The sequence below is a fragment of the Triticum aestivum genome, chromosome 6A, assembly GCF_018294505.1.
Source record: "Triticum aestivum cultivar Chinese Spring chromosome 6A, IWGSC CS RefSeq v2.1, whole genome shotgun sequence".
Classification (NCBI taxonomy): Eukaryota; Viridiplantae; Streptophyta; class Magnoliopsida; order Poales; family Poaceae; genus Triticum; species Triticum aestivum.
The window spans coordinates 156,343,601-156,415,689 of record NC_057809.1 but is presented as its reverse complement, the minus strand read 5'-3'; the positions used below and the strand labels follow the sequence as shown (position 1 = coordinate 156,415,689).

The 72,089-nt window shown below is 44.7% G+C and overlaps 2 protein-coding genes across 3 annotated transcripts; one reads left to right on the top strand and one right to left on the bottom strand.

Moving 5' to 3' along the window:
- Positions 1-21,888: 21,888 nt before the first annotated feature.
- Positions 21,889-31,777, top strand: LOC123130498 (uncharacterized). The gene is made up of 5 exons (XM_044550389.1): positions 21,889-22,071; positions 30,301-30,554; positions 30,644-30,855; positions 30,943-31,204; positions 31,326-31,777. The coding sequence occupies exons 1-5, from the start codon at positions 21,981-21,983 to the stop codon at positions 31,620-31,622; spliced, it is 1,116 nt and encodes a 371-aa protein (XP_044406324.1). The 5' UTR covers positions 21,889-21,980; the 3' UTR covers positions 31,623-31,777.
- A 2,705-nt stretch (positions 31,778-34,482) lies between these two features.
- On the bottom strand, positions 34,483-41,621 carry LOC123132597 (uncharacterized protein YqkD). 2 transcript variants are annotated; one of them, XM_044552427.1, is made up of 14 exons: positions 41,165-41,621; positions 40,021-40,102; positions 39,802-39,905; positions 39,426-39,552; positions 39,248-39,342; positions 38,904-39,027; positions 37,969-38,049; positions 36,516-36,614; positions 36,084-36,248; positions 35,897-35,984; positions 35,737-35,807; positions 35,595-35,663; positions 35,148-35,279; positions 34,483-34,970 (listed from the first exon to the last, which is right to left on the bottom strand). In XM_044552427.1, the coding sequence occupies exons 1-14, from the start codon at positions 41,203-41,205 to the stop codon at positions 34,746-34,748; spliced, it is 1,503 nt and encodes a 500-aa protein (XP_044408362.1). In that variant the 5' UTR covers positions 41,206-41,621; the 3' UTR covers positions 34,483-34,745. The 2 variants fall into 2 exon arrangements, with proteins under 2 accessions (XP_044408362.1, XP_044408363.1); XM_044552428.1 differs by having other exon boundaries at positions 35,148-35,265.
- Positions 41,622-72,089: the final 30,468 nt, after the last annotated feature.

Sequence of the window (72,089 nt, the reverse complement as noted above, 5' to 3'; positions counted from 1 at the left end):
AATTCCCTTTGTCTAGCGGTATGGTACTTGCCCGAGATTCGATCGTCGGTATACCGATACCTTGTTCAATCTCGTTACCGGCAAGTCTCTTTACTCGTTCCGTAACACATCATCCCGTGATCAACCCCTTGGTCACATTGTGCACATTATGATGATGTCCTACCGAGTGGGCCCAGAGATACCTCTCCGTTTACACGGAGTGACAAAATCCCAATCTCGATTCGTGCCAACCCAACAGACACTTTCAGAGATACCCGTAGTGTACCTTTATAGCCACCCAGTTACGTTGTGACGTTTGGTACACCCAAAGCACTCCTACGGTATCTGGGAGTTGCACAATCTCATGGTCTAAGGAAATGATACTTGACATCAGAAAAGCTTTAGCATACGAACTACATGATCTTGTGCTAGGCTTAGGATTGGGTCTTTGTCGATCACATCATTCTCCTAATGATGTGATCCCGTTATCAACGACATCCAATGTCCATGGCCAGGAAACCGTAACCATCTATTGATCAACGAGCTAGTCAACTAGAGGCTTACTAGGGACATGGTGTTGTCTATGTATCCACACATGTATCTGAGTTTCCTATCAATACAATTATAGCATGGATAATAAACGATTATCATGAACAAGGAAATATAATAATAACTAATTTATTATTGCCTCTAGGGCATATTTCCAACAGTCTCCCACTTGCACTAGAGTCAATAATCTAGTTCACATCGATATGTGATTAACACTCAAGGTCACATCCCCATGTGACTAACACCCAAAGAGTTTACTAGAGTCAATAATCTAGTTCACATTTACCATGTGATTAACACTCGATGAGTTCTGGGTTTGATCATGTTATGCTTGTGAGAGAGGTTATAGTCAACGGGTCTGAACCTTTCAGATCCGTGTGTGCTTTACAAATCTCTATGTCATCTCCTAGATGCAGCTACCACGTTCTATTTGGAGCTATTCCAAATAACTGTTCTACTTGGAGCTATTCTAAATTGTTGCTCCATTATACGTATCCGGTATCTCTACTCAGAGCTATCCGGATAGGTGTTAAGCTTGCATCGACGTAACCCTTTACGACGAACTCTTTTACCACCTCCATAATTGAGAAAATTCCTTAGTCCACTAGTTACTAAGGATAACTTTGACCGCTGTCCTGTGATCCATTCTTGGATCACTCTTGTACCCCTTGACTGACTCATGGTAAAGCACACTTCAGGTGCGGTACACAGCATAGCATACTGTAGAGCCTATGTCTTAAGCATAGGGGACGACCTTCGTTCCTTTCTCTCTATTCTGCCATGGTCGAGCTTTAAGTCTTAACTTCATACCTTACAACTCAGGCAAGAACTCCTTCTTTGACTGATCCATCTTGAACACCTTCAAGATCACGTCAAGGTATGTGCTCATTTGAAAGTACCATTAAGCATTTTGATCTATCCTTATAGATCTTGATGCTCAATGTTCAAGTAGCTTGATCCAGGCTTTCCATTGAAAAACACTTTCCGAATAACCCTATATGCTTTCCAGAAATTCTACGTCATTTCTGATCCATAATATGTCAACAACATATACTCATCAGAAATTCTATAGTGCTCCCACTCACTTCTTTGGAAATACAAGTTTCTCATAAACTTTGTATAAACCCAAAATCTTTGATCATCTCATCAAAGCATACATTCCAACTCCGAGATGCTTACTCCAGTCCTCAGAAGGATTGCTGGAGCTTTGCATACTTATTAGCATCTTTCAGGATTGACAAAACCTTCTGGTTGTATCACATACAACCTTTCCTCAAGAAAATCACGAGGAAATAATATTTTGACATCCTATCTGCAAGATTTCATAAATAATGCAGTACCTGCTAATATAATTCCAACAGACTCTTAGCATCGCTACGAGTGAGAAAGTCTCATCATAGTCAACTCCTTGAACTTGTCGGAAAACATCTTAACGACAAGTCGAGCTTTCTTAATGGTGATACTTACCATCATTGTCCGTCTTCCTTTTAAAATCCATCTGTACTCAACAGCCTTACGACCAACGAGCCGTTTTGCCAAAGTCTACACTTTGTTTTCATACATGGATCCTATCTCGGATTTTATGGCTTCTAACCATTTGTCGGAATTTGGGCCCACCATCGCTTCTCCATAGCTCGTAGGTTCATTGTTGTCTAGCAACATGACCTTCAAGACAGGATTACTGTACCACTCTGAAGTAGTACGTATCCTTGTCACCCTACGAGGTTCGGTAGTGACTTGATCTGAAACTTCATGATCACTATCATAAGCTTCCACTTCAATTGGTGTAGGTGCCACAGGAACAACTTCCTATGCCCTGCTACACACTTGTTGAAGTTACGGTTCAATAACCTCATCAAGTCTCCACCATCCTCCCACTCAACTTTTCGAGAGAAACCTTTCCTCGAAAAAGGACCCGATTCAAGAAACAATCCCTATTGCTTTCGGATCTGAATTAGGAGGTATACCCAACTGTTTTTGGGTGTCCTATGAAGATGCATTTTATCCGCTTTGGGTTCGAGCTTATCAGCCTGAAACTTTCCACATAAGCATCGCAGCCCCAAACTTCTAAGAAATGACAGCTTAGGTTTCTCTAAACCATAATTCATATGGTGTCGTCTCAACGAAATTATGTGGTGCCCTATTTCAAGTGAATGTGGTTGTCTCTAATGCCTAACCCATGAACGATAGTGGTAACTCGATAAGAGACATCATGGTATGCACCATATCCAATAGGGTGCAACTATGACGTTTGGACACACCATCACACTATGGTGTTCCAGGCTGTATCAGTTGTGAAACAATTTCCACAATGTCTTAATTCTGTGCCAAACTCGTGATTCAGATATTCATCTCTATGATCATATCATAGATCTTTTATCCTCTTGTCACGACGATCTTTCAACTTCACACTGAAATTACTTGAACCTTTCAATAATTCAGACTCATGATTCATCAAGTAAATGTACTCAACATCCACTCAAATTATCTGTGAAGTAAGAACATAACAATATCCACTACATGCCTCAGCACTCGTTGGACTGTACACATCAAAATGTATTACTTCCAACAAGTTGCTATCTTGTTCCATCTTACTGAAAACGAGGCTTTTCAGTCATCTTGCCCATGTGGTATGATTTGCATGTCCCAAGTGATTCAAAATCAAGTGAGTCAAAACGGTCCATTTGCATGGAGTTTCTTCATGCATATACACCAATAGACATGGTTCGCATGTCTCAAACTTTTCAAAAACGAGTGAGCCCAAAGATCCATCAATATGGAGCTTCTTCATGCGTTTTATACCGATATGACTTACGTGGCAGTGCCACAAGTAGGTGGTACTATCATTACTATCTTTTGGCATGAACATGTGTATCACTACGATCGAGATTTAATAAACCATTCATTTTAGGTGTAAGACCATTGAAGGTATTATTCAAATAAACAGAGTAACCATTATTCTCCTTAAATGAATAACCGTATTGCGATAGACGTAATCCAATCATGTCTATGCTCAACGCAAACACCAAATAACAATTATTTAGGTTTAACACCAATCTCTTTGGTAGAGGGATCGTGCGATGCTTGATCATATCAAGCTTGGAAAAACTTCCAACACATATCGTCAGCTCACCTTTAGCTAGTCTCCGTTTATTCCGTAGCCTTTTGTTTCGAGTTACTAACACTTAGCAACCGAACCGGTATCTAATACCCTGGTGCTACTAGGAGTACTAGCAAAGTACACATTAACACAATGTATATCCAATATATTTCTATCGACCTTGCCAGCCTTCTTATCTACCAAGTATCTAGGGTAATTCTGCTCTAGTGGTTGTTCCCCTTATTACAGAAGCACTTAGTCTCGGGTTTGGGTTTTACCTTGGGTTTCTTCACTAGAGCAGCAGCTGATTTGCTGTTTCATGAAGTATCCCTTCTTGCCCTTGCCCTTCTTGAAACTAGTGGTTTCACCAACCATCAACAATTGACGCTCCTTCTTGATTTCTACTTTCGCGGTGTCAAACATCGCGAATACCTCAAGGATCATCATATCTATCCCTGATATGTTATAGTTCATCACGAAGCTCTAACAGCTTGGTGGCAATGACTTTGGAGAACCATCACTATCTTATCTGGAAGATCAACTCCCACTCGATTCAAATGATTGTTGTACTCAGACAATCTGAGCACAAGCTCAACAATTGAGCTTTTCTCCTTAGTTTGCAGGTTAAGAAAGTCATCGGAGGTCTTATACCTCTTGACATGGGCACGAGCCTGAAATCCCAATTTCAGCCCTCAAAACATCTCATATGTTTCGCGATGTTTCAAAAACGTCTTTGGTGCCTCAACTCTAAACCGTTTAACTGAACTATCACGTAGTTATCAAAACGTGTATGTCCGATGTTCGCAACATCCACAGACGATGTTTGGGGTTCAGCACACTGAGTGGTGCATTAAGGACATAAGCTTTCTACTGTCCGCATAATCGCTACTATCAACTTTCAACTATATTTTCTCTAGGAACATATCTAAACAGTAGAACTATAGTGTGAGCTACGACATAATTTGCAAAAACCTTTTGACTATGTTCAGGATAATTAAGTTCATCTTATGAACTCCCACTCAGATAGACATCCCTCTAGTCATCTAAGTGATTACATGATCCGAGTCAAACTAGGCCGTGTCCGATCATCACGTGAGACGGACTAGTCATCATCGGTGAACATCTTCATGTTGATCGTATCTTCTATACGACTCATGCTCGACCTTTCGGTCTCCGTGTTCCGAGGCCATGTCTGTACATGCTAGGCTCGTCAAGTTAACCCTAAGTGTTTCGCGTGTGTAAATCTGTCTTACACCCGTTGTATGTGAACGTTAGAATCTAACACCCGATCATCACGTGGTGCTTCGAAACACGAACTGTCGCAACGGTGCACAGTTAGGGGAGAACACTTCTTGAAATTGTTGTAAGGGATCATCTTATTTACTACCGTCGTTCTAAGCAAATAAGATGTATAAACATGATAAACATCACATGCAATCAAATAGTGACATGATATGGCCATCATCACTTTGCTCCTTTTGATCTCCATCTTCGGGGCTCCATGATCATCGTCGTCACCGGCATGACACCATGATCTTCATCATCATGATCTCCATCATCGTGTCTTCATGAAGTTGCCTCGCCAACTATTACTTCTACTACTATGGCTAACGGTTAGCAATAAAGTAAAGTAATTACATGACGTTTAAGTTGACACGCATGTCACAAATAAATTAAAGACAACTCCTATGGCTCCTGCCGGTTGTCATACTCATCGACATGCAAGTCGTGATTCGTATTACAAGAACATGATCAATCTCATACATCGCATATCATTCATCACATTCTTGTTGGCCATATCACATCACAAAGCATACCCTGCAAAAACAAGTTAGACGTCCTATAATTGTTGTTTGCATGTTTGACGTGGCTGCTATGGGTTTCTAGCAAGAACGTTTCTTACCTACGCATGAACCACAACGTGATATGCCAATTGCTATTTACCCTTCATAAGGACCCTTTTCATCGAATCCGATCCGACTAAAGTGGGAGAGACAGACACCCGCCAGCCACCTTATGCAACTAGTGCATGTTTGTCGGTGGAACCGGTCTCACGTAAGCGTACGTGTAAGGTTGGTCCGGGCCGCTTCATCCCACGATGCCGCCGAATCAAGATAAGACTAGTAACGGCAAGCATGTTGAACAATATCGACGCCTACAACTACTTTGTGTTCTACTCGTGCAAAGAATCTACGCAATAGACCTAGCTCATGATGCCACTGTTGGAGAACGTAGCAGAAATTCAAAATTTTCCTACGTGTCACCAAGATCTATCTATGGAGAAACCAGCAACGAGGGGAAGGAGAGTGCATCTACATACCCTTGTAGATCGCTAAGCGGAAGCGTTCAAGTGAACGGGGTTGATGGAGTCGTACTCGTCGTGATTCAGATCACCGATGATCCTAGTGCCGAACGGACGGCACCTCCGCGTTCAACACACGTACAGCTCGACGATGTCTCCCACGCCTTGATCCAGCAAGGAGAGAGGGAGAGGTTGAGGAAGACTCCATCCAGCAGCAACACAACGGCGTGGTGGTGATGGAGGAGCGTGGCAATCCTGCAGGGCTTCGCCAAGCACCTACGGGAGAGGAGGAGGTGTCACGGGAGGGAGGGAGGCGCCAAGGGCTCAGGTGTGGATGCCCTCCCTCCCCTCCACTATATATAGGGGCAGGGGAGAGGGGGAAGGCGCAGCCTTGCCCCTTCCTCCAAGGAAGGGGTGCGGCTAAGAGGGGGGAAGGAGTCCATCCTCCCCAAGGCACCTCGGAGGTGCCTTCCCCCTTTAGGACTCTCCCATTTTTCCTATATCTTGGCACATGGGCCTCTAGGGGCTGGTGCCCTTGGCCCATGTAGGCCAAGGCGCACCCCCTACAGCCCATGTGGCCCCCCGGGGCAGGTGGCCCCACCCGGTGGGCCCCCGGGACCCTTCCGGTGGTCCCGGTACAATACCGATGACCCCGAAACTTGTCCCGATGGCCGAAACAGGACTTCCTATATATAAATCTTTACCTCCAGACCATTCCGGAACTCCTCGTGACGTCCGGGATCTCATCCGCGACTCCGAACAACATTCAGTAACCACATACAAGCTTCCTTTATAACCCTAGCGTCATCGAATCTTAAGTGTGTAGACCCTACGGGTTCGGGAGACACGCAGACATGACTGAGATGTTCTCCGGTCAATAACCAACAGCGGGATCTGGATACCCATGTTGGCTCCCACATGTTCCACGATGATCTCATCGGATGAACCACGATGTCAAGGACTCAATCGATCCCGTATACAATTCCCTTTGTCTAGCGGTATGGTACTTGCCCGAGATTCGATCGTCGGTATACCGATACCTTGTTCAATCTCGTTACCGGCAAGTCTCTTTACTCGTTCCGTAACACATCATCCCGTGATCAACCCCTTGGTCACATTGTGCACATTATGATGATGTCCTACCGAGTGGGCCCAGAGATACCTCTCCGTTTACACGGAGTGACAAAATCCCAATCTCGATTCGTGCCAACCCAACAGACACTTTCAGAGATACCCGTAGTGTACCTTTATAGCCACCCAGTTACGTTGTGACGTTTGGTACACCCAAAGCACTCCTACGGTATCCGGGAGTTGCACAATCTCATGGTCTAAGGAAATGATACTTGACATCAGAAAAGCTTTAGCATACGAACTACATGATCTTGTGCTAGGCTTAGGATTGGGTCTTTGTCGATCACATCATTCTCCTAATGATGTGATCCCGTTATCAGCGACATCCAATGTCCATGGCCAGGAAACCGTAACCATCTATTGATCAACGAGCTAGTCAACTAGAGGCTTACTAGGGACATGGTGTTGTCTATGTATCCACACATGTATCTGAGTTTCCTATCAATACAATTATAGCATGGATAATAAACGATTATCATGAACAAGGAAATATAATAATAACTAATTTATTATTGCCTCTAGGGCATATTTCCAACAGCTAAAGCATACCGAGCGGGATTTTACTGGCCAAGAGCGAATGAAATGGCAAAAGAGATAGTCGACAAGTGTGAAGGGTGCCAGTTCTACTCCAACATGTCGCACAAGCCTGCATCAGCCCTGAAGACCATTCCACTCGTCTGGTCCTTCGCTGTTTGGGGACTGGACATGGTTGGCCCATTGAGAACAGGCAGGAGCGGTTTCACACATGTGCTTGTGGCAGTCAACAAGTTTACCAAATGGATTGAAGCTAAGCCTATCAAGAATCTTGATGCTTGCACTGCTATCAGTTTCGTCAGAGAGTTAACATTCAGATATGGAGTCCCGCATAGCATCATCACCGACAATGGGTCAAACTTTGATTCAGACAAGTTCAGAGCTTTTTGCGCCTCTCAAGGCACATGAGCCGACTACGCATCGGTCGCCCACCCCCAGTCGAATGGACAAGCAGAAAGGGCAAATGGTCTGATTCTCAAAGGACTAAAGCCTCGGCTGATGCGTGATCTCAAGCACGCAGCAGGCGCTTGGGTCGACGAGCTTCCGTCAGTTCTGTGGGGATTGAGGACCACCCCGAATCGGTCGACTGGAAGAACTCCACTCTTTCTGGTTTACGGAGCGGAAGCAGTCCTGCCGAGTGATCTACTTCACAATGCACCCCGAGTCAAGCTTTATACCGAAGATGAAGCAGAACAAGCCCGGCAAGACACAGTCGACCTCCTGGAAGAAGAAAGAGAAATGGCTATGATCCAATCGACCATTTATCAGCAAGACTTGCGTTGATTCCATGCCAGAAATGTGAAGAGTCGAGCCTTCCAAGAAGGAGATTTGGTCCTCCGAGTGGATCAACAGAAACCACACAAGCTCGCTCCTACTTGGGAAGGTCCCTTCATCGTCACCAGAGTCCTCCACAATGGAGCGTATCACCTTTACAATGTCGATCGCCAGATCGATGAGCCACGAGCTTGGAATGCATAACTGCTCCGCCCCTTTAACACTTGAATTCTCACTCGGATGAGATGTAATAAGAAAAACTTCTGTAGTCTATTTATCAAAGACAAGAGTGTTACAAATTTTCCTATAATTGTTGTTGCTTTTGTTTGCATGTGAAATCCCCCAGTTGGTGGCTTAGCTGCGAATCCGTTTCGCCGAAGTTTGTAAAAAAAATCCTACCGAGTGGTGAGCCAGACTCCCACTCGGAGGCTTAGCTGCAGCTCAGTGCTTGCCTAAGTGTTTAAAAATCCTACCGAGTGGCGAGCCAGACTCCCACTCGGAGGCTTAGCTGCAGTCCAGTGCTCGCCTAAGTGTTTAAAATCCTACCGAGCGGTGAGCCAGACTCCCACTCGGAGGCTTAGCTGCAGCCCAGTGCTCGCCTAAGTGTTTAAAAATCCTACTGAGTGGTGAGCCAGACTCCCACTCGAAGGCTTAGCTGCAGCCCAGTGCTCGCCTAAGTGTTTAAAAATCCTACCGAGTGGTGAGCCAGACTCCCACTCGGAGGCTTAGCTGCAGCCCAGTGCTCGCCTAAGTGTTTAAAAATCCTACCGAGTGGTGAGCCAGACTCCCACTCGGAGGCTTAGCTGCAGCCCAGTGCTCGCCTAAGTGTTTAAAAATCCTACCGAGTGGAGAGCAAACCTCCCACTCGGAGGCTTAGCTGCAGCCCAGTGCTCGCCTAAGTATTTAAAAATCCTACCGAGTGGTGAGCAGACCTCCCACTCGGGGGGCTTAGCTGCAGTCCAGTACTCGCCTAAGTTTGAAAAAATCCTACCGAGTGGAGAGCAGACCTCCCACTCGGGGGCTTAGTTGCAGTCCAGTACTCGCCTAAGTTTGAAAAAATCCTACCGAGTGGAGAGCAGACCTCCCGCTCGGGGGCTTAGCTGCAGTCCAGTGCTCGCCTAAGTATTTAAAAATCCTACCGAGTGGTGAGCAGACCTCCCACTCGGGGGGCTTAGCCGCAGTCCAGTACTCGCCTAAGTTTGAAAAAATCCTACCGAGTGGAGAGCAGACCTCCCACTCGGGGGCTTAGCTGCAGTCCAGTACTCGCCTAAGTTTGAAAAAATCCTACCGAGTGGAGAGCAGACCTCCCACTCGGGGGCTTAGCTGCAGTCCAGTACTCGCCTAAGTTTGAAAAAATCCTACCGAGTGGAGAGTAGACCTCCCACTCGGGGGCTTAGCTGCAGTCCAGTACTCGCCTAAGTTTTTAAAATCCTACCGAGTGGAGAGCAGGCCTTCCACTTGGAGGCTTAGCTGCAGCCCAATGCTCGCCTAAGTACGGAACACATCCCAATCCGCAAGGACGACGAGGTGCAAATCGACTGCTACCTTCTCCTTCGGAGTTGCACCACAAATACAAAGTTATTTCGAGTGAAGAACAAGTTCCACTCGACAGATAATTCATGAAGATATTCAACGATAAATCAAGTTCAGATAAGATCCAAAGGTTCTAGACCGCAGATCAAAGTACTCGAGCCTCCAGCTCGACAGAGTTTAACGGTTACAAAATCCACTCGGCATTCCGAGGCAAATTTAAAGTGAAGCATAAAAGTTTTAATTCCTCATGCGGAGGACTGGAAGGGGCGACGAACTCGTCCAAGTCGATCCCGTCTGCAATGCGAGTGGCAGCAGCAATGAAAGTCTCCATTAAGTCTTGAAAGTTGTGCTTCCTGGTATTGGCAACTTGGATGGCGGCCAACTTTTCTTCTCGCGCCTCCTTGCAGTGGACGCGGACCAGAGACAGAGCGACGTCAGTGCCACATCTAGCAGAAGATTTCTTCCATTCCGCCACTCGACCTGGGACTTCATTCAGTCGAGTCATCAGGGACTCGAGGTCATTCTGAAGCGTCGTCCTAGGCCAGAGCAACGTGTCGATCCGTGACATCGCAACCTTCAACCGAGCAAGATAGTCAACAACGCCGGCAACACGAGATTCCAGTCGGAGCACGTTCATAGCAGCCTCGTCCTTCATTGGAGAATTGATGGGGTCCAAGTCTGTCTCCACTCGAATGGTCTCCTCTTCAAAGTTCTGGCAGAATTCTGTAAACACAATTCAAGGATAAGTCAGTGGCTCTATGCAGATTTGGTAACTGCAAGTCAGTCGGGCCAGAGTAATTACCCTCGAGCATGACAAACAGCTTCTTGGCGAGTCCACCGAGATAAGCCTCCAGATCGTTCCTCTTCCCCGCCAGTTCACTTGCATTGTCATTCAGAGCTATATTGCCATTCTTCAGATGGCTGACCTCTCGATTAGCCACGTCGAGAGCAGTTTTCAGCCTAGAGTTTTCCTTTTCAAGAGTACCGACTGAAGCCAATTTTTCTTCAGCAAGCTTCGTTTTGTTCAGGGCCTCCTTCTGCGCTTCGGCAAGGTCTTGATCCTTCTTCTTCAGAGCCTCCTCCATTTTTTCTGCGAAACAGCAAGTGAGATAAACATCGAGGATGGCCAGAAAGAAAGGACAGTCGACAAAAGATCACTAGCCATACCTTTTGCTTCGTCCCTTGCCTTCTGCAAGTTCTCCTGAGCAAGCTTCAAGTCAAGGTTCAGATGGATCTGTTTGTTCTCCAACTCAGTGTAGCGAGCCACAAGTTCGCAGGATTTCTGCAAAAAATCAGTCGACAGACATCCAAGATAAGTTGCTTCTGAGTAACCAAGAGACAATGATGGCGTTTCTAAGACTACAGCCGAATCAAAAACATTCAATAGTAGTCTCGGGGACTACACCCAGTGGGTGCACTCAACGTGCCCCACTGGTTCGACCAAAAAATATCAAGGCCTGACCAGACCGAGTGAAGAAGTTCAGCTAAAGCAACACAATATAAAGACTACAGTCGACTGGCAGCAGTCCACCGTAGTCTCGGGGACTACACCCAGTGGGTGCACTTAGCGTGCCCCCACTCGTCAAAAAGATTAATAGACACACCCAGTGGGCGTACAGATATAAAGATCTTCGAAAAAGAGATTCTTCAGATAGCATATCCTAACAGAACAAGCGGTGAATCGACTGACCTGGACGTTGCTCTGAAGAGCTGAGCTCGCGTCATAAGCTGCTTGGCTGGCTTCCCGAACCACCTTCACTTGCTCCATCATGATCCCCGCCTGGCGTATAGCCTCTTTAGCGGCACCCACTTGGTCCTCAGGGACGTGGTGTGTGGCAAAAAGCAAAGGCGGATTTGCAGTCGACGTCGAAGGCCGGACACTCGTCAGAGGTTCAGCGAAGGTCACAGAAACCCGAGTGGTATCACCACCCTCCCGGACTACGGCCTCAGGCGCCGGAGTAGTTTGTGGGGTCTTGCCAGCCAACGCCCTCCTGTTCCTTCGCGCCCTCAGCGGCACTTCGTCGTCATCATCAGGGAGGTCAATGACATGAGGAGGAGCTACAAGAAAAATCCAATCAACCGAAATTATAAGAAATCGTCAGTCGACTAAAAGCAGAGCATCAGTAATTGTACCGGGGTTGGAGGTAACAACGTCTTCCATCTCTTGATCATCGTCCTTGGCGGAGATCTCCGAGGTGGCAGCACTGCAAATTTCGAAAGTCAGTCAGCTTATTCAATGAGTCGACCAAGAGTCCGTCACGTTCGAGAAAGGAAAACAAATTCTACTATTACCCAGAAATGGTGGGGAGAGTCATCTTCATCTTGGGCAGAGCCTTGGGCGGCTTGGACGGCGTCGCGCATGGGTGCTTGGGAGCTTTTTCTGTCGGCGCTGGAGATGAGGTCCGAGGGCGCTTCGACGACTGCCCAACAGGGACAGTCGCCTTACCACGTTCCCGCGCAGGGTCGTGTGTAAGCTTGGATCGCCGTTCCGAGCGGGGAGGTTCGACTTCTTCCTCCTCCTCTTCACTAGAGTCGTCGTCGTCATCCCCCTCTCCTTCGTCGTCAGATTCCCACTCTTCTCCCTCGTCTCCACTTTCGCCTCCGCTCACCTCTCCTTCCTCGGCCTGCTCCTATGCTCCATTGGGTGTTGAGTACATCTCAGTAGTGGCCTAGAGGACAACAAACGAGACAAAAGTCAATTGACTGATCCAAAAAGAACAAATAAAGAAAGCAAGATCACAGTCGGAAATGCAAGGTCAGACCTTGTCCACTTCGTATGTTTGGTCGAGTGGAGGAATCCTCCTGGCTCCTCGAGGGTTGTCCTTGTTCCCTGTGATACTCGACAGCCACCCTTCCAACATCTCGTCAGTGACCTCCTCTGGGTGAATCCGAGTGGTGTCTTCGAGACCCGAGTACAGCCACATCGGGTGGTCACGAGCCTGAAGCAGTTGGATGCGCCTCCGAAGGAAGACTTCCAACAAGTCCATGCCAGTCACACCCTCGCGGACAAGCTGAACCACTCGACCGACCAGCACCTTGACTTGCGCCTTTTCCTCCGACGTCACTTTCAGAGAGGCGGGTTTTTGTGCTCGATTCAGAGAAAAAGGGGGAAGCCCAGTCAACTGTCCTGGGGTCACCTAGTCTTTACAGTAAAACCAAGTCGACTGCCACCCACGGACTGACTCGGGAAAAGTGATAGACGGAAAGGAACTTTTTCCCCTCATCTGGATCGCCAGGCCCCCGCACAGCTGGATCACCTGCGTCCGTTCGTCACTCGACTTGGCCTTCTTGACCGACTGAGAGCGGCAAGTGAAGATGTGCTTGAAGAGTCCCCAATGGGGGCGGCAACCCAAGAAGTTTTCACACAAGGAAACGAAAGCAGCAAGATACACAATAGAATTGGGAGTAAAGTGATGGAGCTGCGCTCCGAAGAAGTTCAAGAAGCTCCAGAAAAAAGGATGAGGAGGCAGAGAGAATCCACGATCGATATGGGTGGCGAGGAGGACGCACTCACCATCAAGAGGCTGGGGTTCGACTTCTTTCCCTGAGAGGCACGCAGATTCGTGGGGAATGAATCCCCCCTCGACCAGATCATCGAGATCATCTTGCAAAATCACCGACGGCATCCAGTCGCCCTGGATCCAATCCTTGGGCAGAGCAGTCCTCGAGGAAGATCCGCCCCGAGCGGACTTCTTCCCCTTCCCCTGCACCGCCGCCTTCTTCGCGCGCTCCAGAGCCGACGTCTTCTCCTTCACCATCGTCGCCGGCGAAGCTCGAACAGACCTACGGCACCAAGGTGGGAGCGGAGGTGGCGGAGGATCTTGTGAAGGAAGGGGGAAAAGTGAAGGCGCACTGTTCAGGGGTCCCGAGCCGGCAGCTTATAAGAGGTCGCTTCCGAGTGGCTGACTGGTAGGCCCAGGCAATCCCGTCAAATCCCGCAACAGGCACGCACGCAGTACGTGGCGAAAAAGGTGGCACGGGGATCGAGGAGCTTCCGTCCTATCCCATCCGATTACTGCGGCCACCCCCGTCCCGCGCGCTTCCCGAAATTCAAATCCCGCAAAATCCGCGGGCCGCAGAACAACTCGTCAAACAGAAGATCCCTTTCACACCGTCACTCGGAACTTCACAAGTAAAGAAATTCACTCGACAAGAGGCCAAGAATGGATCAAGGCGACTGAAAGAAGTTGACGACGTCATTCATGACAATTGATCCAAAACAAGACGTTCATATAACATGAAGAACCAGTCGGAAAGATCCCCAACTCCTTCCCCACTCGAACCTCGATCCATTCGGGGGCTAATGATGAAGCTATGTACCTAGGATAGGGATATGGACCTGTCCTAAGTACCCTACCCAAGGACATCCCTAGAAGAAGTCACCTTTCAATCGACTTGGAGGTATCCCACTCGACAGATTCAAGACACTCGACCACGAAGCAATCACTCGACCAAATTCCAACCACTCGACTGCCAGGAGATCTAAAGTCACCCTGCACGCAAACGGTCGGTCATTAAGTAGCTTTTATGGTCATCATAGCACTTTATTAGGGGCGTTACCAGTAACCCCCAATCTTAATGTACTTTAAACCTTGCATTACTGAGGGCTGGAGGGGCCTGGCGAACTCTATATAAGCCACCCCCCTCCTCAGTATCAGGGGTTGGCACCCTTGTTATTCATACACACATAATTCAGTCGACTGCCTCCGGGCACCGAGACATAGGGCTGTTACTTCCTCCGAGAAGGGCCTGAACTCGTAATCCTCGTGTGCTTACAACTCCTCCATAGCTAAGATCTAGCCTCTCCATACATACCCCCCAACATCACTGTCAGAGTTAGAACCACGACATCCCGCGCTCGCTCATGTCAACCTCGCCTCTGGAGTCCACCAGCGCCCTCGAGCATCCTCCTCTCTTTAGCCATCCCTTGGCATCTGTCGTGTGCCCACCACGACAGAGATGTTATAAGATCAGGGGTTGCTCCATCTAAGCCCAAAGAAGCTCCCAAGGCAGCTGCTCCAAAACCCAAAGCTGCACCCAAGAGGAGTACAAGAAATATTCCAGCTGCAGAGAAGAACAAGGCCCCAGTGCTTGAAGCTGCTATAGAAGAAGAAGATGATGAGTCACATGTCTTTAGGAAGTTGAAGCCCAAAATTCCAGATCACAATGATGCTCATCCAGTAGTTGAGGACATGAAGCTCAGGAAGGATGCAGGACTCGGACAGTGGAGATTGACTGATCCCTATGCAGTCAGGAGAAGAACTGATGTGGACTACATGTTACATGCAAAGGAACAACAGGACTTCTATGAGACAGTGTTGCTTGACAAGAAGCCTATAGTCTGTGATATGAGATGGGTGGACAGGGAGTACATCAGGGAAAATGAAGAACGCTATCCTGGAGTCTATGATAGTTTCAAGTCTGGTGGAGTAGAGGACTTTTTTGGGCAGAAGCTCACAGAGTGGAATGATGAGCTTATTATGCAGTTCTACTCCACAGCTCATTTCTACCCAGATGGAAGGATTGTCTGGATGTCTGAAGGTACTAGGTACCAGTCAACGGTTGAAGAATGGGCAAAATTGATCAATGCTCCTAAGGAGAATGAATATGACTTGGATGTCTATGCCAAGAAGAAGAAGGATCACAACATCATGGCACATATGTACAGAGAGATCCTAGATGCTGCTCTTGAGACACACAAATTTGGATCAGTACATTACCTTCTGTCAGGTTTTCCAACAATCAATTGGATCCTCAGGCACACTCTATTGCCAAAGTCAGGTGATCACAAGATGATCAGAGGCCATGCAATTAACCTACTTCACATATTTGATGTGCCTCAAAAGTTCAAAGTCATGAGCCTAATTGTGGAAACTATAAAGAGAACAACTGCAGATCAGAAGAGAATTTGTGGGTATGCCCCACAGATCCAGGAGATAATCAACTCCAAGATGGGCACTGGCACATATCTCTTGGACAAGGATCATATGCCCATCTACCCAGACTTTGAGGACAACATTGTGGTAATGGATGAGAATGAACCATCTTCTGTGCAAGCACAAGCAAAGAGGGAGAAGGCAAGGACTGAAAAGGCTGCAAAGATGCCAACCATTGATGAGGCATCTCAGTATCTTCTGAAGAGCAAGCAAGATCAGCTTGGCTACTTGATTGCCTCCACTCTGAGGATTGAGAAGGGATTGGCCACCCTGACTTAAAACTAGGAGAGCTTGGAGAGGATCATGGAGCGGAAGTTCTATGATTTAGATGTGAAGGTCACAGAGATACAGTCAGTTGTTGAGCAACTTCAGGATGAAGTGCAGGAGAAGAAGGGCAAGTCTACCACTGATGCTTTTGCTAGAGTGCCCAGAGGACAGAGATCTGCTGCAGTGCCAATTACAGACACCAGAGCAACTTCATCTGCACCAGCTACACCTTCAGTGCCACCAGCTCCAGCACCCACTCCACCAGCTCCATCTACATCAACTGATGCCTTCATCCTTGGAGTTTTATCTACACCACCACCTGAAGACCGAGCCTGAGAGTCGATCTAGCACTATGCATTTTTATGAACTTTTTGGTAACTTGTTGCCAAAGGGGGAGAAAATGTATAGATCATAGGCTTCGAGAGAGAGTGTTGCTCTTTGTTCTTTCTTGTTGTTTGGTGGTTGAAATTTGTTATTTGTTTGTTTGAGATACTTTATGCTTTTGTGTGATACTTGGATGATCATGTGTTTGATCATATGCTACCTTAATGCTTGTTGGATGACATTATCCTTTTATATCCCCATATGATCATTCACTTTGCTTGGTGATGAGTGCATGTATTTAATTATTATCATTTTGAGCGCTCCACCAAGATGTATGTGACATGGAAGAGTAACCCATGATCCTAACTCATTGTGCATTTGCAGTCCAAAGCAAATCTTAAACTATGCACAAATTTAGGGGGAGCTCTTGCTTTTCACATACTTCTCAAAGCGACAATGTTTTTCACTCTTATTATCATTTGTCGAAGCTTTGATCTATATGTTGTAATCAATTACCAAAAAGGGGGAGATTGAAAGTACAACTATCCCTAGGTGGTTTTGGTAATTCCTAACAACATATAGCTCATTGAGCTAATACTATTTCAAGATTAATATTTCAGGAAAGCTCAATGATTGGCATGGCATGGATGAGAAAAGTGGACCCCTCAAAATGCTAAGGACAAAAGGATTGGCTCAATCTCAAAGCTCAAGACTCTACATTTTCTATTTTAGTGATCCAAGATCACATTGAGTCTATAGGAAAAGTCAATACTATCAAGGAGGGATGAGGTGTTGCATAATGAGGCTCTTGCTCAAAATGCTTAGTGATATGCTCCAAAGCCCTCAACTACTTTCTCACATCCACATATTGAAGGAAATATGCCCTAGAGGCAATAATAAAGTTATTATTTATTTCCTTATATCATGATAAATGTTTATTATTCATGCTAGAATTGTATTAACCGGAAACATAATACATGTGTGAATACATAGACAAACAGAGTGTCACTAGTATGCCTCTACTTGACTAGCTCGTTGATTAAAGATGGTTATGTTTCCTAACCATAGACATGAGTTGTCATTTGATTAACGGGATCACATCATTAGGAGAATGATGTGATTGACTTGACCCATTCCGTTAGCATAGCACTTGATCATTTAGTTTGTTGCTATTGCTTTCTTCATGACTTATACATGTTTCTATGACTATGAGATTATGCAACTCCCGTTTACCAGAGGAACACTTTGTGTGCTACCAAACGTCACAACGTAACTGGGTGATTATAAAGGTGCTCTACAGGTGTCTCCGAAGGTACTTGTTGGGTTGGCGTATTTCGAGATTAGGATTTGTCACTCCGATTGTCGGAGAGGTATCTCTGGGCCCTCTCGGTAATGCACATCACTTAAGCCTTGCAAGCATTGCAACTAATGAGTTAGTTATGGGATGATGTATTACGGAACGAGTAAAGAGACTTGCCGGTAACGAGATTGAACTAGGTATTGAGATACCGACGATCAAATCTTGGGCAAGTAACATACCGATGACAAAGGGAACAACGTATGTTGTTATGTGGTCTGACCGATAAAGATCTTCGTAGAATATGTGGGAGCCAATATGAGCATCCAGGTTCCGCTATTGGTTATTGACCGGAGACATGTCTCTGTCATGTCTACATAGTTCTCGAACCCGTAGGGTCCGCACGCTTAAAGTTTCGGTGACGATTGTATTATGAGTTTATGTGATTTGATGTACCGAAGGTAGTTTGGAGTCCCTGATGAGATCGGGGACATGACGAGGAGTCTCGAAATGGTAGAGACGTAAAGATCGATATATTGGATGACTATATTCGGACATCGGAAAGGTTCCGAGTGATTCGGGTATTTTCGGGGGTACCGGGGAGTTACGGGAATACGAATTGGTGGAAGAGAGGAGGCAGGGCGCGCGGCCCCCCTAGCCCAAACCGAATTGGACTAGAGGGCCGGCCCCCCTTTCCTCCTTTTCCTCCTTCTCCTTCCTTCTCCTTCTCCTCCTTCCTTTCCTCCTCCTAGTAGGAGTAGGAAAGGGGAGTCCTACTCCTACTAGGAGGAGGACTCCTCCTCCTGGCGCGCCCATAGAGGGCCGGCCGGCCTCCCCCCTTGCTCCTCTATATACAGGGGCAGGGGGCACCTCTAGACACACAAGTTGATTAGTTGATCTCTCCCAGCCGTGTGCGGTGCCCCCTCCACCATATTCCACCTCGGTCATATTGTAGCGGTGCTTAGGCGAAGCCCTGCGTCGGTAGCAACATCATCACCGTCACCACGCCGTCGTGCTGGCGGAACTCTCCCGTGAAGCTCTGCTGGATCGGAGTTCGCGGGACGTCATCAAGCTGAACGTGTGCTGAACTCGGAGGTGTCGTGCGTTCGGTACTTGGATCGGTCAGATCATGAAGATGTACGACTACATCAACCGCGTTGTGCTAACGCTTCCGCTTTCGGTCTACGAGGGTACATGGACAACACTCTTCCCTCTCGTTGCTATGCATCACCATGATCTTGCGTGTGCGTAGGAAAATTTTGAAATTACTACGTTCCCCTACACATATGACCTAAACCAAAAGTCAAACTCGGCCCCATCGATTCTTTCTATTTGGCACCACCGAGTTCAGATGTCATAGCCACTGCCACAAACCCTAGGCAAATCGGTCTCACCGAGATGGGATTGTAATCTCTCCGTTTCCATTCGTAATGTTTCGGTCCCACCGAGATTGCAATGTAAACTCTCTGTTTCCCTTTCGTAACATTTCGGTCTCACCGAAATGAGCGAATCGGTCCCACCGAGTTTACCTGACCAACTCTCTGGTTAGCTTATTACCAAAATCGGTCTCACCGAGTTTGTGTAATCGGTCTCACCGAGATTACGTTATGCCCTAACCCTGACCATATAGGTCCTACCGAGTTGCATGTCGGTCCCATCGAAAATCCTAACGGTCACTAGATTTGCTGAATCGGTCCGACCGAGTTTATCAATTCGGTCCCACTGAGATTGGCAAGTTGTGTGTAATGGTTAGATTTTGTGTGGAGGCTATATATACCCCTCCACCTCCTCTTTATTCGTGGAGAGAGCCATCAGAACGAACCTACACTTCCAACTTACCTTATCTGAGAGAGAACCACCTACACTTGTGTTGAGGCCAAGATATTCCATTCTTACCATATGAATCTTGATCTCTAGCCTTCCCAAGTTGCTTTCCACTCAAATCTTCTTTCCACAAAATCCATATCCTGTGAGAGAGAGTTGAGTGTTGGGGAGACTATCATTTGAAGCACAAGAGCAAGGAGTTCATCATCAACACACCATTTGTTACTTCTTGGAGAGTGTTGTCTCCTAGATTGGCTAGGTGTCACTTGGGAGCCTCTGACAAGATTGTGGAGTTGAACCAAGGAGTTTGTAAGGGCAAGGAGATCGCCTACTTCGTGAAGATCTACCCTAGTGAGGCAAGTCCTTCGTGGGCGACGGCCATGGTGGGATAGACAAGGTTGCTTCTTCGTGGACCCTTCGTGGGTGGAGCCATCCGTGGACTCGCGCATCCATTACCCTTTGTGGGTTGAAGTCTCCATCAACGTGGATGTACGATAGCACCACCTATCGGAACCACGACAAAAACATCCGTGTCTCCTATTGCGTTTGAATCCTCCAAACCCTTCTCTTTACATTCTTGCAAGTTGCATGCTTTACTTTCCGCTGCTCATATACTCTTTGCATGTTCGCTTGAATTGTGTTAAGATTGCTTGACTTGTCCAAAGTTGCTAAAATCTGCCAAGAACTAAAATTGGAAAAAGGATAAGTTTTATTTGGTCAAGTAGTCTAATCACCCCCCTTCTAGACATACTTTCGATCCTACACAGACCCTTCTAAGCCGGGCCTAGGAACCAACCAGACGTCCCGAGAAATTCGACGACATGTAGAGAGCGAGGGTTAGGGCAGTCGGCACTATTCAGGCAGATCCATCAGACCACATTGTAATAAGCTTCTCCTTTACACTACAAGCATCATTGAGCATTCTTCAAACCGTTCAAGCCATTTTTCCTAAGTCCCTGTGTCAGACAAACCCATTGTCATCCATTTCCATGACTGACTACGACGAATAATTGCTTCGTGGTGGGAAGGGGCTGATGCCTTCCCACCCACCCAGGTTCAAGGCATGGTACTTGCAAGTTGGGTTTGTTGCACCAATTATACTATAGGGGGTTCCCCTTCAGTCTTTCTGTCAAAAAAATTTGCTTCGTATGTCACATAGTATATAAGATGGTCTCAAGAACTTAACTAACACATAGATTCATACATTAATTTTTCCACCTCCGCGTCCATCGCAACAATACCTCTCTGGCCGTCAAGGCATTGTCAGACGTCTGCTGTCCCCGTCCACGGTCCTGCCCGCCTTGGACTACGCCGCCATTCATCTAGGATTTGTCTGCAGCCAGGTACTCTCCGCCCCCTGTTGACGCCATCCATGGTAGACACCACTCCCGGCCAACAGGTATTCGGTCAGATGTCATTGAGATTTTTTTAATACATTTTTGTTGTTTTCTAGAGTAAAACATGATGGTAGGGTACTTGGTGATGGAGGATGAGCTGATGTGTGACGTGTGGAAGGTTTACGGATTTTGTGGGCATGAGGCAAGGGGGCTCTACGTTTTGGCATAACGTGCATGCTTTGTTTCATGAGCCAAATCACTTCGCGCCCTACGACTTGCAAATGATTCATGATTGCAATGTGAAGTCGCTAACCCATCGATGGTACACGATCTTCAACTCGGTCATGAAGTTTTACGATGCAATTGCACAAATGAAGAGAAGGTGGCCACCTGGCTTGCACACCATTGACATCATGAGTTTTGCTTCCTGTTGCTCTACATGTTGATCAATTCTTTTATTGAGTCAATGTTGCAACTTGATAATCATCACATTGTATAGTCTGGATGTGCTTGAATTGTGTTATTTTCTATAATTATTTTGAGAGTTGTGGGCTTAATAAAAATTAAGGACCGGTGCTTAAGCGGTGATGCCCTAAGTTGTGTGTTCATATGTGTGAATTATATACTCTGAAAAAGAAAACTGCGGAGCTATTGTCAATAGCAGCGGCAGCTAGTCCGGACGTGTCCGCCGGGCATGGCTGGCCGTTGAACACGCGGGCGCGGCTGATGCTAATCCCGTGAACCGGTCCTGTCCAAGTAGTACTTCAACATGCACGTCGCACTTTTCACCGTTCCACGGCGTCGACCCGTAGGAGCCTGGCTGCGAATTGGTCCATCGAGGGCGAATCACCACCGTCAGAAGGGGAAAAAAGAACACCGGTCGAAGACAGCGGCTCGTGTGACTTGCGCGCCAACGGGACATCAGCCACGCGCCCATGCCGGCGGCTAAGGGCGACTTCGACACAGCTCTATATAATAGCACGCACGCGATCTCGTGCATCAGCTGCACACATCCGATCCAGCGCCCAGCCGTCATCGTGCTAGCTGATTCGCTCTGCTCCACCTGCGCGCACTTGGCGCGCCTGATCCGGCCATGGCAGGGCCAGGCGAGAAGCCGTCGTCCACCTCCGCCAACGGCAATGGCACGCAAGCCCCGCCGCCTCCGGCCGCTCCCGGCGGCTCCGGTATGTGCCGCCTCCTCTCTTCTCTCGCTCGCGTCTGGATCGTGAGTTCGTGACGGTCCTGCGTGTGGTGATCGGTTTTCCTTCTCATAAATTTGACGCCTGAGTACCACGGTCGCGACGCCATTCCCGATTCTTTCGCTTGTTTCCTTGTTTGCTTCTTGTCGATGTTGCACTTGGCTGTAGAAGAGGCCCTTGCCAGTTGCCACACCGCGTGGTTCTTTGCTGTGTTCCTACTTCCTGCCGTTCGCGCCTCGAGATCGACCCTCCAAGAGACAGGAGACATGGGGGTATTATTACTAAGGGCATGTACAATGGTTGATAAGATAGTTTTATCTTAAGTTTGGACCGGTCTAGCGAGCGGCCGGCTGCTCACTATACTTTGCGAGCGGCCGGCCCAAAATTACAAGTTTTGGTCCTCTAATAATTTATAAATAGCAATTATCTATTGTGTGTCTTTTTCTGTTAGTTAATGAATGTTTTTATTAGCATTAAATGCGTATAGCAAATGCGTATAGACTGGTCCGTGAAACACATTTATTTTCGTCTCTTAAATCTTTAAAAAGTCATATCTTTTAAACCACACGTTGGAATTCAGATCCGTTTTCACCTTTGGGTTCATCGCGACGAGATCTTCGAAACTAGATCCCATATGGGTATGTTTCGACGAATTTTTTTGATGCCAACTTTGGTGCTATATGGTGCAACTATAGTACTGCATTATGCAACTAGACTACATTGCCGTGCCAACTGAATATATGTGTGTGTAACTAGTCCTGCCAACTAAATATTAATGCGTGTGCAACTAGTGTCCTGCCAACTAAACATCAATGTGTGTGCAACTAGACTATATTACAAGCCAACTAAGCATATGTGTGTGCAACTAGTCTTCCTGCCAACTAAACATCAATGTGTGCGCAACTAGACTACGTTACAAGCCCACTAAATATCAATGTGTGTGCAACTAGACTACATTACAAGCTATGATAATTCATATGCGACTATGCGGACCAGATTATGCAACTATGTGGCCATGTATGTGCCAACTAGGACTACTATGTGTGCAACGACAACTACTAAGGATGCAGCTTCAAAAAACTGGGTTTGAAAAAAATTGCACCATGCAGTACTAAAGTTGCACAAAGCAGTACTGAAGTTGCACAATACAGCGCCAAAGTTGGCATCAAAAAAATTTCGTCGAAACATATCCATGCGGGATCTAGTTTCGAAGATCTCGTCGCGATGAATCCAACGGTGAAGACGGATCTGAATGCCGACGTGTGGTTTAAAAGATACGACTTTTTAAAAATTGAAGTGGCCAAAATAAATGTGCGTGAATCTGTTTCCAGGACTAGTCCGTACGCATTTAATGCTAACAAAAAACATTCACTAGCTGACAAAAAAAGACACACATGTAAGTAACCAGCCCGGCCGCCCGTTCCTACGAAAAAGTGGGCGTGCACTTTTAAGATTTCAGGCTTAAGTTTTACATGTAATTTAGAGATGACAAAGAAAAATGTCTACAATGAGTCATCTCTTAATCTTATCTTCAATAATTAGCAATTCCTAAAAATATGGTGAGATATATTATGTTAAGAGATCATCTCTTGTCTTGTCTTAAATAAGAGAAGACAAGCCTTCTCTTATGAGTTCTCTCTCCTCCACCTCATCATTTATCCTACGTGGCACTCTTAAGATAGCACCATTGTACATGCCCTAACGGGACTCTGCCGATGAAAGCGATTTGTCTGCCTGCGCGCGGTGTAATGCCGGATTACCGGCGCCCATGCTTTCTTTAGACTGTAGCCAAGTTGTCCTTTTGTTGACTCATGGCGGCGATCTCGATGCTTTGCGTACTCCCAAATCTTGCGTGATTTGCGTCAGGCACGAAATATACTTGTCGGAGTAACTTCACAAGACACGGATGCCACGCGGGTGCATTCGGATCATGAATGTTTTCTTTGTGTGGATTAGAGCAACTCCAACGGGCCGACCCAAACGGACGGCGATTTTATCCGTTTTTTGTTCGTTTGGATCGGTCAGACGGACACGGATGCCCGCTTCGGCATTTGGGTCGGCGCCTGCGCTCAACGCTGGCCGATACCTATTTTAACGGCGTCAAAAAAAATGAATGCATGCATATTTAAAAAAAAAGAGAAACAATATTAATTAAACATTAAAGCCAGCCACGAAGGCCGGCGAGAGTCCACGCGTCCACACATTTGCATTTAAAAAACAGCCTAAACTACGAGGCGGCGCGTTGCCCTAGGCGTCGTCGTCGTCCTCCTCGGGGTCCGTGAGGTCGATGAGCGTCGGCGCCGGCCCGGCCCAGGCGAACGCCGTGTTCCAGAGCGCCGCCATGTTGGGTTGTGCCGGCGCAAGCAGTGCCGGGGCGGGGGGGAGGGGGGTGTGCGGCCGCCTGTGCAGCCCGGCCTAGCGCTCCTCCTCCTCGGCCTCGCGCTGCTCCTCCTCGAGGTCGCGCTCGAGCATCTCCTCGTATTCACCGCGACGCCCCGTCGCCTCGCCTCCTCGCGCATGCCCCGTCGCCTCGCCTCCTCGTGCTCGAAGGCGAACCACCTCGCCCAGTTGGGCGAGTCGGCTGCGTAGGCCTTGTCGAGGCGTTGCTCCGGTGTCAGGCGTCAGCAGCGCCCACCGGCGCCGCACCTCCTCCGCGTGAGCACGAGCCGTCCGCGGCGCCGCCGGCACTGGGATCCTATCTGGATCCAGATGCCAGTCGTGCGGCAGCGTCACGTCCGGATATGGCAGAGGCTGGCGGTTCTGCCAGTGCCACTCTGCCTGGTGCACTAGCACGCTGACGCTCTGCCTCTGCCGGCGAGGCGCCGGCGGAGGTGGGAGGAACTCGGAGGGGAAAGGGGTGGCAGGGGACTTGCCCTTGATCTTGCTGCCGCTGGCGTCGGAGAAGAGGCCCATCTTGCTGTGGTTGTGGTGGCTAGGGTTTGCCGGCGACGAGGGAGCAAAGGTGGGCAGATATGGACGGCGAGTATGGATGAGGACGGCCCCGCCGCACGGTCGACTTAAAAAAGGACGAGCGCCGTCACTGACGCGTGGGCCCGTCGTTATAAATTAAGCTGACTGCGTGGGCAGCGGGTAGTTGGACGGCTACCATATGGGGACGCGGTGGATAGCGAGAAGGCGCGTGAAGCGTCCGTTCGGCGTCCGTGCCGACGCATTTGGGGCGCAAATTTGGGTCGTAAATGCGTCGGTGCGGACGCAACGCGGACGTGATTTGGGTTTGGCTCGGCGCGTTGGGCCGCCACTTTTGTCCGCGTCGACCAAAACGGACGCAGACGGACGAAATGGATGGGCCCTTTGGAGTTGCTCTTAAAGCATGGTTAATAATATAGCCAACTGCTGACTGTAAAATGATGTCATACAGGAAACACATATATTCATTCATACAACAAGGTTAGATATAAGATTATTTTTTCTCATTTTCTTCCAATCTCTTTCTTCACATTTATTGCATCTGTCTAGAAGCACGCATATAGCTAGGCTCTTGCCACTTCTCTTACTTTTTTATGTCTCTTTTCTTTACATAAACAAAATTGCCATGTAAGAGGGCTATAAACCTGCTAGAGCAAGTACAATAGAATGACGTAGGTGGGTTCTAAACCTTTTTAAATAGTACTATATTTTGATAAGTTGGAGAAGAGAGAAGGGAAACGAGCTACTGATTACATTGCAGCACGCGCTCCTAGGCATGTTGCGAGAGAATGAGATGGGCCATGTATCAAAAAAATACTACATATTTATATGTAACTATTGAACTTGCCGGCTATAAGCTTGTCTATAGATAATGTTGCAAGACCATATAGCTAGCAGCTCGCTATATTATTAAGAGCAAGTATAATAGTGGGCTATAAGCCCGCTTACATGGCATTTTTGCCTATGTGGAGAAGAGAGATAAGGAAAAAAATAAAAAAATGGGCTCTCATGCAAGAGTCAGGCTTTATGCGTGCTTCTAGGCAAAAGTATTTAATGAGAGAAAAGAGATATTAGAGAGAAAGTGAAAAAAGATGTGAGCTTATAGCCAATATTATAGCCTGCTTTATTGTATGACCAATTAATAATGCTAACTCTTGATGACATGACATGTTCATACAACTAGTTATATTATTAATCATGCTCTAATCATGCTTTTATTGTATGCACAACAAGACTTTTTGCAAAACTGAAGCTCCATTAATTAACCTTGGTCATTACAATCCTGTTTGCACAAGGAATCAACAGGACTATGGACGAATCAATGGTTAGAGCATGATTAAATTATGTGGAGGGGGTATGTTGTCATTGTATCAGTGTCAAAACTGCAACATGATAATTTTAATAACAACCCAGTGGCAACTTTGACACGAATACAATGACAACTTCATTTACCGTGTAGTGGCAATTTTAGAGTAAAAAAAGAAGTTTGTCAATACATATCCAAGTGGTTTCTAAGTAAATGGTGAAAATGGATTGTGAATCAGGCAGGCAGTTTAGTGTGTAGAACATTCTTTTATCTTGTTGTTCTCGTTATCCTAAACTTCGTACAGTTAGCTGCCCATGCAGTTGATTCTCTGATCATATGGTCGGGAGGACGTCGGAAGACGACGTGCATAGTGAGAAATGAGGAAAAGTTCTCTCTGTATATTTTCCGTAGTTATATATCCAAGTATTATTTAGTTGTCATATTCAAGTATTAATTATATAAAAATTCTCTAATAAAACGGACACTATAAATATTCCACCCGTCCTAAACATATTGTATATATCCAGGTGTTAATATCAGCTAGCTATTTCCCGGCGTTTCTGAAAAAAAAACATTTTCTAAGCTTTCTATATCTATAAAAAATAATGTAAGGAGCTTTTTCAAAGTGTTCCCAAATCAACAAAAGGGCTATGTTCTTTTCTTGAGAATCTCCACAAAACCTAGGAATGTGTCAAATAGGTGCCTTTTGCACAGGGCAGCACTCTGGACGGGTCAGCCCATTTTAGCAACTTAGTGGAACTGGCTATTTGATTTACTAATGGCTTTAGGAACATTCTAGAATCTTTCATTTTGAAAGAAAAACTGTTTTTTCAGGTTTTACTTTTATTATTATTAGTCTTTCATTTTTCAGGTTTATTATTTTTTCAAAAAAAGTTCCAAAAAATCAAATTTGTTCAGAAATGTTTTGGGATTTTCAAATTATGTTAAAAATTGGTAATTTTTCTTGTTTTCGAAAATTATGCAGGATTTTGAAAAGTTGTTCAAGAAATTTCAAAAAATGTTTTAGAGTTTGAAAATTTATTTGGAAATTCAAAATTTGTTCAGAATTTCCAAAAACGTTTTTGCAAATATATTTTTTGAAAATTTCGTAATATTTTACCAATTTTCAAAATATATTAATATTTTAATAAAATAATAGAAAAAATCAAATCGCTACGGTGTAGTCACTACAAGGCCTTGCTGCTGGGCTGGCCCACTTGGCGACGCCCTACGCGAGTGGCCAACAACTTAACGCACAGGGATTCATATAGGGAGTTCCTAAAACCTATGTTTTTTTTGAGACAATCCTAAAACCTATGTTGTTGTGACGGAAATGAACCGTCTGTCTATCTGATTTCCGGCAGGCATGTGGCCCGTTTTTATTCTAGGCCCGACTTATGTGAAAAAACTATTGGATCGATACTCACCCATAAAAGGCTATTTGGTCGAGGCCTTCCAAGATTATAGTGATTCTAAGAACTCCTGGTCATAAGTTCTTTTTTCGAAAAGGCCAAAGGTCATATATTAAGTGCACAAATGCTTAAAAAACATGCATATAGAAAATTTAAAGATACATCAAAAAAATTGAAAGTGCCGAAGTCTTCTTCCTCCTGCATCCATCAACAACGTGTTGTGAGCAAAGCTTGTTGCCGCCACCGAACCTCCATCTCAGCGAATCAATGTTGATTAAACACTGGTGCTTGGAGCAGCAATGGTCCGGAACTCGTTGATATAGACTAGAAGACGTCAACGACCACGATCTATATAGCAAATGTCATGCATATAATGCTACTATATGATGCTAACTTCATACTCCCTTCGTCCGGTAAAGAATGTACATCTAGCTTCAAAATTTGTTCATAAAAGAGTGTACTTCCATCTTTGCAATGCACTTTAAAGTACTCAAGACCAATAGCAATACACACATGGTCTTCTTAATTTTTACATGCACTTAGCTCATTGGGGGTTGGGTGATTAAATAGAAGAGAGACGGTGACTTGCACATTTTCAATGCATTTTTTTACTTAACTTCATAATTTGTCCTAAAATTTCTAGATGTACACTCTTCATCGGACGGAGTGAGTAGTACATAGTATCGTAGATTGATATTTTAGATGACTCAATTTATTACTCCTACTTTGTATGCCTCATAATAACAACTATTTATTAGAAATGGTGTAATAATGTGATATTACTACCTTCTCTTTCTCACCTAGTATTATGACATGTCATCGATATGCCTAATTGCCATTGCATATGGTTGCATGAAACTACTCTATAAGGCTGGTCATAGTGGGAGTAACATAGGTAGTAACATAGATGCCACATAAGCAAAATTGGTGATGTGGCAAGTAGTTAATGAGGAGAGAGGCAAATAGAGTAACATAATATGTTACCATCACATAGCGGTTTTCAATGCATAATGAGTCTACAAAGTAATAAATGAAGGCAACTATGTTACCACACCTATGACACTACCCACTATGAAGGTAGTAACATAGACTAGTAACATATGTATGTTACTAGTCTAAGTTACTCTCCACTATGACCAGCCTAATATCCCACTATGGGAGGTATTATTGTCAAGCTGAGTCTATAGTAGATTCCTATAAGGTTGGCCATAGTGAGAAGTAACTCGACTATCAACATGCATATGTTATCGGTCTATTTTATTACCTTCATAGTGGATCGTGACCTATGTGTGGTATCATGCAACCCTTTATTTGCTTAGATGTACACTTTTTTTTGGATGCATTATGCTACAGTAACATATTATTTTTACCACAAACACCACTCTTTTCATTAACTACTTGCCACAAGCAAACTTATCTTAGGGTGCGTTATGTTACTAGTTAAATTACACCCACGATGGCCAGATTACCACCTGGAGCGCTTGTGCTCTAAGATCGGCCAAATTTTCTCTTTTTTCTTTTTTTTTCTCCTTTTCCTTTTCTGCCTTCTTTGTTTCTTTTATTCCTTTTGTTTTGATGTTCGTTTTTTGTTTTTCACTTTCATTTTTCTCCTCTTTCATAGGGGAAAATATGTAAATAAATTAAAAAAAATCTTATGAACATATATTAGAACACACATGAAAAACTTTTCAAATGTTTCTTACCACCAGTGGTAGTTGCCCTCACGTGAGTTTTCTATGTTGTATGTAGTATCTGTCAAAACCAAGAGTATGTACATACAATATATGTAGTATATAGGAATACTTGGGTAGTATATATCCCATTTTTTAGGTAGTGCGTACTACTTTTTTAGTGTATTGTTTTATACATACAAATATAAAGTTTTTTTATATAAAAAAACTATGGACTCACATGTAATTTTTTCGTATAGCTTGCTTTGAAATATCTCAGATATAGTATATGAACATATTTAGATTGACAAAGTAGTATATATACTACCACATGATAGTATATGAGACATGTGGGGTAACTATCCCTGGGTGATAGGATGTATTTTTTGGAGTATAAACAAAATAATGTTCGTACATTTGAAAAATGTCATCTCATATTTAAAAGCAATTCAGTACATACAAAAAGATTATATATGAGATGACCATTTTTTGAATGTACGAACATTATTTTGACGGACATGAACATTTTTAGTTTTCATATTCATATGTAACCTCTACACTATTGAATATTTTGATGATATTTTAAAATTTTACAATAAGATCTTATATATATTATTTTTTAAAGCACGGTTGTTGTATAGGAGATTCGACTCTACACAGCTCACTTCATGTTCATTTTATTATACTCAACCTTTTTTTCTAAAAAATAGAGAAATTAACTCGCCTTAATATAATCGCTACATATAATTCTTTCTGTGGTTTTTTCTGTATATTGTAGATATGATTATCACAATTCTGTATATTGAACCAGATGCGTGTCTATTTCCTCGCGTGTTTGTGGCATTCTGCATCTGAAATGATTTCTAGAGTCTAACAAAATGATATTTTCCTCTCATAGGTATAGCCAAAAGGCTTCCCCGTCTTGCATTCATGTTCCTGCTTGCGGTTCTGTACCGTCAGCTTCAGGCTCCGCCTCCAAAAATCTGCGGATCCCCGGACGGCCCTCCGGTGACCGGGACAAGGATCAGGCTCAGTGACGGCAGGCACTTGGCTTACCATGAGTCCGGTGTCCCGAAGGAACAAGCCAACCATAAGATCATCTTCGTCCATGGATTCGACTCATGCAGATACGATGCCCTGCGAGTATCACCCGTACGTGACAATCATCAGTTGAACCTGAATGTGTACACAGGGAAAAAAATTAATCATAGTGGACTGTTGCTGGAAACTGTGACATGCAGGAGCTGGCGCAGGAGCTCGGGATCTACATTCTGTCCTTCGATCGACCTGGATACGGCGAGAGTGACCCGCATCCTGCGAGGACCGAGAAGAGCATCGCCCTCGACATCGCGGAGCTAGCTGACAGCCTGCATCTCGGGTCCAGGTTCTACCTCGTCGGGTTCTCCATGGGCGGCGAGATCATGTGGAGCTGCCTCAAGCACATCCCCCACCGGTACCATCCGCCGCACTTCTTCTCTACTTAACACCGCTGCAGAGTACTTAATTTGCAAGCTTAGTGACAACTACATTTTCTTGACAGGCTTGCTGGGGTGTCTATCCTCGGCCCCGTGGGCAACTACTGGTGGTCGGGCTTCCCGTCGAACGTGTCGTGGGACGCGTGGTACCAGCAGACTCCTCAGGACCAATGGGCCGTCCGCGTTGCGCACCACGCGCCCTGGCTCGCCTACTGGTGGAACACCCAGAAGCTCTTCCCGGCCTCCAGCGTCATCTCCTTCAACCCCGCCATCTTCTCCACAGAAGACATGGCCATGATCCCCAAGTTCGCATCTCGACCTTGCTCGGTAATATTTACAGACCAGCGAACCAACCCCACCGTTTGCATCTCTGAGAGTCACAGTGTGTGCACCTCTATTTGTCTCAATGACTCACCCGTTGTTTGCATTTTATTGTGTGTGCGCACAGAGCAAGGCGAGGCAGCAGGGGGAGCACGAGAGCCTGCACCGGGACATGACCGTCGGGTTCGGGAAGTGGGGCTGGAGCCCGCTGGAGATGGAGAACCCGTTCCCGGGCGACGAGGCGGATGTGCACCTGTGGCACGGCGCGGAGGACCTCATCGTGCCCGTTAGCCTGTCGCGGCACATCGCGGAGAGGCTGCCATGGGTGCGCTACCACGAGCTGCCCACGGCCGGGCACCTCTTCCCCGTCGCCGACGGCATGGGGGATGTCATCCTCAGGACGATGCTGCTCGGGGAAAACTGAAGTGAGTGTTAGCTAGAGGGAGTGATCGGCGATGCTGTCTGCGTTTTCTTGTCTTCTTTGTACTACTACTGTTGTTGGTGTTTTTTCTACAAGGGGACTCTTTTTCATTGAACAACGAGGCTGCTCCTATGTACGTAGAAAGCTCATGATAATAACTCCACGCCTAGTTTTCCCCAGCAGCATTTTTTTTCCCGAAGGAAACAGCAGGACTCTGCTGAGCAGCATTACCCAATCTGAATGGCAAGTTAGCAACAAAATCAACAAAATCTTTTGCAATGAACTATAAAAATATTTTACAATATAATTGATGTGTGTATCACTCAATGCAGAGGACAACAATTCTGTTGGAACCGCCACTCCCTAGCCCTAACTCTCCTCTCCCTCTCGCTCTGCTCACTCTCTCCTGCCGTGTCTCGATCAGAAAACAGAGGAAGAAGATCGTAACAGTGGTGGACACGGAGATTTTTTCAGCGCACAAACATTTTTTTCTTTCCTCGAGCATGAACTCGACCGTGTCAACAAGCTAAGGGGGGAACCAGGGTTTTATACCCGCGAGCACCGGCCTGCCAGGCATCGCCTTGTACCCACTCGCTCACCCATTTCCCCACGTCCTCCGTGCTTTGGCCGCGTCCACGCACCACGCCCATACGCGGTCGCCACGGGCTCCTAGCGCGCCCGGCATGGTCTACCCCTCCTGATTGCTCGCTAACAGCACGGTGTGGCCTCGTGCACACACGCGCTGGCTCACGCACTCACACACACACCCCTACGCACACACACCCCGCGGATCCGGCGCGCTCGACGCGTCCGATGCGCGCCCATACATGCACCAGCCGCGTCAGGTTCGACGCCGCGGCTTATTGCACCTAACACTCGCGCCCTAAGTCGCGGCTCAGAGCAACCCTGCGTCCTCGACGTCGCCGTCCACCAGCAGTGCTCGCCCGCCCGCCAGCGCCTTCTTCCACTGCGGGAAGTCGCGTTTGAAGTGACCCCGCTCACCACACTTGACACACCAACCACGTCTGTTGCCGCCGAAGCCCGAGGCCTCGTTACGCGCCCCGTCGTCGTCGTTGTCCCGAGCTCTGCCTCGCTGCCGCTCCCGCGCCCGCCATTGTGCAGCAGTGAACATCAACTGATCGCCGCCATGGTTGCCTCCGTCCTGCCCGCCCGACGCAGCCTCTCGTCGAAGGCCTTCAGCCGCCCCAACGCGTCCTCGAACGCCATCGTGTCGACATTGCAGAATTGCTCGATCCCGGCCACCGCCACGTACAGGCGGTCCGGCACCGAGTCGAGCAGTTTCTTGACCAGTGCCGCGTCCTCCAGGGTCGAGCCCAACACCACGTAGCGCACCGCCATGCCACCGAGCCTATCGGCGAAGTCATCTAGGGTCTCGGCGTCCGCCATGCGCAGGAGCTCAAACTCCCCGCGCAACGTGCCCAGCCGAGCCGCCCGCACGCGATCAGCTCCGACATACCTGGCCTTGAGGCTCGCCCACACCTCCGCCGCGGTTTTCTTCGACACCACCTACAGCAGCAAGCTCTCCGCGAGGGCACTGAGGAGGTAGGCGTGTGCAGGCTTGTCCTTCTTCGTGATGACGGCCACCGCCGCGTCCTCCAGCACGACCACCGCCTCCCATAGCCCGGCCGTGTCGAGGTTCGCCTCGACCTTGATGGCCCACGCCGTGTAGTTGTCGCCGGTGAGCTGCGGCAGCGATTCGCCCACTCCGCCGCCGTATGAGATGATCGACATCGCCAGCGCGCCCTGACCTGAACGTGGCTCTGATACCAATTGTTGGAACCGCCACTCTCTAGCCCTAGCTCTCCTCTCCCTCTCGCTCTGCTCACTCTCTTCTGTCGTGGCTCGATCAGAAGACAGAGGAAGAAGAAGATCAGAACAGTGGTGGACACAGAGATTTTTCCAGCGCACGAATGCTTTTTTCTTTCCACGAGCACGAACTCGACCGTGTCAACAAGCTACAGGGGGAACCAGGGTTTTATACCGCGAGCACCGGCCTACCAGGCCTCGCCTTGCACCCACTCGCCCACCCACTTCCCCACGTCCTCCGCGCTCTGGCCGCGTCCACGCACCGCGCCCGTACGCGGTCGCCACGGCCTCCTAGCACGCCCGACGCGGTCTACCCCTTCTGATTACTCGCTAACAGCACGGCGTGGCCCCGCGCACACACGTGCTGGCTCACACACTCACACACGCACACCTACACACACACACACACTCTGCGGACCCAACGCGTCCGGTGCGCGCTCATACACGCACTAGCCGCGCCAGGTTCGATGTCGCGGCTTATTGCACCCAACAAATTCCTCCTTTCCGGAACAATGATAATCTTGTAACATATCTTATGTTACCATCTTTTGCAATGAACTATAAGAATATTTTACAATATAATTGATGTGTGCATCACTCAATGCAGAGGACAACAATTCCTCCTTTCCGGAACAATGATAATCTTGTTTACCAGACTATATTTTATCTACTTCCATAAATAAATAACACGGGCCAATTTATTTTTTTTGTTTACAAGTGCATTTTGTACCAAAATAAATTCAGCATAACATGGTTCAACAACCAGTGTCCATCGCAGAGAAAAAGGTTCGACAACAATAGAGCCGCTGCCCAACAGGATTTGGTTCGATGGACGATGAATGGATTTTAATTGATCACATGAATCAAAAAATATAAAGCGCACGGAGTCAAATGGGACCTCCTTCACCCGCCCAAAAAACAATTCTCCTTTCATTGCATTTTTTTGTTGGTAGCTTACCAAGACTCCAAGAGCGCTTGGTAAAAAGAAATCTCCCTTGAGACGACATAAAACGTCAGAACTGAGACGGGCAAATGATGAGCGTGGAAAACAATGCACCCTTTCATTTCGCCAAACAGGCACCGCAACTTACAACATCCACGGCAATATCTGACCACCCAGAGACGACGGCGATGATCCATGGGCGTGCCCGCCCAATGCTCACAGCCCTTCCGTGCGGCCGGATCACACGACCGTGGCACTATAAATTACATACGTAATCACCTAGCGTTAGTTACAGCTCCCTGGGTCTTCGTCAGGATCTTTGCGTCAGTCGGAACGGGATCAGTGTGTAGTGTCAGCTATAGTTGCTGTCCAGATGACGATTGGGTTCGCCTGTGACGAGGAGACTGCCCGAGGCACATCCTCAGGCGCTGGGAGAGGCTGTCCCCCATCTCCTCCCTCTCGCGCTTGAGCTTCTTCCACAGGGCATGGATCTTCTTCTCCTTCGTTTTCGGGGGCGACGATTTGGCCAGTTTCCTCTGTTCGTGTCTCCGCGGCGTGGCCAGAGCATTTACCGTCATGTTCTGCGGAGCAAATTACCAGGTCTGTGAGTCTTCCTTTCTCTGAGTGAGTTAGCTAGTCGACATTATTGTGTGAAGTGGCTAACGGTTATGGAAATCTTGATTTCTTAGAACACCTCTTGTGTCTAACGTGGCTACTTTCGCCTTCGGTGATGAAGGCAAGAAACTGAAGAAATGTACCTCATGCTTATCACCAAGGCCGCGTGAGAATGATCCATCACTCGCCGCACCTAACGATGAACATCTGCCCCAACTTTCTCTGTTTGAGCTTGTGTATGAGCAGGACTCCTCGTTGTGCCTACTGGTTTTATCCTATTAGGAAATGCATTATTATTACCAGCAGGGCGCTTACAAAATGATATATTTTGCACAATGGAATCGATCATGATTCAGGAAATGCATGAAATTATGCACGGAGCAGACAATATGGTGTTGATGACCTGTGATGAGTACTGACCACCCATGTCAGTACTCTACTGATCCAAAATGCTCACAATTTAGTAACTTAATGCATTTCAAAGCCAATAAATAGAAGGATCACAACGGATGGTCAGAGGATGAGTGGGAGATATGACAATGAACTTGACCGCCAAAAAAGGAGCAGCTAAAGCAATGTATACACTTTACCTGCAAATGCAGTCCAACACTATCACCATCCGCACCAGATAGGTTATGATTCTCATCTAAGAGGAAATCCTGCATTTGATGGAATGTATCAGGAAAGTATCTTTCAAAATAGTAGATACTAACATATCGGCAACAAACCTACCAAGTCACTGTCATTCTTAATGGACAACTGATTCGCGCTCTCCGATAGTAATTCGACTACCGAAGTTGTAGCTGGAAGAAAAAAGTGAAGGAGTTAGTGAACATTGAACAACACCAAGTTAAAAACTTGCAAGGAAGATGAAAAGGGGCCTGTGCCAGACCATTTCGAAAGCCATGTGCATCTGTTGATGAACTGCCTGCATCGGTTCTAGCTGCCCTCAGACCATTGATGATCTCAAAGAACAAACTCTACGAAAAAAGCAACCAAAAACAAGAGTGATTTCCTTGGAAATACTTCAAACCAGACGCTCCCAATTAGGTCACAGAGTGATATTTCATGAAAATTACCTCATTGGTCATGGTACCGATTTTTACATGTAGCTTATTTGAGCCTGATGCAGGCAACTGGGGAGGGCGCAGAGTGTTGTAGAAAAATATTGAAACCGAGTCATAGTATGATTGAGGTCTTGGGGAATTATGGTCACCCTCAAATTTTACCATACTTTTATCCCCCTGTACATAAAAACATGTGTTAAATCTTAAATGACTACCATGCTCTTCAGCAAGGAAGGTCAACCAGCACTCCATAAATTATTTTAGTTGTGATGCGACCTCTACTCCCTCTGTCCCGAATTAGTATGATTTGTCTAGATATGGATGTATCTAGACACGTTTTAGTGTTAGACACATCTGTATCTAGACAAATCTAAGACCACTAATTTGGGATGGAGGTAATATTTGCCAGTGAAACTTTATAAAGCAAGCCACATATGCATTTACCCCATATGCTTCATGAATACGATCACAGTGGTGAGGCTGAATAAACATGTCATTCAGACCATGTCCAAATAATGCAGGAATAAATGTCTTGGGAGCAAGCTGGTTAAAAAAAAGAGAACATTAAAGTTAGTTGCAGTTTGAAATATGCAGATAGTTTTGAAGTTGCTGAATGAAACATGTTTATAAATCCACAACACTTGAGATGTCAAGGCTGAATAATCTATGCAGGTAGAGGATCAAAGAAGGTATTGCCCTTCAAACCCCAGCAATAACAAGACAATCAGTGTTGGACGGAGGGAGTATGTAATTATTGATTAACTTTGGCAAGGCCTGCCAGATGCACACAGCAGTTATAAAGGGCTGTTTGGTTGCCTACACGAGAAGCTCAAGCAAGGCCAGCAGGAACCCTAAAGCACCCACAGCCAGGCCATGAGGAAACAGAATTATTGATGTTGAGTATTTCTCCATGGCCAGGCTGAGCTGATGCAACTACCGTTGGTCATGTTCCTCCTCTATCTCCACACCCATGGTTGCCAAGGTGACAAGCAAATCCAAAATTCTTCCACCAATCCCAATGACAAAATTGGGATCGTCATTGCCGAGAAGACGCCATGCTCCCTCTGTTTCTCCTGTATGGCCACATCTGATCCTGCGGCTCGGCATACAGGAGTAGCTCAAGCTCACTACCGCATAAAGCTCCAGCCAGATCCTGGCAAGCCAGGCTACGGCAATACACCATATCAGGCTACACGCGCCACCTCCTAGACGTCCTATGACCATGCTCAAGCTCAATCCCGCTACCGCATAGGATGGCCATGTCCAAGTCCTCTCCAGTCACTGCGGCCACGTGAGCGGCATGACGCCCTCCCCAACACTCCACACAACCTCCTTGTCCATGACGAGCCGCACAAGCTGTGGCATGAGAGCACCGTGATGGTGAGCTAGGACAAGCCATACCGTGCCTTGGCAAAAGCGCATCAAGCTCAAGTTGAGTAGTGCGCGTGTCTAGCCAACGTGCTTCAGCTGTTTGACGAAAGGTAACCATACTCAATCCCATGCAGGCAAGTAGACAAGATCTCTCCAAATGAGCCTGTTCAACGAAACCATGTGCCTGGATCTCCAAATGAAGGCAACCGAATACTCACTTATGTATTGTCGTAGCCTGGCTTGCCAGGATCTGGCTGGAGCTCGCACCATGACAGCCTGGCTCACCAGGACCTAGCTCATGGGGCCTGGTAGCCAAAATGATGCAGGCAGCCAAACATGCCCGTATTTGATTGTCGTTTACCAGAACTTATCTAATCTGAGACATAATCCTTTACAAGTTTACAGTGAGTCATGGGCAATGTATTGCAAAGTGTACACCGTTGCAAAATGGTTCTTTTATGATCTTTCATGAGTTCAGTCATATCTGGCTATATGTTTGTGACAAGGTATAGTTTATGAAGTGCACCTTTACAACATTAAGGTCCATTATGTCAAACTTCGCTCTTTTCTGAATGGTTCGTCGCATGTACTGTACAGCCATCTTAACCTGAAAAAGCAGAAGACCTCGTTAACACTACGAAATTACGGCAACACTCATTTGAAAACTGTTTACATTAGCGAGAATGAAATAAGCCACCAAAATCTAAGTATCTAATAAACACATCGTCCTTCTATACATCATAGTGAGCAAACATATTCCTCTACTAACTCAATGATGGAAATGAAAGCTCAAAATGTAGGAGCCACTTGTGTGCTAACATTGAGGGTCTGCAAATTATATTTCAGTAGCAGAATAAGAGTGCAGTAAGATAAAACTTCACAAACTTTTGAAAGTTGCAACTAGAGGATGTGTGTCAAGCTAAATTCAGATGGTATACTCTGAAGGAAGTACTACTTGGCAAATTCTGTTAAAGGTATAACCTTTTGTCTCATACTTATTCCGGAACTAACATCACATCTAAGGAAACTTCAAGATGCAGTGCACATAGAAGTAAGTCGAGATGGCATCAGCCATTATTTCAGTTGTATCTGGATTAGATATGGGCTGCATATTTATATGTATTTTGAGTCTAAAAAACTGAACGAATTAGTCCCATAGTTTAAAGTTTCTATATAGTCCTAACGTGGTAAAGTAGCAAATGCTTGAATCATTGTGCAACCATTCATAATTGCAGGGAAGAACTAATTGACTGGATGCTTAGAAAAAACATGATTTCGATGGAGGCATGGGAAAATATGTGGGATTGCACCATGATATGGCAGTGTTGTGTTTGAAAGGGAACAAGAACCATAGTAACTATATCACGATTTTCTAAACTTAAGGTAATACATTATGCACTTTCTTCCACGATCATTTCACAATGGTGGGGAAGCAACAGACTCTGCAGTAGATGCACCTACCGTGAATTTAGGAACTCGAATTTTGTAAACATCCACAAGTTCCAACATCAAGCCATACAAGTTGGTGAAAGCACTATCCAATACCATGCCAGCAATTGAGGGATCTTCTGCTCCATATAGTAGGCTGTGTTACATTTATACAAAACATGAATTAAAGGCCTGAAGATGTACATAAACATCTCAATCCAAGAATTAAACGGAAGAACCAAGAACCACTTGAACACACACAGTTCTGTTCAGGAACCATCTAGTGCATTGTGATCTAAAAATATTGAATCGTATGAAATGAAATAGAGATGTCCCGGAGAAAATGGAGCACACATTGTATACAAACCAGAAAGTACCTTGTAACAGCACCCATCGATCGCCCCCAAAGGCCTATACGGGAAACTTGCTTGTTGGTGCGCAGGAACGATACTGCGCATTTGAGGTCCTCTTTCTAGAAGTAAATTACTGTAAATTTCAGAATACAGTGAACAGTGATATGAATGCAAAAGAACAAAATGTATACTGATTATATACCTCATGCCAACCAAGGCTGACATAATCTCCGTCCGATAGACCTGAACCGGAAAAGTCTAGTGTGAAAACTGTGATGTTTGAAGGAAGAAGTACTACAGCGGCTTCATTTGCGTCTGCTCTGCATCCGCTGCATTGAGTTAGAGCAAAATCCTGTTAAATATTCCAGAAGATATTGGTGATTGCTCGAGGTGATAAGCTAAATCATAATTACTAAGTACATAGATTTATAAATTTGTGCTTTTAATCCAGTGCTACAGTTTCCAAAATCTACATGTATGTTATATAAAGCAAGTTACATTAAAAAAGAATGCCAAAACTAACAAGTGCCCAATGCATGAGCAAACATATGCTAGCAGTGATCACGCAGAGATGGTACCTATTTCCATGGCAGTAGATCACACACGGGAGGGCAATATTTTCTGGAACAGAAGCAGGAAGATAGTGGCTGCATTTTAAGGTATGGCCCCTGGGATTTGTGAGCTGCCAGGTTAAGGTATACCAATAAGGTTATAAACAAACATGTCCCCAGTTGGCGTCACTTCTCATCAGCAAACTAAAGAAAGAAGAAACCTCGATAATTGGTCTCCGTACTTGCCTCCAAGTCTAGTCGTTTATACATTCGCCCTGCGAGCATAAACTCTCTCTCCCATAAGTACTGATCTGGGTTATACTCTGACCTGCAAATTAGTCATTCAATCCCATCAGATCAGCTGCAGATGCTTGAAATATTTGAAGTTCAAAACCTTACCAACGGACATGTCATATACTCCCTCCGTTCCTAAATATTTGTCTTTTTAGAGATTTCAAATGGACTACCACATACGGATGTATATAGACATATTTTAGAGTGTAGATTCACTCATTTTGCTCCGTATGTAGTCACTTGTTGAAATCTCTAGAAAGACAGATATTTAGGAACAGAGGGAGTACATGACATTTCTGGTCTAATTAAACATCTATCATAAGACTCGGATTTTATAAGGCATGAAGAGACCTTAAAGCTAAGTTTATACATCATCCCATACTTGGTTCGAGTTGATACTGTAAAAAACTATATACATCATCCTATTAACAAAGCTAAACCTTAAAGCTAAGTTTGAAAAGGAAGCATGGGCCATAAACATGACAACTAAAACAGAGAAGTGCAACATCAGAGACGGTGCAACAGAGGAACAGCCTACCATTTATCTCAGTCTCTCCTCCATAAGGATCTCAGTTCAAAATTTGAGCAGCATTAAGATTGCCACGATAGGTTAAAGTTACTTCTTAGCGCTATATGGACAGACATCACGTCTGAACAGATACAAGTACAGTTATTCTTAACATGACAACCTTAATTACAATTGCATTGTGGCTAGCTTTAACTGCATATGATAGTACTGATTTGCAACGAGCGAACAACATAATCAAGTCCAAGTACTAACTGAAACAACTGCCCTCATCGTCCTCCCAGATTTTAAGTGGAACTTGCAATTTCCAAAGGTACGGTTAACAAGGCAGGCAAAATGACTCGGCGTTGTCAACCGTACCACACACAATGAACAGCTATATACACGAGCATTAAAGCAACATAGCTAATCCGGACCTGATGTCGCATGTGTACCGAACTATCGATTTGTCCCACCGACATTGTTCCAATTTATAACGACACGGGCACGGCCGCATGCCAATGCAACGTCGTGTCAATTAGCACCAAACAACAAAAGCAGCAGCACATCATGCGGGAGGTAGGAGGGTACCGAGGCGGCCGGATGACGAAATTGACGAACTGCTCGATCATGGCGTCGGCGGCGTGCCGCTACAACGCGACGCCCGTGCGTCGTATGGGACTGTGGGTGGGTGGGCTCCAAGCGCTCACGGTGAGCACGCCCGCGGCCCGCCCGACTCTCACGGCCCCAGCTCGTCCTCTCCGAATTCCACCCCGCCCACCCGCGAGAACGCACCGGAGCCCACCACAGCCGCAGCAGGAGTCTCCCGGCGAGCGTAGGCGCGCGCGTCGGATCTGCGCGAGACGCCGCGGGAGCTCGCTGCCGCGCCGAGTGCCCGCCGGATCCGGCACGGTTGCCGGCGACCCGAGGCTCGAGACTCTCGCCGCGAGCCGCGGAATCCGGCGGGGAGGGCGGCGAGCGGAAGGGGGGAGGTGGGTGGGCTCTGGTTGGCGGAGGTGGTGGGGGGTGGGAAGAGGGGACGAGCGAGAGGGAGGGAGCAATAGCCGTGGGAAATGGAGGACGGTAATGAAAGCCGTGGTAATCGGGAGAATAAAATTTAATATTCTTTAATTCTGAAAACAAATGATGAGAGATACACGTGGCCGTACAACTTTTCATTTTTAGGCAGGTACTAGAAGGTGTAAGTACTTCGAATTATGATCTTGCTTCCCTTTTTGGAAATAATCGTACATTTAAATATTGCAACATCAAAAAATACAATATATATCTTGTTTCTGGAAAAAGTGTGCAAAAATCGGATTGTTTGTGACAGCAAAGCGAAACAAATAGTCTGGTGGTTATCTTGTTTCTGGTCAAGGTCATAGGGATTGAATGTACAATCACGTAGGGATTTGATCTAAAAGGTTATATATATAAAACACAAACGTGTTTATGTTACACATTATATCCATGATTGTTCATAAATGTGAAACACTATACTCTCATGACTTTACGTGAGTTCACTCTAGCTTATCCTTGATTCCTCAAAAATGAATTCACTCTAGTTTCCTTGATTCCTCAAAAATTGACTGTGAATTTGATTAGGTTTTATAGACAACAAGGCAATAGCAACAAGAGCAGGAGTAGGCTGTTATCTCCATCGTGAGGGGCCGAACATGGATAAACTTGTGTCATTCGTCCCGTTCAACCCCTTCGAGCTAATCACCGTAGCAATGGCCTTGCACCTAAGTCCTTTCACTAGGGCATCTGTCGTGTTAACACCATGATACGTCCATTTTGCATCATGCTTTTATATCAATATTTATTGCATTATGGGCTGTTATTTCACATTATGTCACAATATTTATGGCTATTCTCTCTTATTTTACAAGGTTTACATAAGGAGGGAGAATGTCGGCAGGTGGAATTCTGGGCTGGAAAAGGAGCAAATATTAGAGACCTATTCTGCACAACTCCAAAAGTCCTGAAACTCCACGGAACACCTTATAATAAGTAATGAAAATTCCTCGCCAAAGATGAAGACCAGGGGGGCCGCACCCTTCTCACGAGGGTGGGGGGCGCGCCCCCTACCTCATGGGGCCCCTGGTGGCTCTCCGATGACCATCTTCTTATATATGAAGTCTTTCGTCGAGAAAAAAAATAAGAAACAACCTTTAGGGACGAAACTCCGCCGCCACGAGTCGGAACCTTGGCGGATCCAATCTAGAGCTCCGGCAGAGCTGTTCTGCTGGGAAAACTTCCCTCCCGGAGGGGGAAATCATCGCCATCATCATCACCAACGCTCCTCTCATCGGGAGAGGGCAATCTCCATCAACATCTTCATCAGCACCATCTCATCTCAAAACCCTAGTTCATCTCTTGTATCCGATTCTTGTCTTCAAGTCCGGGATTAGTGCTAGTAGGTTGCTAGTAGTGTTAATTACTCCTTGTAGTTGATGCTAGTTGGTTTAATTGGTGGAAGATCATATGTTCAGATCCTTTATGCATATTAATACCCCTCTGATTATGAACATGTTTATGCTTTGTGAGTAGTTATGTTTGTTCCTGAGGACAAGGGAGAAGTCTTGCTATTAGTAGTCATGTGAATTTGGTATTCGTTCGATATTTTGATGAGATGTATGTTGTCTAGCCTCTAGTGGTGTTATGTGAACGTCGACTACATAACACTTCACCATTATTTGGGCCTAGAGGAAGGCATTGGGAAGTAATAAGTAGATGATGGGTTGCTAGTGTGACAGAAGTTTAAACCCTAGTTTATGCATTGCTTCGTAAGGGGCTGATTTGGATCCATATGTTTCATGCTATGACTAGGTTTACCTTAATACTTTTGTTGTAGTTGCGGATGCTTGCAATAGAGGTTAATCATAAGTGGGATGATTGTTCAAGTAAGAATAGCACCCAAGCACTGGTCCATCCACATATCAAATTATCAAAGTACCGAACGCGAATCATATGAGCGTGATGAAAACTAGCTTGACAATATTCCCATGTGTCCTCGGGAGCGCTTTCCCTTATATAAGAGTTTGTCCAGGCTTGTCCTTTGCTACAAAAAGGATTGGGCCACCTTGCTGCACTTTATTTACTGTTGTTACTTGTTGCTCGTTAAAAATTATCTTATCACAAAACTATTTGTTACCACTTATTTCAGTACTTGCAGAGAATACCTTGCTGAAAACCTTTTATCATTTCCTTCTGCTCCTCGTTGGGTTCGACACTCTTACTTATCGAAAGGACTACGATAGATCCCCTATACTTGTGGGTCATCAAGACTCTTTTCTGGCACCTTTGCCGGGGAGTGAAGCGCCTTTGGTAGGTGGAATTTGGTAAGGAAAAATTTATATAGTGTGCTGAAATTTACTGTCACTTGTTACTATGGAAAGTAATCCTCTGAGGGGCTTGTTTGGGGTATCTTCACCCCGACCAGTAGAGCAAAGAGTTGCTCCTCAACCTACTGAACCTATTGAAAATGAAATTCCTTATGAGTATCCTTCGAGTATAATAGAAAAACTGCTAGCTAATCCTTTCACAGGAGATGGAACAAAGCATCCTGATGAACACCTAATATATGTGGATGAAGTTTGTGGATTATTTAAGCTTGCAGGTATTCCCGAGGATGTTGCCAAGAAGAAGGTCTTCCCTTTATCTTTGAAGGGAGATGCATTGACATGGTATATGCTATGTGATGATATGGGATCATGGAACTATAGAAGATTGAAATTGGAATTTCATCAAAAGTATTACCCTATGCATCTTGTTCATCGTGATCGCAATTATATATATAATTTTTGGCCTCGCGAAGGAGAAAGCATCTCTCAAGCTTGGGGGAGGCTTAAATCAATGTTATATTCATGCCCCAATCATGAGCTTCCAAGAGAAACAATTCTTCAAAAAAATTATGCTCGGCTTTCTGAAAATAATCGCACCATGCTCGATACTTCTTGTGTTGGCTCTTTTATGATGAAGACTATTGGATTTAGATGGGATCTATTGGATAGAATCAAACGCAACTCTGAAGATTGGGACCTCAACAATGGTAAGGAGTCAGGTATGACGTCTAAGTTTGATTGTGTTAAATCTTTTATGGATACCGATATTTTCCGTAAGTTTAGCACTAAATATGGACTTGATTCTGAGATAGTAGCTTCTTTCTGTGAATCTTTTGCTACTTATGTTGATCTCCCTAAGGAGAAGTGGTTTAAATATCATCCTCCCATAGAAGTAAAAGTAGCTGCACCTATTAAAGTTGAAGAAAAGACTGTCACTTATAATGATCCTATTGTTCCTACTTGTTATGTTGAGAAACTACCTTTCCCTGTTAGGATAAAGGATCATGCTGAAGCTTCAACTGTGGTTCGTAAAAGCAATATTAAAACATATACACCTCCTGAGTAAGTTAAAGTTGAACCTAATATTGCTATTGTTAAAGAGCTCTTGTCTGATAATATTGATGGGCATGCTATTCAGTTCTGCGGTGAAACTGCTAGAATTGCTAAACCTTGTGCTAAAGATAAACATAGACCTGTGGTAGGCGTGCATGTTATTTCTTTTAAAATAGGAGATCATTGTTATCATGGCTTATGTGATATGGGTGCTAGTGCTAGTGTTATACCTTATGACTTGTATAAAGAAATCAAGCATGAAATTGCACCTGCTGAGTTAGAAGATATTGATGTCACAATTAAACTTGCTAATAGAGATACTATTTCAGCAATGGGAATTGTTAGAGATGTTGAAGTCTTGTGTGGGAAAACTAAATATCCTGCTAATTTTCTTGTTCTTGGTTCCCCACAAGATAGCTTTTGTCCCATTATATTTGGTAGACCCTTCTTGAATACAGTTAATTCTAGGATAGACTGTGAAAAGAATGTTGTTACTATTGGCTTGGATGATATGACTCATGAGTTTAATTTCTCTAAATTTAGTAAACAATACCGTGAAGAAGAATTGCCTAGTAAGGATGAAATTATTGGTCTTTCTTCTATTGCCGTACCTCCTAATAATCCTTTAGAACAATATTTGCTAGACCATGAGAATGATATGTTTATGAATGAAAGAAGGGAAATAGATGAAGTATTCTTTAAACAAGAACCTATGCTAAAACACAATTTGCATGTTGAAATCCTAGGGGGTCCTCCTCCACCTAAGGGTGATCCGTGTTTGAGCTTAAACTGTTGCCTGATAATCTTAAATATGCTTATCTTGATGAAAAGAAGATATATCCTATTATTATTAGTGCTAACTTTTCAGAGCATGAAGAAGAAAGATTACTGAAAACTCTGAAGAAGCACCGTGCTGCTATTGGATATACTCTTGATGATCTTAAGGGCATTAGTCCCACTCTATGTCAACATAAAATAAATTTAGAAGCAGATGCCAAATCAGTTCCTGGTCCTCAACGATGTCTGAATCCTAAAATGAAAGAAGTGGTAAGAAAAGAAATACTAAAGCTTCTAGAGGCAGGTATAATTTACCCCGTTGCTGATAGTCAGTGGGTAAGTCCTGTTCATTGTTTTCCTAAGAAGGGAGGTATTACTGTTGTTCCTAATGATAAAGATGAATTGATTCCACAAAGAATTATTACAGGTTATAGGATGGTAATTGATTTCCGCAAATTAAATAAGGCTACTAAGAAAGATCATTACCCCTTACCTTTTATCGATCAAATGCTAGAAAGATTATGCAAACATACACATTACTGCTTTCTAGATGGTTATTCTGGTTTCTCTCAAATACATGTGTCGGCTAAAGATCAATCAAAGACTACTTTTACATGCCCTTTTGGTACTTTTGCTTATAGACGTATGCCTTTTGGTTTATGTAATGCACCTGCTACCTTTCAAAGATGCATGATGGCTATATTCTCTTACTTTTGTGAAAAGATTTGTGAGGTTTTCATGGACGACTTTTCCATCTATGGGTCTTCTTTTGATGATTGCTTAAGCAATCTTGATCGAGTTTTGTAGAGATGTGAAGAAACTAATCTTGTCTTGAATTGGGAAAAGTGCCACTTTATGGTTAATGAAGGTATTGTCTTGGGGCATAAAGTTTCTGAAAGAGGTATTGAAGTTGATAAAGCCAAGGTTGATGCTATTGAAAAGATGCCATGTCCCAAGGACATCAAAGGTATAAGAAGTTTCCTTGGTCACGCCGAATTTTACAAGAGGTTCATCAAGGACTTCTCGAAAATTTCTCGGCCTCTGACTAATTTATTACAAAAAGATATAACATTTGTCTTTGATGATGATTGTGTAGAAGCATTTGAAATACTTAAGAAAGCATTAGTCTCTGCACCTATTGTTCAGCCACCTGATTGGAATTTACCCTTTGAAATTATGTGTGATGCTAGCGATTATGCTGTAGGTGCTGTTCTAGGGCAAAGAGTTGATAAGAAATTAAATGTTATTCATTATGCTAGTAAGACTCTAGACAATGCTCAAAGAAATTATGCTACTACTGAAAAAGAACTTTTAGCAGTTGTATTTGCTTGTGATAAGTTCAGACCTTATATTGTTGATTCTAAAGTAACTATCCACACAGATCATGCGGCTATTAAATATCTTATGGGGAAGAAAGATGCTAAACCTAGACTTATTAGATGGGTTCTCTTGCTACAAGAATTTGATTTGCATATTGTTGATAGAAAAGGAGTTGAGAACCCCGTTGCAGACAACTTATCTAGGTTAGAGAATGTTCTTGATGACCCACTACCTATTGATGATAACTTTCCTGATGAACAATTAAATGTCATAAGTACTTCTCGTAGTAGCCCTTGGTATGCTGATTATGCTAATTACATAGTTGCTAAATTTATACCACCTAGCTTCACATACCAACAAAAGAAAAAAATCTGCTATGATTTGAGACATTACTTTTGGGATGACCCACATCTTTATAAAGAAGGAGTAGATGGTGTTATTAGACGTTGTGTACCTGAGCATGAACAGGAGCAGATCCTACGCAAGTGCCACTCCGAAACTTATGGAGGACACCACGCGGGAGATAGAACTGCACATAAGGTATTACAATCGGGTTTTTATTGGCCTACTCTCTTCAAGGATGCCCGTAAGTTTGTCCTCTCTTGTGATGAATGTCAAAGAATTGGCAATATTAGTAGACGTCAAGAAATGCCTATGAATTATTCACTTGTTATTGAACCGTTTAATGTTTGGGGCTTTGATTATATGGGACCTTTTCCTGCCTCTAATGGATATACACATATTTTAGTTGCTGTTGATTATGTTACTAAGTGGGTAGAAGCTATTCCAACTAGTAGTGTTGATCATAATACTTCTATTAAAATTCTTAAAGAAGTTATTTTTCCGAGGTTTGGAGTCCCTAGATATTTAATGACTGATGGTGGTTCACATTTTATTCATGGAGCTTACCGTAAAATGCTTGCTAAATATGATGTCAATCATAGAATTGCATCTCCGTATCACCCACAGTCTAGTGGTCAAGTAGAATTGAGTAATAGAGAACTCAAATTAATTTTGCAAAAGACTGTCAATAGGTCTAGAAAGAATTGGTCCAAGAAATTTGATGATGCATTATGGGCCTATAGAACTGCATATAAAAATCCTATGGGTATGTCTCCGTATAAAATGGTAAATGGAAAAGCATGTCACTTGCCTCTCAAACTAGAACATAAGGCATATTGGGCTATTAAAGAGCTCAACTATGATTTCAAACTTGCCGGTGAAAAGAGGTTATTTGATATTAGCTCACTTGATAAATGGAGAACCCAAGCTTATGAAAATGCCAAGTTATTTAAAGAAAAGGTTAAAAGATGGCATGACAAAAGGATGCAAAAGCGTGAGTTTAATGTAGGTGATTATGTATTGCTATACAACTCTCGTTTAAGATTTTTTGCAGGGAAACTTCTCTCTAAATGGGAAGGCCCCTATGTTATCAAGGAGGTCTACCGTTCCGGTGCCATAAAAATCAACAACTTCGAAGGCACAAATCCGAAGGTGGTAAACGGTCAAAGAATCAAACACTATATCTTAGGTAATCCCATAAATGTTGAAACCAATATCATTGAAACCGTAACCCCGGAGGAATACATAAGGGACACTTTCCAGAACGTTTCAGACTCCGAAAAGGAATAGGTATGTGGTACGGTAAGTGAACCGACTCGAAAACAATTTTAAGGCAATATTTCTCCGTTTTGGAATATTTAGAAAAATAGAAAATTAAGTAGCAGCCCGGGAAGGACACGAGGGCCTCACGAGGGTGGAGGGCGCGCCCTACCCCCTGGGCGCGCCCCCTACCTCGTGAGCACCTCGTGTTCCTTCTGGACTCCATTTTCTTGCACGATACATATTTTGGTCAGTAAAAATTCATTATATAATCTCTCGGGGGTTTTGACTCCCGTATCACGCAAAAATCTTTGTTTTTGTTTTGAGCTGTCCTACTGCAGACAGGGCAACATGTCGTCCCAGGATTTGGAAGGAGAAAGCTATGTGGCTGATTACCTTGCAGATCCTAAGGTCTATGGGGATGTGGAGCATTGTGGTTGGACTACGGAAGAAGAAGAGGACTATGAACCCAAGGGAAAGGAGGAGACGAGCTCAGATGAAGATGAAGTCCCACTACCTCAACCTGGGGACATGCATGTGGAGTTCAAAAAGTCAAGCCTCCCAGCAGGGCCGGCCCTATGGGGGGCAGGGGGGGCGGCCGCCCCGGGCCCCCGAAATCTAGGGCCCCCCCCCCCCCCCGAGGTGTATGTACATAAGGCTGGCCCATACAGGCAGGCGCGTGCCAGGGAGCAGCAGGCCAGTAGCCCGATCTCCCGATCCCAGCGATCGAATGTTTTGAGCGATCAGTGGTATTTCCTTTCAGAACGATCAATCAGTGGCCTGGACGATTTCATTCCTATTGTGTTCGACTCTGCCATCACGCGGAGTCACGCAACGCCCAAGTCCCTGTCGTAGCTGCAGTCCGCCGACGCCGCCGTACAGGCACGCTGCACGCATGCACTACCGCCTCGCCGCCGCCTGGTAATTTTCTTCCTAATATTTATATATTTGCCGCTGATTTCAATTCCAGGGCCCCTTTGGCATTTGCCCAATTGTTCTCTTCTCAATCCTTTGCAGACTCTATGCACTGTGCAATCGGCCAATCCCCTGTGTATTGTATAGTATATGCACACGCACTGAAGTTTGACCGGCCATCACTCCATCAGGTATTGAGGTATATTCATATAATGCTGATACAAAAAAAAATCCTTTGATGCATTGCCGGCAATGTTCAATAATTGATAGGACATTTTTTTATTTTCAGCATTGTGTGTGTGTTATTATGAAGTCCTCTAGTAAGAGGAATTATCCATCAGGTAGCAGCAAAAGGAAAAAAGAAGAAGGAATTCTAGAAGCTGAGAAGGCTTTCCGAGTTAAATATTTTAATGTTTTGGTTGATATGGCGGCCACTTCTTTGAATGATAGATTTAAAGAAATGATGGTGTTTAAAGATATATTCGGATTTTTATTGAGCTCGGGCACCCTGAAGTCATTAAGTGACAATGAACTTGAAGGATGTTGCACAAAATTTGCAAAAACTTTCTCTCTTAATGGTTCATCTGATGTTGAGGTATATGATCTTATTTCTGAATTGAAGATTATGCGATTCACTTTGCCAGATGGCGTAATGTCTGCTATGATTATTTTCAGGCATGTGAGAGAAGTCGACTGCTATCCTAATATCTCCATTGCCTATCACATCTTAGTTACTGTGCCTATGACAGTTGCATCGGCCGAAAGAAGCTTTTCGAAGTTGAAATTGTTGAAGAATTAGTTGAGGACTCAAGAGAGGTTAAATGGTTTGGCTACATTATGCATCAAGAAGAAATTATTGGATGAGATTGACATCGACCCCACCATAAGTGACTTTGCATCGAGAAATGTTAGAACAAATTTTAAGGTAATATGTATGAATTATTTGATACGCATACTGATTTTAGATGCATTGAAGTGTTACTGATAATAATTTATATATACATTATTTTTGAGATAAATTTATATATATACTTATATTATAATGACTTGTATATTGAGGGCCCCCAATGTTTAGTTCGCCCCGGGCCCCCGAAATCTCAGGACCGGCCCTGCCTCCTGGATAGGGTAAAGAAACCTAAGATCGAGTTTATCCCTTTTCGCCTCTTGCAAGAGAACAAGCAGGAACTATGCAAAAAGATACTGAGCTTGGAGAAGGAGATCGAGGACCTAAGGGACCAAAATTCTGTCCTCAAGCGCAAATTAAGGAAGAAGCCTACGTCATCAACAAAATCACCACCGTCTCCTCCAACAAAGAAGAATTGAGTATCTGGGTATGGGCACTCCACTTGGCAACTGCCAAGCTTGGGGGAGTGCCCCGGTATCGTATCACCATCACTTTTATCTTTATCGTTTTCCTTAGTTCGATCTTATTAGTAGTATTTTGATCTAGTAGAATAAAGTTTATGGCATGATCTAGTAGTGAGTTTTGCTTTATTATCCTTCTATGTAATCGAGTCCGCGAGCTATATAATAAAGACTAGTGTTGAGTCAAGGGCTTGATTATTTTGCCATGATCCTAAGTGAATAAAAGAAAAGAGAAAGAAATAAAAAGAAACAAAGAGATCATATGGATCTCATGGAGAGTAATGAGCTCACATAGAAAAAGTATGATGAATAAACGTTGTTGAGAGTTGACAAGCATAGTTTTGGTCATCGTTGCAATTAATAGGAAGTAATAAAGAAAGAGAGGTCTTCACATATAGATATACTATCTTGGACATCTTTTATGATTGTGAGCACTCACTAAAATATGACATGCTAAAGAGTTGATATTGGACAAGGAAGACAACGTAATGGGTTATGTTTTCTTACATCTGAGATAAATTATATTGTCTTGGATCTTCCAACATGATGAGCTTGCCTTTCCCCCTCATGCTAGCCAAATTCATTGCACCAAGTAGAGATACTACTTGTGCTTCCAAATACCCTTAAACCAGTTTTGCCATGAGAGTCCACCATATCTACCTATGGATTGAATAAGATCCTTCAAGTAAGTTGTCATCGGTGCAAAGCAATAAAAATTGCTCTCTAAATATGTATGATTGATTGGTGTGGGAGAAATAAGCTTTATACGATCTTGTGATGTGGAAGTAATAAAAGCGACAGACTGCATAATAAAGGTTCATATCACAAGGGGCAATATAAAGTGACATTCTTTCGCGTTAAGATTTTGTGCATCCAACCATAAAAGCGCATGGCAACCTCTGCTTCCCTCTGCGAAGGGCCTATCTTTTATCATTATCTTCTACCTTATGCAAGAGTCATGGTGATTTTCACCCTTCCTTTTTACACTTTATCCTTTGGCAAGCATAGTATGTTGGGAAGATCCTGGTATATATGGCTAATTGGATGTGAGTTTTCATGAACTATTACTGTTGACATTACCCTTGAGGTAAAATGTTGGGAGGCAAGACTATAAGCCCCTATCTTTCTCTGTGTCCGATTAAAACTCCACACCCATAAGTATTGCGTGAGTGTCAGCAATTGTGAAAGATTATATGATAGTTGAGTATGTGGACTTGCTGAAAAGCACTTATACATTGACTCTTTCCTATGTTATGATAAATTGCAATTGCTTCAATGAGCGAGATTGTAGTTTGTTAGTTTTCAATGAAGTTTACGATTCATACTTGATATTGTGATTGAATTATTCCTCTAGCATTAGAGATCATATGACAAACATTATATAAGTTGTTGTTATAAGAATGATCATGATGCCCTCATGTACGTATTTTATTTTTATCGGCACCTTCATCTCTAAACATGTGGACATATTTTTTCGATTTCGGCTTTTCGCTTGAGGACAAGCGAGGTCTAAACTTGGGGGAGTTGATACGTCCATTTTGCATCATGCTTTTATCAATATTTATTGCATTATGGGCTGTTATTTCACATTATGTCACAATACTTATGGCTATTCTCTCTTATTTTACAAGGTTTACATAGGAGGGAGAATGCCGGCAGCTGGAATTCTGGGCTGGAAAAGGAGCAAATATTAGAGACCTATTCTGCACAACTCCAAAAGTCCTGAAACTCCACGGAACACCTTATAATAAATAATGAAAAATCCTCGCCAAGGATGAAGACCAGGGGGCCCACACCCTTCTCACGAGGGTGAGGGGCGCCCCCCAGGGAGCGTCCCCCTACCTCGTGGGCCCCCTGGTGGCTCTCCGATGACCATCTTCTCATATATGAAGTCTTTCGTCTAGAAAAAAAATAAGAAGCAACCTTTCGGGACGAAACTCCGCCGCCACGAGGCGGAACCTTGGCGGATCCAATCTAGAGCTCCGGCAGAGCTGTTCTGCCGGGGAAACTTCCCTCCCGGAGGGGGAAATCATCGCCATCGTCATCACCAACGCTCCTCTCATCGGGAGAGGGCAATCTCCATCAACATCTTCATCAGCACCATCTCATATCAAAACCCTAGTTCATCTCTTGTATCCGATTCTTGTCTTCAAGTCCGGGATTGGTGCTAGTAGGTTGCTAGTAGTGTTAATTACTCCTTGTAGTTGATGCTAGTTGGTTTAATTGGTGGAAGATCATATGTTCAGATCCTTTATGCATATTAATACCCCTCTGATTATGAACATGTTTATGCTTTGTGAGTAGTTATGTTTGTTCCTGAGGACAAGGGAGAAGTCTTGCTATTAGTAGTCATGTGAATTTGGTATTCGTTCGATATTTTGATGAGATGTATGTTGTCTAGCCTCTAGTGGTGCTATGTGAACGTCGACTACATAACACTTCACCATTATTTGGGCCTAGAGGAAGGCATTGGGAAGTAATAAGTAGATGATGGGTTTCTAGAGTGACAGAAGCTTAAACCCTAGTTTATGCGTTGCTTCGTAAGGGGCTGATTTGGATCCATATGTTTCATGCTATGGTTAGGTTTACCTTAATACTTTTGTTGTAGTTGCGGATGCTTGCAATAGAGGTTAATCATAAGTGGGATGCTTGTTCAAGTAAGAACAACACCCAAGCACCGGTCCACCCACATATCAAATTATCAAAGTACCGAATGCGAATCATATGAGCGTGATGAAAACTAGCTTGACGATATTCCCATGTGTCCTCAGGAGCGCTTTTCCTTATATAAGAGTTTGTCCAGGCTTGTCCTTTGCTACAAAAAGGATTAGGCCACCTTGCTGCACTTTATTTACTGTTGTTACTTGTTGCTCGTTACAAATTATCTTATCACAAAACTATCTGTTACCACTTATTTCAGTACTTGCAGAGAATACCTTGCTGAAAACCGTTTATCATTTCCTTCTACTCCTCGTTGGGTTCGACACTCTTACTTATCGAAAGGACTACAATAGATCCCCTATACTTGTGGGTCATCACCCCACGACAAGTACCATTGGCCGCAAATAGGCCAAAAGCACCATAGGCCGTTAATGGGCCAAAAGAAGCATGGACCACCAATTGGTTGAAACCACCACGGGTCGCAAACAGATCGAAAGCACCACGTACCGCAAATGTGACGAAAGCATCACGGGCCACACACGGGTTGAAAGCACCATGGGTCCCAAAGAGGCTGAAAGCAACGCGAGATGCATGCAAGCCTAAAGAACCATGGGCCATAGATGACCTAAAAGCACCACACCATGTAGACATGCCTAAAGCACAATGAGACACAAACGATCTGAAAGCACCATGGCGACAAATGGGCTGAAAGACACCATGGGGTGCAAAAGGGTGAAAACACACCACATGCCTTGGATGGGCCAAAATATAGCACAACTGTTAATGACCTAAAAGGAATCATGGGCCTCTTATGGGTTGAAAGTATCAACGGGTCGTTATCAGGACGATGGATCCACTGGCCAATAATGCATTGAAATTCACAAAGATCATTAATGGGCCGGATGTACCCGAGCCATAAATGGGTTGTCTGCACTCATGTTGTTGGTAGGGCCTTCAATGGGCCATATGTACTCATGTTTGACTAAGGCCCATGGGCCTTAACCAGGCCCTAGATTAGGCTAGCCTTTTTAACTAAACATGCCTCTACTGGGCCTAACACGTGCCATTTCGGTGAATTTGCACATAAGTTCTTGGTTGTGCGATGGTTGTTCCAATGAGTAGCCTATGTGTGGTTACCTCCGACCAATTGGAAGACACATGGCCAATCAGCAGGAGGCCACACCATTAGCTGGTATCGGATCCGGAACCTGCGCTCCTTAGCTTAATGGTGACCCGTTATTGCGGCTACCACATGTCGATGGTGTGCCGGTTGAGTTTGTCATCCGCGACAAATACCACTTACATGACGCATCCTTTTCTGTCATGGAAGGGTGATATGTTTCGAACATATCTATACTTTTATATTGTTTCATGTTATGTTCATATCATTTTGGCATAGTTTTGGCACCATTGTTATTTTTCTGGACTAACCTATTAACTCAGTGCCCAGTGGCAATTGTTTTTTTACATGCGTTTTTATTTACAGGAAAATTAGTTACAGAGCTCCAAAATACCCCCCCCCAAACTAGAAATTATTTTTGCAACGGGAAGCTTCTGGAGGGCTCAAGACCCACTAGAGGGGGGGCACAACCTCCACGCAACTAGGGGCATGTGGGTCCCCTGCACCGCCTTTCTACCGCTTCTCAATGCCTATATTTTTCTATTTTTTGAGGAATGGCTCCAAAAACCCAAAACATCGAGGAGTTATTCTGTTTCCGCTGACACACATCTCTGTTCTGTGGTGATCCAATTTAGAGGCCTTTTTCGCTACTCTGTCGGATGGAGAAATCATCACAGTGTCCATCTCCATTAACTTGAAGGTCATCATGATCACCTGTGAGTAGTTTCTTTTGGACTATGGGTCCATAGCATTAGCTAGATGGTTTTTTCACCATTGTTTCTCAATACAAAGTCACATGAGCCGCCCTACATGATTTTGATCCATCTGATGTAGTCAGTTGGTGTGTTTGTTGTAGTGTTTTATGACTAGATTTATCGTTGAATCTTTTTTAGATCTATTTGGCTTCTTAGATGCATAATTCTTATTCACATATGCTCTCCAATCTAATTTGTCTTTCTTTTGACAAGTTTGATGAGTGATCTCCAAGAGGGATCTGTGGATGATAGTTGGGTTCACCTTGCAACTAATTACTGCACTGACAAAAGGTGAAAAAGGCTTGTATTATGTTGTTGCCACTAGTGATAAAAATATGATTGTGCAGTTATCCTTTGAACATAGATAGAAGATAATATATCATCTACTTCATGTCAACATACTTAATGCAATACTTTGTTTTTACTTAATACTTTAAGATGCATGCTGGATAGTGGTCTTGGATGGAGTATTGCCTATAGCCGCACTTGGATAATGGTTTATAGATGTTTGGGTGTGATGCTCATATTTTAATGATGCCATGGATAGTCATAGTGATAAAAACTGCAATTTAATCGATATGCAACTGTAATTTTTTCACCACACCATGCCATCTTTTGGACGGAAACTACTAGTGAACCTATGTATATTGCCCATTATTCTTCCTATTTCTTCCACCCTCAATCAATGCTCTCTTTTACAATTCCTTGTTTTTACTTTTCCATTGCAATCAAAGCTTCGATATACACTTGCCTTTAATCCTTGTAACTAGAAAGGCTAGTGAGACTACCAACCTTGCTAGTTTCGTTGGAGGCCAAGGCAGTTTTGTAATTTGTGTGTCTAGGTACTAACCATTTGTTGTGTCGCAAACTTCTAATGGTTCAATAAGACTTAAGATCATACACTTGAGGGAAATTGCCGCTTGCTACAAACCCTTGCACTTGGATGCCCAACGCCTTCCTATTTCAGATGAAGCAGCAAGATCGGGTATGAAGAACACAAGGGAATCCATGTGTTCCCCTCGCACCTACGTACTCTCATCAATGCACCTCTGCTGCAATGGTCAACATTAATTAAGCATGATTCTAGGCGGGTAGGGGAAAGCCACCTTATCTTCCCCGACCCCGCGAAGCCCAACCTGCAACAACCATGTAGTACGATCTCTTCTTGGCCAATTGGGATGATGAGTACGCGTTGCAACTTGGTTGCATGAATGGTGCGACAACAAGTGACGGAGGCGGCTCCGGTTCGAGGTGAAGGCAAAAGTTGTGCCCGTTGTGGTCACCGCCGGTGTGGGCGCCGCAGTGCGCACGATGTGCGTGCATGTGCCTTTGATAGTTGGAGTCAGCCACATCCACTCTTGTGTCGGTTGCTGGAGTCCACCATGCACCATCATCGCCGGGAGAGTACACACACGTTGGTGCTGCACACACCGGCTAGCGTGATTCCCACGTGATGGCCCACGTACTGGTCTTGGCACTCATGCATGCATACAACCCAACTCCATTAGGGTCACCATGGGGCATGGACAAGAGCTTCGCATCGGGGTCCTCATTAGTGATCGGTCAGGTGGCTTGCAATGAAATGGGAGTCTATGTTGGCCGACAGAAACATGTCATACATGCGCCACCAAATGGCTCACATGGAGAGACAACCAGGAGCATCACCACGGGATTGCCTTGCGCTTCTCATCCCCGAGTTCACCAATTTCGTATATTTAGGCACCGACGAGGTGGGAAAACATGGTGTTGTTACCCGCACTCTTGTGCTTCCTCCTCCCGGCGGGATACCATAATGATGGTTGCCTCCCTCAAACTTGATGGCTCTAGTGACAACTAATGTCGCCATGCCCACCTTGAGCCCCAGCGCCCAGCGGGTTGCACCTCCCCCGGGCGATGATGGTGAAGGTTGGGGAGGGGGAGGCGATTGGGGACGTGGTTGATGAATGATGGAGACATGGGGCTAGGGATTTGGGGGAGAGGAATTTTTACGACATCTTGTACTACACAACTTTTTTGAAAAATAATGCATGCAAGTTGCCCATGCGCCCTCGATTTATTCTTGAATACGGTGAGCAAAGTGAATTTTGAGAACAAGTCCAATGACCGCTGATGAATGTTACTCTGCCGTTGGCCTGACACATATGTGGACGGTCAATCGGTCAAATAGCATGGCACGCAGATAGAATATACGTAACCAAAGTGGGCACTATGACCATCGGTGTTCACGGATATAACCTTCACCGTATTTCAGGCATCTCTAAGCCCAGCGACCGAAATAAAATTTGGGACGAGTTGAGTGACCTTTGGTGAATTTAGAGCAACTCCAATGGGACAACCCATTTTGTCTGCCTGCATCTGTTTGGGTCGGCGCGGACAAAAGTGGCAGCCCAACACGCCGACCCAAACCCAAATTATGTCCGCTTCGCATCCGCGCCAACGCATTTGCGGTCCAAATTTGCGCCCCAAATGCGTCGATGCGGACGCGGAACGGACGCCGCGCGTGCCTTCTCAGCGTCCGCCTCGTCCCCACCTGGCGGTCGTCCAACTACCCGCTGCCCACGCGGTCAGCTTAATTTATGACCACAGGCCCATGCGTCAGCGACGACAGTCGTCCTTTTTTAAGCCGACCGTGCGGCGGGGTCGTCCTCATCCAAACTCGTGTCCACATCTAGCCAGCTCTGCTCCCCCGTCGCTGGCAAACCCTAGCCACCACCACCACAGCGAGATGGGGCTATTCTCCGGCGCCGGCAGTAGCAAGGCCAAGGGCAAGGCCCCCACCATCCCTTTCCCATCGGAGCTCCCCCCGCCTTCTCCAGCACTGGCTCGCCGACAGAGGCAGCGCGTGAACGTGCCGGTGCACCAGGCGGAGTGGCACTGGCAGCACCGCATGCCTCTGCCGTACCCCGACGTCACCCTGCCGCACGACTGGCATCTGGATCCAGAGAGGATCCCAGTGCCGGCGGCGTCACGGTCAGCTAGGGAGCACGTGGAGTAGGTGCGGCGCCGGCGAGCGCTACTGATGCCGAAGCAGCATCGCGTCGATACCTACGCCATCGACTCGCCAAACTGAAAGCAGTGGTTCGCCTTCGAGCATGAGGAGGCGAGGCGCCGCGGCATGCGCGAGGTCGACCGCAGTCTGTCGCCGGCCCCGCTCGTTGTCCGCTGATAACCCACAAGTATAGGGGATCGCAACAGTTTTCGAGGGTAGAGTATTCAACCCAAATTTATTGATTCGACACAAGGGGAGCCAAAGAATATTCTCAAGTATTAGCAACTGAGTTGTCAATACAACCACACCTGAAAACTTAATATCTACAACAAAGTATTTAGTAGCAAAGTAATATGATAGTAGTGGTAACGGTAGCAAAAGTAATATTTTTGGTTCTATAGTGATTGTAACAGTAGCAACGGAAAAGTAAATAAGCGAAGAACAATATATGAAAGGCTCGTAGGCAATGGATCAGTGATGGATAATTATGTCGGATGCGATTCCTCATGCAATAGTTATAACATAGGGTGACACAAAAGTAGCTCCAGTTCATCAATGTAATGTAGGCAGTATTCTGAATATAGTCATACGTGAAGGAAATATGCCCTAGAGGCAATAATAAAAGTTATTATTTATTTCCTTATAATCATGATAAATGTTTATTATTCATGCTGGAATTGTATTAACCGGAAACATAATACATGTGTGAATACATAGACAAACAGAGTGTCACTAGTATGCCTCTAATTGACTAGCTCATTAATCAAAGATGGTTATGTTTCCTAACCATGAACAAAGAGTTGTTATTTGATTAACGAGGTCACATCATTAGTTGAATGATCTGATTGACATGACCCATTCCATTAGCTTAGCACCCGATCGTTTAGTATGTTGCTATTGCTTTCTTCATGACTTATACATGTTCCTATGACTATGAGATTATGCAACTCCCGTTTGCCGGAGGAACACTTTGGGTGCTACCAAACGTCACAACGTAACTGGGTGATTATAAAGGAGCATTACAGGTGTCTCCAAAGGTAGATGTTGGGTTGGCGTATTTCGAGATTAGGATTTGTCACTCCGATTGTCGGAGAGGTATCTCTGGGCCCTCTCGGTAATACACATCACATAAGCCTTGCAAGCATTACAACTAATATGTTAGTTGTGAGATGATGTATTACGGAACGAGTAAAGAGACTTGCCGGTAACGAGATTGAACTAGGTATTGGATACCGACGATCGAATCTCGGGCAAGTAACATACCGATGACAAAGGGAACAACGTATGTTGTTATGCGGTCTGACCGATAAAGATCTTCGTAGAATATGTAGGAGCCAATATGGGCATCCAGGTCCCGCTATTGGTTATTGACCGGAGACGTGTCTCGGTCATGTCTACATTGTTCTCGAACCCGTAGGGTCCGCACGCTTAAGGTTACGATGACAGTTATATTATGAGTTTATGCATTTTGATGTACCGAAGGTTGTTCGGAGTCCCAGATGTGATCACGGACATGACGAGGAGTCTCGAAATGGTCGAGACGTAAAGATTGATATATTGGAAGCCTATGTTTGGATATCAGAAGTGTTCCGGGTGAAATCGGGATTTTACCGGAGTACCGGGAGGTTACCGGAACCCCCCGGGAGACATATGGGCCTTTATGGGCCTTAGTGGAAAGGTGAAAGGGCTGCCCATAAGGGCTGCGCGCCTCCCCCCTTCCCCTAGTCCTATTAGGACTAGGAGAGGTGGCCGGCCACCCCTCTCCCTCTTTCCCCCTTGGGAATCCTAGTTGGAATAGGATTGGGGGGGGGGAGTCGTACTCCCGGAAGGAGTAGGACTCCTCCTGCGCCCTCCTCCTGGCCGGCGCCCCCCCTCCCCCTTGGCTCCTTTATATACTGAGGCAGAGGCACCCCAGAAAGACACATGTTGATCCACGTGATCTATTCCTTAGCCGTGTGCGGTGCCCCCTGCCACCATATTCCTCGATAATACTGTAGCGGAGTTTAGGCGAAGCCCTGCTGCTGTAGTTCATCAAGATCGTCACCACACCGTCGTGCTGACGGAACTCTTCCCCGACACTTTGCTGGATCGGAGTCCGGGGATCGTCATCGAGCTGAACGTGTGCTCGAACTCGAAGGTGCCGTAGTTTCGGTGCTTGATCGGTTGGATCATGAAGACGTACGACTACTTCCTCTACGTCGTGTCAGCGCTTCCGCAGTCGGTCTGCGTTGGGTACGTAGACAACACTCTTCCCTCTCGTTGCTATGCATCACATGATCTTGCGTGTGCATAGGAAATTTTTTGAAATTACTACGAAACCCAACGGTGGCATCCGAGCCTAGGTTATTTATGTTGATGTTATATGCACGAGTAGAACACAAGTGAGTTGTGGACGATACAAGTCATACTGCCTACCAGCATGTCATACTTTGGTTCGGCGGTATTGTTGGACGAGACGACCCGGACCAACCTTACGCGTACGCTTACGCGAGACCGGTTCCCTCGACGTGCTTTGCACATAGATGGCTTGCGGGCGACTGTCTCTCCAACTTTAGTTGAACCAAGTATGGCTACGCCCGGTCCTTGCGAAGGTTAAAACGGAGTCTATTTGACAAACTATCGTTGTGGTTTTGATGCGTAGGTGAGATTGGTTCTTACTTAAGCCCGTAGCAGCCACGTAAAACTTGCAACAACAAAGTAGAGGACGTCTAACTTGTTTTTGCAGGGCATGTTGTGATGTGATATGGTCAAGGCATGATGCTGAATTTTATTGTATGAGATGATCATGTTTTGTAACCGAGTTATCGGCAACTGGCAGGAGCCATATGGTTGTCGCTTTATTGTATGCAATGCAATCGCGATGTAATGCTTTACTTTATTACTAAACGGTAGTGATAGTCGTGGAAGCATAAGATTGGCGAGACGACAACGATGCTACGATGGAGATCAAGGTGTCGCGCCGGTGACGATGGTGATCATGACGGTGCTTCGGAGATGGAGATCACAAGCACAAGATGATGATGGCCATATCATATCACTTAAATTGATTGCATGTGATGTTTATCTTTTTATGCATCTTATCTTGCTTTGATTGACGGTAGCATTATAAGATGATCTCTCACTAAATTATCAAGAAGTGTTCTCCCTGAGTATGCACCGTTGCCAAAGTTCGTCGTGCCCAGACACCACGTGATGATCGGGTGTGATAAGCTCTACGTCCATCTACAACGGGTGCAAGCCAGTTTTTGCACAAGCAGAATACTCAGGTTAAACTTGACGAGCCTAGCATATGCAGATATGGCCTCGGAACACGGAGACCGAAAGGTCGAGCGTGAATCATATAGTAGATATGATCAACATAAACGATGTTCACCATTGAAAACTACTCCATCTCACGTGATGATCGGTTATGGTTTAGTTGATTTGGATCACGTAATCACTTAGAAGATTAGAGGGATGTCTGTCTAAGTGGGAGTTCTTTAGTAATATGATTAATTGAACTTAAATTTATCATGAACTTAGTCCCTGATAGTATCTTGCTTGTTTATGTTGATTGTAGATAGATGGCTCGTGCTGTTGTTCCGTTGAATTTTAATGCGTTCCTTGAGAAAGCAAAGTTGAAAGATGATGGTAGCAATTACACGGACTGGGTCCGTAACTTGAGGATTATCCTCATTGCTGCTCAGAAGAATTACGTCCTGGAAGCACCGCTGGGTGCCAGGCCTGCTGCTGGAGCAACACCAGATGTTATGAACGTCTGGCAGAGCAAAGCTGATGACTACTCGATAGTTCAGTGTGCCATGCTTTACGGCTTAGAATCGGGACTTCAACGACGTTTTGAACGTCATGGAGCATATGAGATGTTCCAGGAGTTGAAGTTAATATTTCAAGCAAATGCCCGAATTGAGAGATATGAAGTCTCCAATAAGTTCTATAGCTGCAAGATGGAGGAGAACAGTTCTGTCAGTGAGCATATACTCAAAATGTCTGGGTATAATAATCACTTGATTCAATTGGGAGTTAATCTTCCGGATGATTGCGTCATTGACAGAATTCTCCAATCACTGCCACCAAGCTACAAGAGCTTCGTGATGAACTATAATATGCAAGGGATGAACAAGACTATTCCCGAGCTCTTCGCAATGCTGAAAGCTGCGGAGGTAGAAATCAAGAAGGAGCATCAAGTGTTGATGGTTAACAAGACCACTAGTTTCAAGAAAAAGGGCAAAGGGAAGAAGAAGGGGAACTTCAAGAAGAACGGCAAGCAAGTTGCTGCTCAGGAGAAGAAACCCAAGTCTGGACCTAAGCCTGAAACTGAGTGCTTCTACTGCAAGCAGACTGGTCACTGGAAGCGGAACTGCCCCAAGTATTTGGCGGATAAGAAGGATGGCAAGGTGAACAAAGGTATATGTGATATACATGTTATTGATGTGTACCTTACTAGAGCTCGCAGTAGCACCTGGGTATTTGATACTGGTTCTGTTGCTAATATTTGCAACTCGAAACAGGGACTACGGAATAAGCGGGCACTGGCAAAGGACGAGGTGACGATGCGCGTGGGAAACGGTTCCAAAGTCGATGTGATCGCGGTCGGCACGCTACCTCTACATCTACCTTCGGGATTAATATTAGACCTAAATAATTGTTATTTGGTGCCAGCGTTGAGCATGAACATTATATCTGGATCTTGTTTAATGCGAGACGGTTATTCATTTAAATCAGAGAATAATGGTTGTTCTATTTATATGAGTAATATCTTTTATGGTCATGCACCCTTGAAGAGTGGTCTATTTTTATTGAATCTCGATAGTAGTAATACACATATTCATAATGTTGAAGCCAAAAGATGCAGAGTTGATAATGAAAGTGCAACTTATTTGTGGCACTGTCGTTTAGGTCATATCGGTGTAAAGCGCATGAAGAAACTCCATACTGATGGACTTTTGGAACCACTTGATTATGAATCACTTGGTACTTGCGAACCGTGCCTCATGGGCAAGATGACTAAAACACCGTTCTCCGGTACTATGGAGAGAGCAACAGATTTGTTGGAAATCATACATACCGATGTATGTGGTCCGATGAATATTGAGGCTCGTGGCGGATATCGTTATTTTCTCACCTTCACAGATGATTTAAGCAGATATGGATATATCTACTTAATGAAACATAAGTCTGAAACATTTGAAAAGTTCAAAGAATTTCAGAGTGAAGTTGAAAATCATCGTAACAAGAAAATAAAGTTTCTACGATCTGATCGTGGAGGAGAATATTTGAGTTACGAGTTTGGTGTACATTTGAAAAACTGTGGAATAGTTTCGCAACTCACGCCACCCGGAACACCACAGCGTAATGGTGTGTCCGAACGTCGTAATCGTACTTTACTAGATATGGTGCGATCTATGATGTCTCTTACTGATTTACCGCTATCGTTTTGGGGTTATGCTCTAGAGACGGCTGCATTCACGTTAAATAGGGCACCATCAAAATCCGTTGAGACGACGCCTTATGAACTGTGGTTTGGCAAGAAACCAAAGTTGTCGTTTCTTAAAGTTTGGGGCTGCGATGCTTATGTGAAAAAGCTTCAACCTGATAAGCTCGAACCCAAATCGGAGAAATGTGTCTTCATAGGATACCCAAAGGAAACTGTTGGGTACACCTTCTATCACAGATCCGAAGGCAAGACATTCGTTGCTAAGAATGGATCCTTTCTAGAGAAGGAGTTTCTCTCGAAAGAAGTGAGTGGGAGGAAAGTAGAACTTGACGAGGTAACTGTACCTGCTCCCTTACTGGAAAGTAGTTCATCACAGAAAACTGTTTCAGTGACACCTACACCAGTTAGTGAGGAAGCCAATGATAATGATCATGAAACTTCAGATCAAGATACTACTGAACCTCGTAGATCAACCAGAGTAAGATCCGCACCAGAGTGGTACGGTAATCCTGTTCTGGAAGTCATGCTACTAGATCATGATGAACCTACGAACTATGAAGAAGCGATGGTGAGCCCAGATTCCGCAAAGTGGCTTGAAGCCATGAAATCTGAGATGGGATCCATGTATGAGAACAAAGTATGGACTTTGGTTGACTTGCCCGATGATCGGCAAGCAATTGAGAATAAATGGATCTTTAAGAAGAAGACTGACGCTGATGGTAATGTTACTGTCTACAAAGCTCGACTTGTCGCAAAAGGTTTTCGGCAAGTTCAAGGGATTGACTACGATGAGACCTTCTCACCCGTAGCGATGCTTAAGTCCGTCCGAATCATGTTAGCAATTGCCGCATTTTATGATTATGAAATTTGGCAGATGGATGTCAAAACTGCATTCCTGAATGGATTTCTGGAAGAAGAGTTGTATATGATGCAACCGGAAGGTTTTGTCGATCCAAAGGGAGCTAACAAAGTGTGCAAGCTCCAGCGATCCATTTATGGACTGGTGCAAGCCTCTCGGAGTTGGAATAAACGTTTTGATAGTGTGATCAAAGCATTTGGTTTTATACAGACTTTCGGAGAAGCCTGTATTTACAAGAAAGTGAGTGGGAGCTCTGTAGCATTTCTGATATTATATGTGGATGACATATTGCTGATTGGAAATGATATAGAATTTCTGGATAGCATAAAGGGATACTTGAATAAAAGTTTTTCAATGAAAGACCTCGGTGAAGCTGCTTACATATTAGGCATTAAGATCTATAGAGATAGATCAAGACGCTTAATTGGACTTTCACAAAGCACATACCTTGACAAAATTTTGAAGAAGTTCAAAATGGATCAAGCAAAGAAAGGGTTCTTGCCTGTGTTACAAGGTGTGAAGTTGAGTAAGACTCAATGCCCGACCACTGCAGAAGATAGAGAGAATATGAAAGATGTTCCCTATGCATCAGCCATAGGATCTATCATGTATGCAATGCTGTGTACCAGACCTGATGTGTGCCTTGCTATAAGTTTAGCAGGGAGGTACCAAAGTAATCCAGGAGTGGATCACTGGACAGCGGTCAAGAACATCCTGAAATACCTGAAAAGGACTAAGGATATGTTTCTCGTATATGGAGGTGACAAAGAGCTCACCGTAAAAGGTTACGTTGATGCAAGCTTTGACACTGATCCGGACGATTCTAAATCGCAAACCGGATACGTGTTTACATTAAACGGTGGAGCTGTCAGTTGGTGCAGTTCTAAACAAAGCGTCGTAGCGGGATCTACATGTGAAGCGGAGTACATAGCTGCTTCGGAAGCAGCGAACGAAGGAGTCTGGATGAAGGAGTTCATATCCGATCTAGGTGTCATACCTAATGCATCGGGTCCAATGAAAATCTTTTGTGACAATACTGGTGCAATTGCCTTGGCAAAGGAATCCAGATTTCACAAAAGGACCAAACACATCAAGAGACGCTTCAACTCCATCCGGGATCTAGTCCAGGTGGGAGACATAGAGATTTGCAAGATACATACGGATCTGAATGTTGCAGACCCGTTGACTAAGCCTCTTCCACGAGCAAAACATGATCAGCACCAAGGCTCCATGGGTGTTAGAATCATTACAGTGTAATCTAGATTATTGACTCTAGTGCAAGTGGGAGACTGAAGGAAATATGCCCTAGAGGCAATAATAAAGTTATTATTTATTTCCTTATAATCATGATAAATGTTTATTATTCATGCTGGAATTGTATTAACCGGAAACATAATACATGTGTGAATACATAGACAAACAAAGTGTCACTAGTATGCCTCTACTTGACTAGCTCGTTAATCAAAGATGGTTATGTTTCCTAACCATGAACAATGAGTTGTTATTTGATTAACGAGGTCACATCATTAGTTGAATGATCTGATTGACATGACCCATTCCATTAGCTTAGCACCCGATCGTTTAGTATGTTGCTATTGCTTTCTTCATGACTTATACATGTTCCTATGACTATGAGATTATGCAACTCCCGTTTGCCGGAGGAACACTTTGGGTGCTACCAAACGTCACAACGTAACTGGGTGATTATAAAGGAGCATTACAGGTGTCTCCAAAGGTAGATGTTGGGTTGGCGTATTTCGAGATTAGGATTTGTCACTCCGATTGTCGGAGAGGTATCTCTGGGCCCTCTCGGTAATACACATCACATAAGCCTTGCAAGCATTACAACTAATATGTTAGTTGTGAGATGATGTATTACGGAACGAGTAAAGAGACTTGCCGGTAACGAGATTGAACTAGGTATTGGATACCGACGATCGAATCTCGGGCAAGTAACATACCGATGACAAAGGGAACAACGTATGTTGTTATGCGGTCTGACCGATAAAGATCTTCGTAGAATATGTAGGAGCCAATATGGGCATCCAGGTCCCGCTATTGGTTATTGACCGGAGATGTGTCTCGGTCATGTCTACATTGTTCTCGAACCCGTAGGGTCCGCACGCTTAAGGTTACGATGACAGTTATATTATGAGTTTATGCATTTTGATGTACCGAAGGTTGTTCGGAGTCCCGGATGTGATCACGGACAAGACGAGGAGTCTCGAAATGGTCGAGACGTAAAGACTGATATATTGGAAGCCTATGTTTGGATATCGGAAGTGTTCCGGGTGAAATCGGGATTTTACCGGAGTACCGGGAGGTTACCGGAACCCCCGGGAGACAAATGGGCCTTTATGGGCCTTAGTGGAAAGGTGAAATGGCTGCCCATAAGGGCTGCGCGCCTCCCCCCTTCCCCTAGTCCTATTAGGACTAGGAGAGGTGGCCGGCCACCCCTCTCCCTCTTTCCCCCTTGGGAATCCTAGTTGGAATAGGATTGGGGGGGGGGGGAGTCCTACTCCCGGAAGGAGTAGGACTCCTCCTGCGCCCTCCTCCTGGCCGGCGCCCCCCCTCCCCCTTGGCTCCTTTATACACTGAGGCAGAGGCACCCCAGAAAGACACAAGTTGATCCACGTGATCTATTCCTTAGCCGTGTGCGGTGCCCCCTGCCACCATATTCCTCGATAATACTGTAGCGGAGTTTAGGCGAAGCCCTGCTGCTGTAGTTCATCAAGATCGTCACCACGCCGTCGTGCTGACGGAACTCTTCCCCGACACTTTGCTGGATTGGAGTCCGGGGATCGTCATCGAGCTGAACGTGTGCTCGAACTCGGAGGTGTCGTAGTTTTGGTGCTTGATCGATTGGATCGTGAAGACGTACGACTACTTCCTCTACGTCGTGTCAGCGCTTCCGCAGTCGGTCTGCGTTGGGTACGTAGATAACACTCTCCCCTCTCGTTGCTATGCATCACATGATCTTGCGTGTGTGTAGGAATTTTTTTGAAATTACTACGAAACCCAACAATACGTGCTTATGGAAAAGAACATGCATGACATCTTTTGTCCTACCCTCACGTGGCAGTGGGGTCCTATTAGAAACTAAGGGATATTAAGGCCTCCTTTTAATACAGTACCAGACCAAAGCATTAACACATAGTGAATACATGAACTCCTCATACTACGGTCATCACCGGTAAGTATCTTGATTATTGTCACTTCGGGGTCGATAACCCACAAGTATAGGGGATCGCAACAGTTTTCGAGGGTAGAGTATTCAACCCAAATTTGTTGATTCGACACAAGGGGAGCCAAAGAATATTCTCAAGTATTAGCAGTTGAGTTATCAATTCAACCACACCTGGATAACTTAATATCTGCAGCAAAGTGTTTAGTAGCAAAGTAATATGATAGTAGTGGTAACGCTAGCAAAAGTAATATTTTTGGGTTTTGTAGTGATTGTAACAATAGCAACGGAAAAGTAAATAAGCGAAGAACATTATAGGAAAAGCTCGTAGGCATTGGATCGGTGATGGAGAATTATGCCGGATGCGATCGATCATGTAAGAGTCATAACCTAGGGTGACACAAAACTAGCTCCAGTTCATCAATGTAATGTAGGCATGTATTCTGAATATAGTCATACATGCTTATGGAAAAAAAACTTGCATGACATCTTTTGTCCAACCCTCCCGTGGCAGGGGGGTCCTATTGGAAACTAAGGGATATTAAGGCCTCTTTTTAATAGAGTACCGGACCAAAGCATTAGCACATGGTGAATACATGAACTCCTCAAACTACGATCATCACCGGTAAGTATCCCGATTATTGTCACTTCGGGGTTAATGGATCATAACACATAATAGGTGACTATAGACTTGCAAGATAGGATCAAGAACTCTCATATATTGATGAAAACATAATAGGTTCAGATCTGAAATCATGGCACTCGGGCCCTAGTGACAAGCATTAAGCATAGAAAAGTCATAGCAACATCAATCTCAGAACATAGCAGATACTAGGGATCAAACCCTAACAAAACTAACTCGATTACATGATAAATCTCATCCAACCCATCATCGTCTAGCAAGCCTACGATGGAATTACTCATGCACGGCGGTGAGCATCATGAAATTGGTGATGGAGGAAGGTTGATGATGACGATGGCGATGAATTCCCCTCTCTAGAGCCCCGAACGGACTCCAGATCAGTCCTCCCGAGAGAGTTTAGGGCTTGGCGGCGGCTCTGTATCGTAAAACGCGATGAATCCTTCTCTTTGGTTTTTTCTCCCCGAAAGTGAATATATGGAGACAAGGTTGACGTCGGTGGAGCGTCAGGGGGCCCATGAGGCAAGGGGGCGCGCCCAGGGGGTAGGGCACGCCCCCCACCCTCGTGGATAGGGTGTGGACCCCCTGACATGGTTCTTTCTTCCAGTATTTTTATATATTCAAAAATAATTCTCCGTTGATTTTCAGGTCATTCCGAGAACTTTTATTTCTGCACAAAAATAACACCATGACAATTTTGCTGAAAACAGCGTCAGTCCGGGTTAGTTCCATTCAAATCATGCAAGTTAGAGTCCAAAACAAGGGCAAAAGTGTTTGGAAAAGTAGATACGACGGAGACGTATCAACTCCCCCAAGCTTAAACCTTTGCTTGTCCTCAAGCAATTCAGTTGATAAACTAAAAGTGATAAAGAAATCTTTTACAAACTCTGTTTGCTCTTGTTGTTGTAAATATGTAAAGCCAGCATTCAAGTTTTCAGCACAGATTATGAACTAACCATATTCACAATAACATTTAGGTCTCATGTTTACTCATATCAATGGCATAATCAACTAGCGAGCAATAATAATAAATCTCGGATGACAACACTTTCTCATAATAATCATGATATGTTATGACAAGATGGTATCTCGCTAGCCCTTTCTGAGACCACAAAACATAAATGCAGAGCACCTTTAAAGATCAAGGACTAACTAGACATTGTAATTCATGGTAAAAGAGATCCAGTCAAGTCATACTCAATGTAAACTAATAGTAATGGATGCAAATGACAGCGGTGCTCTCACACTGGTGCTTTTGAATAAGAGGATGATGACTCAACATAAAAGTAAATAGATAGGCCCTTCATAGAGGGAAGCAGGGATTTGTAGAGGTGCCAGAGCTCGGCTTTGAAATAGATATGAATAATATTTTGAGCGGTATACTTTCATTGTCAACATAACAACCGAGAGATCTTGATATCTTCCATGCTACACACATTATAGGCGGTTCCCAAACAGAATGGTAAAGTTTATACCCCCCCTCCACCAACAAGCATCAATTCATGGCTTACTCGAAACAACGAGTGCCTCCAACTAACAAGAGTCCCGGGGGAGTTTTGTTTGCAGTTATTTTTATTTGATTTGCATAAAGCATGGGACTGGGCATCCCGATGACCAGCCATTTTCTCGTGAGTGAGGACCCGAGTCCACTCCTCTTGAGAATAACCCGCCTAGCATGGAAGATACAGACATACCTAGTTGATACATGAGATGTTCGAGCATACAAAACATAATGTTTATTTGAAGGTTTGGAGTTTGGCACATACAAATTTACTTGGAACGGCAGGCAGATACCGTATATAGGTAGGTATGGTGGACTCATATGGAATAATTTTGGGGTTTATGGAATTGGATGCACAAGTAGTATTCCCGCTTAGTACAAGTGAAGGCTAGGGAAAGACTGGGAAGTGACCAGCTAGAGAGCGACAACAGTCATGAACATGCATTAAAATTAATCAACATCGAATGCAAGCATGAGTAGGATATAATGCACCATGAACATAAATATCGTAGAGGCTGTGTTGATTTTGTTTCAACTACATGTGTGAACATGTGCCAAGTCAAGCCACTCAAATCGTTCAAAGGAGGATACCACCCTGTCATACCACATCACAACCATTTTAATAGCATGTTGGCACGCAAGGTAAACCATTATAAGCTCCTAGCTAATTAAGCATGGCATAAGCAACTATAATCTCTAATTGTCATTGCACATGTGTTTCTTTCATAATAGGCTGAATCGGGAACGATCGACTGATCATATTTACAAAAACAAGAGAGGTCGAGTTCATACCAGCTTTTCTCATCTCAATAAGTTCATCATATAATCATCATTATTGCCTTTCACTTGCACGGCCGAATAGTGTGGATAATAATAATAGTGCATGTGCCTCGGACTAAGCTGGAATCTGCAAGCATTCAATTCAAGAGAGAAGACAAGGTAATATGGGCTCTTTGTTAGATCAACAATAATGCATATGAGAGCCACTTAACATTTTCATTATGGTCTTCTCCTCTCGACCCCCAAAGAACAAGAAAAGAAACAAAACTATTTACATGGGAAAGCTCCCAACAAGCAAAAGAAGAACGAGAAATCTTTTGGGTTTTCTTTTTAGTTACTACTACAGGTATGGAAAGTAAACTAACTAAAAGCTACAACTAATTTTTTGTTTTTTCTTAAGGTTTATCAAACACACAAGAAGAAAGCATAAAAGGGGAATAAACTAGCATGGATATTACAATGAAAAAGTATGAGCACCGACAACTAGCATGAGTGTGTGAAAAGAAATGTAATGTCGGTGAGAAATACGTACTCCCCCAAGCTTAGGCTTTTGTCCTAAGTTGGTCTATGGCCACGGCTGGCCTGGCGGATATCCAAAGTAATAGCTGGGGTCGTACTGAGATGCTGCAGCAATTTCCTAATGAGCTGCATCTTGGAGGCGAGTTGTCTCCGCCCTCCTCTCGTACTTGGTTGCCTCCTCCCTGGTTATAACATATCTCCCCTTTGTCTGAAAGTCAAATAAAGTAGGAGCAGGGAGAGCAACGTGATAGGTGCGTCGTCTGTCAAAGATTAGTCGGTATTGAAGGAACTGATCGTTCCTCTCAACAAACTGATGACGAACCATAGCATCGTAATCTAGATAAGATGGAGGCAACTCAATATCATCTCCATGTATGGGTATCTCAAGAAAGTTAGCTATATGAGTTGCATAAATTCCACCAAAGAAATCTCCATGAATACGATTATTATGCAACCTACGCGCAACAATAGCCCCCAAGTTGTATTGATTATCTCCTAAAACATCGCTCCTGAGAACGCTAAGATCAGGTACACACATGTAACATGCTTCATCTTTACCGTTTATGCACCTTCCTATGAAGAGAGCAAAATAATGTATAGTAGGAAAATGAATGCTCCCTATGGTGGCTTGTGTTACATCTCTAGATTCCCCCACTGTAATACTAGTAAGAAAATCTCTAAATTCAGATTTACGA

What these genes read in the sequence shown, in the direction of transcription:
- LOC123132597 (XM_044552427.1), bottom strand. Translation starts at nt 41,205, where the DNA reads ATGATCGAGCAGTTCGTCAATTTCGTCATCCGGCCGCCTCG. An exon ending in TGGACCTTAATGTTGTAAAG is followed by an intron (nt 36,615 to 37,968) that starts GTGCACTTCATA and finishes TTTTTTAACCAG; the next exon opens with CTTGCTCCCAAGACATTTAT. An exon ending in GTGTTGGACTGCATTTGCAG is followed by an intron (nt 35,280 to 35,594) that starts GTAAAGTGTATA and finishes ATTTCCTAATAG; the next exon opens with GATAAAACCAGTAGGCACAA.
- LOC123130498 (XM_044550389.1), top strand. Translation starts at nt 21,981, where the DNA reads ATGGCAGGGCCAGGCGAGAAGCCGTCGTCCACCTCCGCCAACGGCAAT. An exon ending in GGCCGCTCCCGGCGGCTCCG is followed by an intron (nt 22,072 to 30,300) that starts GTATGTGCCGCC and finishes TTCCTCTCATAG; the next exon opens with GTATAGCCAAAAGGCTTCCC. An exon ending in TCGCATCTCGACCTTGCTCG is followed by an intron (nt 31,205 to 31,325) that starts GTAATATTTACA and finishes GTGTGCGCACAG; the next exon opens with AGCAAGGCGAGGCAGCAGGG.